General features: G+C 36.5%; 1 protein-coding gene and 1 pseudogene across 1 annotated transcript; one reads left to right on the top strand and one right to left on the bottom strand.

Moving 5' to 3' along the window:
* The first annotated feature begins 11,408 nt into the window (after positions 1-11,408).
* Positions 11,409-12,369, top strand: LOC134366234 (WD repeat domain phosphoinositide-interacting protein 3-like; annotated as a pseudogene).
* A 4-nt stretch (positions 12,370-12,373) lies between these two features.
* Positions 12,374-45,632, bottom strand: LOC134365570 (E3 ubiquitin-protein ligase Topors-like). The gene is made up of 3 exons (XM_063081675.1): positions 43,745-45,632; positions 42,466-42,588; positions 12,374-12,564 (listed from the first exon to the last, which is right to left on the bottom strand). Exons 1-3 carry the CDS (start codon positions 45,630-45,632, stop codon positions 12,374-12,376), a joined length of 2,202 nt encoding a protein of 733 aa, XP_062937745.1.
* Between the last annotated feature and the right edge of the window lie 26,457 nt (positions 45,633-72,089).

The following is a 72,089-nucleotide window of genomic DNA, read 5'->3' on the forward strand; positions in this document are numbered from 1 at the left end:
ATACAGAGATTTCCAATGTAATAATAAACTAAGGACCATAACTTCATGTTATTTTTTGGTAATTCAGAAACTCTGGACATATTTTAGTACGTAAATAAAAGTACTTTGCGTTGAGGCCTCACACCTGTAAATTGCAGACTCACCACAGAACAGCAGTCTCCTGATGCATGAATGACTTTATTGAACAACTTTTGTGCTTTGTCTCTGGTCTTCTTGGCCCACCTTTTAATTCAGCCAACGTTGTAGCAACAAGCTTCATACAAAGACATAATCTGAGAGCACCGCACCTCTGTCTGTCTGCATACATTGCATTTTGTGTTCCTGGTCTTCTCTGACATTGTGGAGTGGTATGTTTGTGGGAACCAGATGTCACTCGCACATGCACAAACTGGAGTGCCAGGGAGTAAATCAGCTGATGGGACAATCCTTGACTAAAGTCAGATGGGAGCTGATACACGGATGCCCTCTGCTTCTGTCCTCTGTGGACAATTTTGATGCATTTTCTACATTGCTCCTCAGAAAATCCCAGCAGAATTCAGCCATAGTGCCCACAGAAGTGGCCGACTCAAGAACACGCCTTGACTGGCTTTCCTTCTTTCCTTGTTTCACTCCCTGGTCCCTGACTCCTGTTCTCTGGGATTACTTTCCAAATTAAGTTACCTGCACTCAAACCCTTATCTCAGACTCTAAATTCTGGAGGGGACCCAGGCTACCAAAATTGTATTCTGGGTTATATGTTTTCCAGTTAGAATCTCATTGTGGTCCAAGGGACATACTTGTCACTGGTAACCCCCTAAATCTTTTCATGTGGAGGCCACTAATAAATGTTGCCAATGTTTGAGAAGCAGTGGAGCACAAATCAAAGTTTGGAACTGAGAGTATCAAACCTTGTGATCAGGGTCCATATTTAAAATGTTACCATTTGTTTTCTGTGTAGTATATATGCCCTGATCAGAAGCCACACAGTTCTGAACTGTTAGCATGGTTGTGATTGCTATGGATGTTAAAAGATTGTATCTCTAGATTGTCCTTAGGACCCTCTAGAGTGAATTTTGTATGTCCTTTGTGAGCTATGGGTTATGTTAGAACAACTGAAACTCTCCAAATTTGATACTTGGCTAAATTTTTATGTAGAATTGCTTCTTGGAGTTTATGGAAGAAGTGATAGTAGGAAACATTTAAGTATTTGAATATTTTACTTCCTAACTTAGTTGCACACGGAAATCACCTGGAGAAATTTTTTTTTTTTTTTTAAAAGAATACAGACTCCTGGGATCCACCGTCAAAATTTCTGGCTCTATGGATCTAGGCAGAGATCCTGAGAACTGTATTAAAAGTCCTCCCAAAGAATCTAATACACAGCCACATTAAGAAAACACTGATCTAATAATTCATGAAAGTGAATTTAAGAAAATGTATTTCATAAAGCTATAAAGTTTTCTACCATAGGGTTGGAAACTCAGGCATTATCTAAATCATATTTCCTTATCTTTGGGGGAGAAAAGTTCTCCTTATCTGCAAAGGAAAGTTTAGAATTTAATTGTCAAAATAGAAAGATCTAATTTCAAGTAGTTTGATCTGACTGAAAATTAACACTAGAGATCATTTTTTACATACTTGCATTTATAGGCATCTATAGGCAGACCTAGTTTAAAAGAAATTACCTCTACGTGTAATATAATAGAAAGTATACTCAACTAATTAGCATTATCTGTACAATCAAGACTTTGACAATGGTAATTACGTTGATTCTCCTTCTCAAATTTGTATGTTCTAAAGTATTCATCAACCACAAAATATTTCCTAACAGAATTGCGGAATAGATATGGTACTTGTTCTGCTCTTCGGAAACTACCTTAAGAAATGATTGCTCCTTTGCGTTGTGGTGTATTAGCAGCTGCTTGAGACTGCTAAAAATCTCAAATGAATTCAGGCTCTTCGTTAGCAGAAGGGCACAGGCTCTTTGCTTCAAAACTTAAAACCAGTTTTTATTTCTGTGTTTGGTTGGCTGTGCTTTTGTGAACAGAAAAAAAAAGTGGTAGAAATAAATAACAAATAAAAATTTTAGTAAGCAAGATTATGAATATATATTGGCCTCTCAGTATAATTTTATTTACATATGTTCTTTAGTTAAGGGATTTCCTGACATGATAAACTTAATTTAGATAAAAAGAAGTTTTTATGAAGAAGAGTTTTAATTTGCAGAATTTTAAGTCATGAATTGTGACTGTAGAGTTCTTTTGCTTCTTTGTGGCAGAAATGTACAGTTACCATGAAAAATAAAAAGGGAAAATGCAGTCACGGTTGGTTCAATAGAACTGCAATGAAACCTACAGAAAAACAGTAACAATTACTAATCTGAAATGTTTATTAATTTACTTAGTCATTCAGTCAACAAATATTTATTTAATACCTACTCACCAAAGCATTATACATATATTAGTAAATGAGATAGACCAAAATCCTTACCTGGGGTGTTACATTTTATGTTTTTTGACTCTGTTTTTTATTTTTAAGAAGTCTGTGATATTACCAAGGATATCTGAGAATTATTTATTGTTGCTTGTCTGAATATAATGTCAAAGCAGAAGCACTTGACACATGATGCAAACTGCAAATTGTAGTACTTGTGTTTCAGCTTTACCTTCTTTTTGTTATGATTCACGAGGATACCCCCAATACCCCACCAAAATATACACAGACTTACAGAAATTGTCCTATATCTTGAGACTGCAGAGTATGTGCTGCACCATTGATATAATTTATGAAACCATCTCATCTGAACTGCCTGAGAGAAATTTTGATATCTCATTTGGCTATGTTTCTGATATTCACAAAGTCTCAAAAGAGTGTATTTAAAGGGATATGAGTGTTTGACTAATACTAAACTGAGAAAAACTATATCTAAGGGTTTTAAATTACAGTCAAGTTAGTAGTCCATTAAGAAATCAAATGTTCTGAAGGGCAACTTCTTGATGAGTCTGATCTAAACACTTGGCTCTCTCCAAAAGCAATGATTTGAGTTCAGTCTCTTTTGCCTAATCTCGTTTTGTCTGGGGCTGGTTCTTTTGCAGCTGAGAATCACTTATTTGTGTCCCTTGAGTTATGGAAATAGAATGTTTTATTATGTCTCATTAATTGGGTCTAGGGCCTTCCCAGGAGTGGACAGTCTTGGATTTTGAGGTGCAGAAGCAAAGTGTGGTTTAAAATACTATTGCACTAATAATAAGGCATGTTGCAGGGTACTCTACTACTGGTATAAAAAAAGAAGAAAAAGGGAAATAAAATCCACAGTAAAAGTGCCTCTGAAACAAAGAATTAATAGTGACCGTACATTCTGGTGACTGTGGAAAGAGCAGGCGTTTTGATAAGGCCTTTTCCAGCATCCTTATTTTTAATTCCTTTTTCTTCTTTTCTCTTCCACCTACTCTTCTGCTTCCTCCTCCTCTTCATTCTTTTTTGTCTTCTTTCTCCTTTGAATTAAGAGAGGAGCAAGGTATTTTTTGAATCTCCTTAGGTGAGAAATTTGGCTTTCTTTTTCCTCTGTTGTCTAGACTTTAGATCTTACTGCCAGTGGGAGCCAATTGCAGACATCTATGTTAAGATCAAGGCCACCGAGTGCATGATTATTGGACCATGCCCAAGCTTTAGTCATGTACGGAGCTCTACAAATAGTGGTGGTCTTCTCAGCCAAGCCAACAGACAGCTTAGGGTGGTTCCAATTTGTAGTGTTTGTCAGTTTCCACGGTTTAAAGTGCTCTCACTTTAATTTTAATTACATTTAATTTTAAGATATCTACATTAAGATTATGTTTTTAAGACATCAACATTACATAACCAAACACATAGGAAGAGAGCCACTTTGCCCTCTGATGTAGTCAATCAGCTTTATCTTTATTAAAGCCCAAAATGAACTACTTGGGTGGCAAATGTAAAGACCATGTGTCACTACAGGAAAGACAAGAGAAATTCTAATATAAAAACTGTATGGGGAGTTGTTTTGCTAAGAGTTTAACTGAAATTGGAGGAGCTATAATAAGCTCCCATCTGGAAGATCAGGGAAACTGGACCCAAACTTCCTGGGTCTATTATTTCTGGTGCCCAGGATTGGGCACTATTAGAGCCTTCTGTCATCCAATGATTTCTTATATATTCCCAGTAGTTATCCACTGTATCATTTATCTCAGGACATTTTGCCTTCCTCTTTCTCCAAGTTTAGGATTTATCTAGCTTTTGGTTGCCATCTGATTTACTGAGGAAGGAAATAGGAAAGTCTTCAGGTGATATATCAGTGCCTAGATGTTAAGAGGTTCAGATCCATCTGGAAATATTTCAATGCTCAAGTCAATAAAAGTTTCCTAGGATTCTCCAAGCCGGATGGATGTCTATTTTCTCTACGTTACACATGACCTGAAGGGACTACACCTTCTAAGGCAGGACAGGAGAGTGAAAAGAGTACTCCAATTGGTACTTTCACAAAAATTGGATCAAACTCATCTGTAATTACAAGTTTTCTATTTAAAAAGTTGGTATTATTGGTTATCTAGTCATAAACTCTTTCAAATATATCACCCTTCTTGAGACGATGTCTTCAAGAGAACTGAAAGCAAGTTTTTTCACTTACATTTATGCTGTCCCTTATCATTCCCTAGATGTAACTAATTATATAATAGGACAATGATAGTAAGGGAGGGGAAAATTGAGGAAATACCAAGCAGAAACTATTGAAAATTTAAATGTATAATGAGATCAAAAGCATATTTTAGGTGATTTGAAGTAGAGTCATAATTTGAACAAACAGATCAAAGCTGTGACAATTTTAGTGTCAGAAATCTTCTGGTTCAAAAATGTTCCTAAAATCTATTTAGTAACATGAGAAATATGTATGCGATAATATTATAAAAGACTATAAGGATTCCAATTATATGTAATCTATGATCACAGTCCTATGGTCCTATGCATTAACTGTAAGAAAATATACCATAGTGTTTGTTTATATGTGTGTGTGTGTCTCTCTGTGTGTGTGTGTGTGTGTGTGTGTGTGTGTGTGTATGGTGGGACTATGGATGGTTAAAATTCCTGTTTTGTTTTCTAAATTGTGTATAATAGTAGTATGTTACATAAAATTAGAAAAATTAAATTAAAAAATAATCATTTTGTTTGCAATCTAAATAGTCAGCAAAAGAAAAACAAAATCTTTTAAAATCTTGGCTTTATCTCTATTTGGAACGAATATCTGAATTTTACTTTAATCCTCATCAACTTTTAAATCCTGGACCAAAAATTTAAAGACTGCCTTTAAAATTTCTCACAAAGAAGATTTACAGAGTTTTAGAAGTGAACATATATTCATTCATCCCCTAAATTGAAACCTTCCAAACCCCTTGCGGCCCTGAATCAGAGTTTCTGACGACTTAATTTTTCCTGGGAAGAGTAGGGCAAAGGTCGATGATCAAATGAGATCATAGATGGTTGAGCATATCCAGGCCATCTGGGAGGAGAGAGCCAACAAAGATTGTTAAATATGCTTGAAAAGACAATTTATCAGAGGCTTTGAAAGTTCTCTTCGGGTCACTTATAGCTTTAGGCATTTCTATTTTAATTTTGCCCCATGTTAAATGCAGTTATTTGTTATTTTTTATTATAAAATATGTGCTTAGAGGATGGAAACTGGGAAAAAGAGAAAGATGATTATAATCAGCAATAGTCTCACCCCATGAAGGCACAATTGACTAACATTTGATTGTATTTCCTCTTGGTATTTTTCCATGAATATTTTTGCTCACAAATAAGGTCAAAGTATTACAGTACACACAGCTAAAGCTCCTCCTTTGCTTTTTAGCAACATAAGAATTTCTCCACGTTATTTGTGGAAATGCTAAATAAGTTTAAATTTAAAGCTTATACACAAATAAGTTGGATCAGAGACAGGAGATTACAAAATAGAGTGGAAAATGACACAATTGGGAATTGAGAGACATGGGGTTCAGTCCCGACAGTGTTCTTGTCTGGAAGTGCAAGTGTGTGTATCAGTTTCTTTGGAGGGCAAGGAGGCAGGAGTGGTTTGATCACAATGACTTGGTGCAAAGGAGTCACCTAGAAAAGGTGTGAAAATACAGATCTCTGGACTCCAACCCCAGATATTCTGGTTAAGCAACCATGAGGTAAGACCCTGAGGTTCTGCATTTTTAATAAGAACCCTGTGTGGTTGTCTTACAGGAGATTTGGGACTATTTATTTAAAATCAATGGATTAGATCACCCTTTGCTTTCACAGATTGTTGGAGAGGTGTTGGAAAAGCCCACAGACAGTGGAGGACGTTCAGGAAGGATATGAAAGTTGCCAGTACTACCTCTCTTAAGTTGATAAAATCCTAGGCACAGCTGGTCAAAAGGCAACAACTGCGCTTCTCAGGACCCTCAGTCATTTTCACTTAGCTTGTGTCAAGCATTCTTCTCTCTCACAGTATCCACTCTTCCTACCTCTTCCCTTCATACACACTTTTTTTTAAATTGGTTGTGAATATTTATGAAATAGAAAGCTGATCGTCACCCCTCATGCCCAAGATGTGAAGGCCAGATCCATACTGGCAGCATGCCCATTACCACAAATTGCAATTGTACCCCATGTCCCCCACCCAATTACCTCCAACCTCCTTCCCCCTTTCCCCTTCCCCCACTCCATTGTGTGTTCCAGACTCCCTCTGCAAGTCTAACGCCCCACTGTGGTCTTTCTTTCCTTCCTTCTTTCTCTCTTAGCTCCCACTTATGAGTAAGTACATGAAGTATTTATCCCCTTGTGCTTTGCTTATTTCACTCAACATAAGTTTCTCCAAGCTCACCCATGTTGTTGCAAATGGGAGAATTTCATTCTTTTTTATGGCAGAGTAGTATTCCATGGTGTATGTATACCACAGTTTCCTTATCCAATCATCCATCGATGGACATTTAGGTTGGTCCATATCCTGGCTATTGTAAACAGAGCTGCAATGAACATGGGAGTGCAGGTATCCCTTTGACATGATGATTTCCATTCCTCTGGGTATATACCCAGAAGTGGGATTGCTGGATCACATGGAGGATCTGTCTGTAGTTGTTTGAGAAACCTCCATACTGTTTTCCATAGTGGCTGTACTAACTTACAGTCCCACCAACAGTGCAAGAGTGTTCCCTTCTCTTCACATCCTCATCAGCATTTGTTATTCTCGGTCTTTTTGATTATAGCCAGTCTAACTGGGGTGAAATAATATCTTGATGTGGTTTTAATTTGCATTTCCCTGATGACTAGTGATGTTGAGCATTTTTTCATGTGCATGTTGGCCATTTTGTATGTCTTCCTTTGAAAGATGTCTATTTAGCTCCTATGCCCATTTTTTACTTGGGTTGGTTGTTTTTTTACTGTGATAATAGTTTGAGTTCCATTGTCTTTCAAGTCATAAGTTTAGTTAATGGCAGAGTTAGTTAAGATTGGAAATTGGTCCCTTGACCTCTTTCCAAGGATCTTCCCACTGCACCATCCCTCAATCCTGATTTTCAGGGTATTTCAAGCAGCATCTCTTCCAAGAAGCCTTTTCCAGTTTTTCAGTCTATCCTGTATTCTTACAGTAACTCTCCCCACCCCGTGTGCTTACTTTCTTTCATCATGTTTATAATATATTTAGTTCACTTATTCTTCCCCACTAGAATGAGTAATCCTACTGCCTAGTACAGTCTGACATAGAATACATGCACAATAGTATTTTACAAATTAACAAATAATATACAATTCTTTTAAGGTATCTATAGTTTAGAGAACTTAGTACATCTGTATAGTATGGGATTTCCCCCCTTGATTACACTCTGTGATTTTCCAGATGACAATACTATTTTAAAGTTTCTTCTCTTGTTTAGGCATCTTGTTTAACTCATTTTTTCTGAAACAGCAGAAGTACATCACATACATTTTGAAGTAAGATTTATTTCAATTGGTTGGTGTGATTTCCATCAGGGACTTCATTTTAAGTTGTTATTTTATCCCCCGATCAGAATAACTACTCTGTAAAGGAAGGGAATGAAATGTTCAAAGATGATAGTCATGCGTATTGACAGTGTATTAAAATGCAAATGCGATGCAGACGGGAAGAAGTCAAGCTGCCAGATAATCTGGATCACTTCTGAATCCAGGACAAAATTTCAAATTATTCATTTTCTCTATAACAAACCATTGCAAGTCTCTATATGCATATTGTTTGAAAGGAAACTAACTGCAGAAATGAACCAGAAGATATTTATTCTTCATGCTTGTTTTTTATTTTTTAGAGTGTCCACATTCATTTTCATTTACTTATTTTTTTTATTGGTTATGAATATTCATGGGCTACAAAGCTGATTGTCACCACTCATGTCCAAGATGTAATGGCCACATCCATACAGGCAGCATGCCCATTATCACAAATTTTCATTGTACCCCGAGTCCCCCAGCAACATGGGCACCCACTGACATTTTATGACATATTTTTAAAAATAAATTTTCACTAAAAATATATTTATTACAAATTATTTCTGAGCCATTTTAGTTTTTCAGGAAGCCCTGCTTCACCGTCTTGCTCCTCCTCCACGATGCCTTTCATACTTGTCAATAGACCTTGGGTAGTCACTCTGCTTTGTTCACCTTTGACGGTCATTGCCGTTGGGGATTCCCTTCCCCTGAGATGAGCTGAAAAGTTGTACAGAGTCTGTCCAGCTTCTTGCTTTCTTGTAAAATTTGAAAACATGTGTTCATAATTTAAGAATTTCCTTGCTAACCCTCATCCATCTCACTATGTCATCTTGCCCCAATTACCTCTCTGCTTTTCTCTCTTACATTCTTTCTGTGCATTTCTCACTCCATTTTAGCTCCTTTGGTCTCCTTGCTGCTCTCTCTACACCACCAAGCATGCTCCTGATGCAGAGCCATTGCCCTTATGACCTCTCTGCTAGTAATGCTCCTCCTTTCTCCCTAAACTCAGCACAGTCTACTACCTCACTCCTTTCAGGTCTTTATTCTAATATCAGCAAATCAAGGAGGCTGTGTTCTCTATTTCTTCACTGTTTTATTTTTTCATAGCACTTATCCTCTGACACATTATATATATGTTTTATGTCTATCACTGTGTATCTGAATATGTGCTACATGAGAGTAATAACTTTTACTTCTACCCCAGCACCTAAATTAGTGCCTGGCACAATAGGTACTCAAAAATATTTGTTAAATGAATGATTGATTACTATAGAAAAAATAAAGTAATTTTTGAAAAGAGTAAGTGAAAAAAAATTGAGGTTTTTACATAGCATTTAAAATATAGTTTCTAACCTTTATTCCCTAACTTCTTTGTAGATAGCTATTAGAAGCAGTGATGTTTATAGACTTAGCTTTCATTTCTGGGAGGAATATGCCACTATTCTCTACTCTTTCTTATGCTTGGCTTTAAAACAGAACTGTGTTCTTAGTAGGAACTAAGAATAAAAAATGGCATTGTAAGTACAAGGGTACTTCAAAAAAATTCATGGAAAGATTTGTGTTATCTTTCAGTTCTTTTTGTCCACAAAGTCTTTGAAGTATCCTCATATATTCTGTTTTATAGCCTCATCTTAGATAAGTATCCCTCTCTGTCTAAGATCCTTCGTAGCATAGCTTTGAAGGATAAAATAATTTCCTTGATAAATCCGTAATAATTAGACATTTAAATTGTGCCCAGCATTTTGGGCTTCCAAACTTTACAGAGAAGTTCATTCACCTAAAGAAATCTTTAAATTCATCCATAGCTACTTCCATTGGATAACTTACCAGACATCAAATTGTCATCTCGAAAAGCATGGCTATCTTTAAAGCTTTTGAAGAACACTTCTAAATTCTCTTTCAGATAGACTATAGCAATTTCCCAGCAGAGCAAGTGTGACTCTAGTGTCTAGAAAAACATTGGTATTATTATTCCTTAAATTCTTGGTTTCTTGGGTTAAGTTGGTGAGACAAACAGAGTGAAAGACTCCGAGCCAAGCATTATCAAGCAAGGGAGTTTACTCCAGCAAACCTGGAGGGGAAACTGAAAGATCAGTGTTCTGCCCTTGTACAGACTAGCAGAGCCTTTATAGTGTTTGTCTGGGAGTGGTTTGGGCAACTATTCTGAGCACTCAGCATTCTGTAATGGCTTTGCAGTTTTATTGTTTTGCTTTGTACAAGATGTTTTTATTGGATGCACCAGCCTGGGAGAAAGGGAAGAGGTAGGGGACAAGGTGAGTTGTACCAGATGTCCTTATCGGAATGCACTAGGCTTTAGGGAAAGGGAGGGGGCAGGGGGACAGGGTGAGGGAGAAGCAGATGTTTTATGTTAAGCTGACTATGAGGCCTAATAGCCTGAAATTTTTTATGTGTTTCTTAACTATTTATATATCTTTTGTGATATATTCATTCTTCCTTCTTCATCTTTTTCTTATAGAATTTTAGGCAATTTTATGTAAATTTGACTGTTAAATCCTTGTTATATATGTGCAAAGATTTTCTCCATTTTTTTTTTACCACTTATATATCTTCTTTGTGATATACTCATTCCTCTAGTTTGTCATCTTTCTTTTCCTAGATTTCAGAAAATTTATATATATGTTATGACCTTTATGAAAATTATATTTCTCCCTGTCTTTTGTATTAAATTTTTTTTCTTGGTGTTCTTCAGTCAAATATATCCCTATCTTCATTGTTTCTAAAAGTAAGTAACATTTGCTTAGGAAGTTCTTTCCAAAACAATTTTTGTGGATGTTTAAAGAAATATTAAAATCTTTCAGCAATCTGGAAATTACTTTGGTGTGATGATTAGCTGATTGTTCTATTATTATCACTTATTAGTTATCTAATCTTTCTCTATAGATCTTGTGTCACCTTTATTATATCCTAATTATTTATAGACGCCTGGTCTATTTCTTGACTTTTTATTCCTCCCATTGTTCTCTGTCTTCCTACACTACTATCACGTCACATCAGTTACTTCTGCATTATATAAAGCATTTATTACCTTGTAGCATAAAGACAAAAAATAAGTCTTTTCAACATTTTCTTGACTGGACACAAACAATTGTTCTTTCAGGTGATCATTCTGACATAAAACAAAAAAAATCCCATTGGAATTGCCTTGCATCAAATCATTTTATTTTCAAAAGAATTTACATGTCTATAACATTTCATTTTCTAATATATAAGATACCTAAAATTAATAGTAATAAAACCATGTAGTCCCCGTCTGCTGGGTGCCAGGTGGATGAGATTGGTGCTCTGTGGGCTGCCTGGCTATCAAGCGCTTCTGGCCCAGAGCCACCGTCGGTGGCCAACCTCTTGGTCCCCCTGAGCTGCAGAGGGGGCGCTGTGGACCCACCTCTACTGTGCCCTGAACTGCTTACTGGATGCTATACCCTGGTTTCGACGCAGACAGCGGGTGCTTTGCACATAAAATGGAAACTGGATTCAGAGTCTCCACATTGACCAATTAAAAGAAAATGAGAACGAGAATTTATAGGAGTAGTTGGCCACTTTGAAATGTTATTTCTCTAACTATTTAGCTTTAGTCGATGGTGGGGAAAAGCTGACATCCCTCCCACTAAAGTGATAATCTGGGATGACTGGAGAAAGAAGACTTACTGAAATAGAAGTTTCTACAGAAGTTAAAGTGGTCAAATAGTGATGAGATGGAACTGTGGTCGTTTTGGACAACATAATTAAGGTGTTTGCATGCACACACAGTCCCCATCAGTTTGTGCTTGAAACTGCTTAACTGTAAAGGCCTTTGCATGCTGTGTCTCCGTAAATAATAATTCTCTTCTGGCCTCCCTGGGCACACACTAGTCACGTGAAACTTGTGGACCTGGCCAGCACTAAGAAGCTGTCTGTAGATACTCCTGTGCAGGAGGGCATCCTGAACTGCATGGCTCTCAACCTGGAGGGAGCAAGAATCATAATCGGGTCATAAAAGGGGATTCTTATAAAAATATTTACTACTTCATCAGGGCATTTAATCCAGGAACTACGAAGAGGTTCTCAAGAAGCACATATTTATTGCATTAACCTTGATCCCTCATCTGTGGGACCATGGCACAGTGCACATTCTTACTACTGAAGATCCAAAAAGGAATAAATATCCTAGTTTGGTGTCAGCCAGTTCCCTTCCAAAATACTTCAGCTGCAAATGGAATTTTTCCAAATACCACGTTCGCTCAGGCTCTCCATGTGTGTGTGATTTTAGAACAGAGCCAAATGCTGTCACTTCAGTTTGTGCAGATGGCAGCTATTACAAATTCTGATTCAGCAAGGAGAGTGCATCGGGATGTCAGTGTGCAGTTTCTAGAAATGACCAGCGACAAGCTGTGACAGTTTACAAGGGTGTGCAATCAACACCCATGGCTGACTTCCCCTTTAAGTACTGAATATGCCCCTCAGACTCCTCTAGTGCTGGAATGTGGATTTTGTGGGTAACAGGTTTAAGGGATTGTCCCGGGTGACCCTTGGTTTTGAAGTCATATGTGGTGAACTTTAGCGTTAGTGGTTCTGCTGCATCTTTTATACCTAAAAATTTGAGGACTTCATAGGAACTAAAGGACTAGACCGAGGTAAAGGCTGAGTAAAATAAAAGTTGTTTTTGACAACAGAGTCTGTCGTTTTTGTGGCGTCTACAGTGGAGAAATGTGTAAACGTAAGTTCTTACAGCATAACAAGATTTAAATAGAATAATACCAGCAGCTTGCCTTAGAAAAGGAACTAGCGAGGAATTCCTTATCCAGTCTGAACATAAAGAACAAAGGCACAAGAATGATGGAAAATACCATGTGGACATTTCACCTTGTGTAAATTCAGCATCACACTCTTTTCCATGCCTGTAACATTGCCTGGTTATATGTGCACATGTGCTGCCGTGTCCCTGTTGCTGTGGCAGAGCTGTTAGAATTGATGCAAACACTGGATCCACCCAGTGAGCAGAGGCCTTTGTGGGGTCACTCATGGGAGCAGCCAGTGTTCACAGGGGCCGTGACTGGGTTTCCTGAATGAGGAGATGAGGGGAGTCTGCTTTAATTCTGGGCTAAAACTAAATTTCTCACTTATGTGTAGGGAAAAAAGAAATTCATAGACTTTAAAAATTAGTCATAGAAGAAAACATTATTTAGTTTACAGTATATGAAGGAAACATACAAAGTCTTTTTCAACAAAGTAGTACCCAAGAGAGTGTTGCCTGGTGATTCCTGCCAGTGTTGAGCAGAAAGCCTTAGTCTGTCATTTCCATTTACCTCTCTCATCATCTTTTCCTCTCTCTACCATTTATAATAGCTACACCCTCACACTTTGGAAATGATAGGCACAAACTGTTTTTTAACATTTGGTAGCTGCCATAGTTTATGGGCTCTATATTGTTAAGTACTATTTGAGGTATGTATTTAATTTTCTTAAGTTGCCTTTAACGAGACTTAATTTTGTGTTTTTGATTTCAGGTCAGAAACATTTAAAATTTGCATAGCAGCAAGTTCTTAATTTGGCCAGTTCCTTTAGTGTCATCTAATAAACTAACTTTGTATGTAGATTTTGCTGTAAGTTTTGCACGTTACTTTTCTGTGTATTTAATCATGATTAATTTTGCACTTTTATTTGTAATGTTTCTTTTAGATAAAAGTGACCAATTTCGTTGTTGGAAAAAAAATACAGCTAGGACCATTATCAAAGTGTGTCAAAACTTTATCCAAGAGATAGTCGAACATATATTCCAAGATGAGAAAACTCCATAATGTGAAGATGATGCTGTTATTTGTTGTTTTGGTAAATTAATTTACAAGTATATTGCAATAAATACTTCTCAGGGACTTTACTGATTTTTTGAAATGGTATTTTAGGTTGTAAGAGAAAATTTAAGGAAACTGTTAAATAAAAAAATAAAGGTGTATATAAACTATTACAGCAGCTATTTAAAGTATTAGTCAAAAATTGTTAGGTTAATCAATGGAACTTAAGAACGTAAGCCTGGAAAGGCATATTTTAAGTGTGGGGGTAGGGAGTGAACTGAGAACATTCTGCTCCCCAAATGAACATACTCCCATAATAATTTTTCAGAGAGAGGCATAATTTAGGATTATGCATAACTAGGATTAGGCATAATTTATTTTCAAGTTAATGTAGGATGTCTTGTGATGCAAAGCAAAACTCTTTCAGCACAATTAAGATAAGGTACCAGTTGACAAAAAACAGAGTACAAAATATGTTAATAAGAGGAATATGAATGTCAAAATAAAAAGAAAAGGTACTCAGAATGAAAGTTATCTTTGCGGTGGCAAAAATTCTGTGATTTTTTTATTTTTCCGTACTCTACGGGAAAACTGGCTTCTGTAAGGAGTAGAAGAATCCCACCACCTTACTATATCTTTACCACCACTACTCCTCTCCTTTTAACTTTAGGAAAATTTCCAAAAATTCAGGAAAGACCTTAAATGTAGCTATAAGTACAGTCAATGAAGCTTGTTGGAAAAGATGTTTAAATATTTTGAAAAAAAAGGCAATTATACAATAGACCAAAATGAATTACAGATATAGATATGATTTAAATACAACAAAAACCACAAATCAAAACAAAACAAAAAGTAAAACATAAAACAATTATATCAGAAACATTAGTGATTATTTCATTTACTTAAGATTGGAGATATATAGACATAGATATAATTCGTGCAAGGAATCTCAAAAAAAATGAGGCATATATTATAAAGGAAATATTAATTTTACTGCATTGCAGTATAAAATATACTTTTATGTCAAAAGAGATAATTAAATAAGGCAAATAGAAAATACAGGAAAAATATTGCAAATTAATGTGACAAAGAGACTGAAACATAGAAATAATATAATAATCATGTGCTTGCGGACCTTGATATTAATCTAGGTGTCCTTAATGGGCTCCCACTGGCAACATGATCTAAAGTCTAGACCAAACAGCCTAATCAGCATGAAAAGAAAAAAGAAAGCCCAAACTTGCCACTGTAGAAGCATTCCTGAGCACCCAAAAGTATCCATAATATAAAGTAAACTCACTTCCTCCCTTAATTTAAAAGAGGAAGAAGACAAAAATTCCAATAGAAAACTGGTAAAAGGACGTGGAGAAACAATTCACAGATTGTAATTCTCCAATAAGTATTATAAAAACATACCACTTCACATTTAATAAGGACAAGGAATTATTAATTATGTACCATATTTTGCCTATCAAACTATGCACTCCTAGTAAAACTACAAATTAGCAAAAGCTGCCACCAAAACAATTTGGCAATCAGTGGCAAAAGCTGTAAACATGTAACTTACACTTTGACCTAACAATTCCAATTCTAGGATTCTGCCCTTGGGAAATCGCAAGAGATGTAGAGATGTGAAGAATGATTTATGTACAATAATGAACATTGCAGAGTTCTTTTAATATGGAAAATTGGAAGCAACCTTAATGCTAAATTGTAAGTTAATAGTTACATAATTTATGAACTAGCTTTATGTTGTAATATTATATAGCCATTAAAATATTGTTTTCAGAGTACATTGAATATTATAAAACAATGCTTATGGCATAATTTAAATGAATAGAAATAACTGAAAAATATATAATATTATATGTGTGTGTGAATGGAAAGGAGTGTGTGAAATATTTATGATGGGGCCGAGCCTGTGGCGCACTCTGTAGAGTGCTGCGCTGGGAGCGCGGCGACGCTCCCGCAGCGGGTTCGGATCCTATATAGGAATGACCAGTGCACTCACTGGCTGAGTGCCGGTCACGAAAAAACGAAAAAAAAAAAAAAAAAAAGAAATATTTATGATGATTATTTCTAGATCTGGTCTTTATGAATGATTAATTTTTATTTTCTTTTTTATACTTTCATTGTCAATGTTTTGCTATGTGCATGTGATCCACTTATAACAAAAAAGAACTAAATTTTATTTTAATACCTAATAACTTCAGGGAAAAAAGTCTATGCAACACTATTAATACATTTTATTTCCAAAATATATTGCATTTTGACAAAGTTTTTGTTTTATTTTAATTCCAGATTTGTGCTTTAAATTTACCTTTGTGAATTAAAATCCTTAGTTTTAAGAAGTGACATGTTAGCACTTGTTATTCTCCTGGGACATTTCACCAGACCAACCCTCAGCTCAAGCTGGTAGAGATTGATGGGCACATACGTTGACTAATGCACACTGATTTTTCACAGGAGCAGAAACATTTGTAGAGATGGATAGAGCAATTCTTGTTAGACAGTTTACACTTTGCCTTTCGAGACATTCACACTAAAAACAAAACAAAACAGTTTTCTTAGTTTGATCTTTTCATTTGTTTTGGGCTAGAAGGTATGCATGACCTGTAAATTTGCATGTCTTTAAAATAGTGCTTCTGGATGAAGTAAACATACAGAAAATATAAATAAACAAAAAATCCCTGGATAACTAAAAAATTCCTTGATTATATGCAGAATCCTAAGGAGAACATTTAATTATATTATACTTTGCATTTTGCATTTTAGATATTAAGATAATATTTGTGTTATCACTGTGGTTTTAAATTTCATCTTAACTTCCTCATTATGTCCAGGAGGCTTTGCAATAATAGTCTTGCCCTTTTTCGTTCACAGTAGTGCCACAGAGGTTTTCTAAGCCACCTATCTGGTGATGAGTCTCTTTTTCTCAGAAATCTTCAGTCTCTTCTTGTCTTCAGGATAGCCGAGAGGACCTTAGCATTGCTTTGTAGGATTTACGGACCACTTCCCCCGCCCAGGCTTCTGCCTTTTCTCTCACTGCACCTCTAACTGCTGCTCAAGCTCTGTTCTGGCTACCAAAGTTTTCCAAACAAGCTGGGCTCTTTTCGGTCTCTATGACTTTGTTGGCTGTTTGTTTTTCATCAAATGCCTGTCCCAGCTTCTCTGCCTGGCAAGAAAGGCTTCATCATGTAAGATTCATCACAGATGTAATAGTCTCGGTGAGACCTTGCCTACCTGCCCCAGGATGAGTTAGTCCTTCTTTCCTGTTCACTCCATTAGCACCCTCAAGTCAGCTTCCATTACACCATTCATTGTGCTGTCATGTAAGTATGTTACTGTTCATTTATGGCTGTGCCCTCTACTAGACTGTGAGTCTGTGAGGATGGGGGCTGTAGTGGAACCCAACCTTGGGTTGGGTGGTTTGCCAAGGTGACAATGGATACCTCTTTTAGTTCTAAGCATGTGGGATTTCCTTGTCTAACTCGCCATTCTCCCCGGGGAAAGAGGAGGATGAGGTTAGGGTGGGGGTCTAGGAAGAGGATGAAGTCTCTGATAGCAGTCTATCTTTTCCAACTTTAATCAGCAGCTTTAATACATATGTTCCTCTCTCCTCACTGTTTTCTGAGACCTCAGGGCTCTGCTAAATAAAAAGCAGATCTCTTAACTATAATACATTTGAGGAAACTACTGGGGTAATAATAATTAATGTTATTCAGCATTTGAAATGTGCCAGGCATTCTTCTGAGTGCTTTACATACATGAATGCATTTAATCTTCACAATAACCCCATGAGATAGGTATCACTACTATTTCTATGATATAGATAAGAAAAATGCAGACCTAGTTCATAAAACTTGCTTAAATATATATTATGAAAAAGTGACAGACTTGGAATTCAAACCCAGAAAATATGATCCACATCCTTACAGCTTTCTGCCACCCTTTGGAAGAAGGCAATTTCCAGAGAAAAGGCTCAGCTTTGAGCCTTCAGTGCTAACACCACTGTCAGCCTGGGTTAATGCTTTGGTCCTGAAGGGGTGATCTGGGTGGCACATCACCACATCTCCTCAACCTACTACTACCTTTTATAGCCTATAACTGTCCACAGTAGCTGATTTCTGGGTTTTATTTCTCTCTGTGTCATAAAAGCTTCTATAGGCCTGATCTTTGCTTACCCCAAGGGTGTGCTTTAAATATCACTTTGTCTGCAAAACCTTTCCTGTGTCTTGCCTCTCTCCACTTTTCTCTTATACAGAATTACTATTTCTTCTCGGTTCCCATGTTACTTTGTTCAAACCTCTTTTAGTACTTATTCTCATTGTACAATGATTGACATTGACATGTCTGTCTTACCATGTTAACCAGAGTTAACTAGACTGTTAGCTCCTTAAGGGGAGGTACCTGATTTGTTTCTATTTGCAACCATCTCAGTTTCTGGAAGACAGTAGATGCTTATAATTTTTTAATGAATGAATTCATAAATGTAGCTTAAAGCAGCCTCTCTCTGCCTCTTCATCAATTGGTAGAGCAGATGGAATAGCCAACTGTATGAACAAAAGCCATCAAGCATGTCCAACAAAAGTGACTGAGTGTGTATCAGGAGGCAGAAAGTAAACACTATCTCAAGGGTCACAGCTGTTTCCCTCTGCCTTTCAGGCATGAAATGCCATGATTTAGTTTCTGCTCTTGCCAAGGATGAAGAAATAAAGTCATAAACAAAAAGTGAAGGAGTGAAGAATTACTCAGCTCGGATGGACAAGTCAATCTGCTTGCCCACCTGTGGCCAAGCAAGCGTGATCAAAGAATGATATACTTTTCCCTTCTATTCACACCTCACAGTCTTTACTCCTTAATAAAAATGAAGGGATCTTCAATGGGAAATGTGGTTCCACACCTGATATCACTGACAAAGTCAGTTTTATAAACAGATAATATTGGGTGTCCCCAACATGATAGGGATTATATCAAAATCTGCCCCCATTATACCCCTTCTCTCTCCAGGCTGCAAAATTTCAGGAGGGCTCCTGTATAATATCTATTTCATGGGGCATTGGGGGAATTTAACAATTAGGAATTAATGAATGTAGAAACTCCTAGGACAGTGCACATAACACACCTGATAAATGTTTTTGTTTCCTTTATTTTCTTTTAACAGTTTAACTTCAATCACAAGTTATTTATTCATATAGAAGGTTTGGTGGAACAAGGTCAATATGGCAGTTAATATGTATTTTATTTTGGAAATTTTACATTTGTTAAAGTAGCATATGTACACAGTAAAATTTCAAACAGTGTGAAGCAATATTAAATTAAAAAAATTTTTTGTCCCCCTCTTTCCAAACCCTCTGTTTCCACAATTATTCTAAATAATATGCTAAAATCTGCTTTACACAATTTATTAATTTTAGATAGTAACTATAAACTTTGCCTGTGAAAGATGAGAAATCTAATTGATTTATAATACTCCTTCCTACTTTTATTATTTATATTATTACTTAAATCTTCTATTGGTTTCATTTATAACTAAGTGATATATGTATTTGTATTTGTTTCATAATGTAGGTTATACCTTGATATAAACCATTTCAATAATGAAATTGTAATTTTGCAGAGCCTAATACCCAGTGGTTTGATGATAAACTGACTGAATGGTATAGGAGGGGGAAGAATGATTTGTAGCATTTACCTATTTCTGTGTCTGATATCAAGCTATCTTCTACTATTATAATCATCTTCAATGATTTTTCTATTGTTTGACTTTTTAAAAAGTCAATAAGCTGAATTTAAACAATTATGATTGTGCAAATGTTATTCAATATAGAACTAAATACTGAGATTCCCAAGGAGAAAAAAATGTAATCCTGATGGGAAATAAAGTAATAAAATAAACTATAATTTTCAAGTTCCAATTGCACTTTAGAAATAATTAAATCTATCAATCTAAAGGAGAACATGCCTCTTTCATAATTCAAAAGCGAAACTATAAGGTGGCAGTAACAACTGTTAACAGAAAGTAAGCACTAACTTTTGCTAGTTTTGATCACAGAAGCATGCGGTTTTGCAAAACACTTGGTGCAGACATCCTTCAGCCTTAGCATTATTAAGGGTTAGTATCGAAAGAGAACAGAGACAGAATATTGTCTCCTAGCCATATTATACTGACATCACAAAATACCACAAATATGGACCTAGACTCTAAGCAAGAGTTTGAGTGCTGTGAAACAAAGACAAGACAGGTTTGTGGTTTTGTATAAACATGCAACATCAAGACTTCCTGCATGAGAAGTTACTGGCAACTGCAGACCTGTTGCTTGTCCAAGTTTATACAAATGCTCAGATGCACAATTGCCTATCTTTTTTGATTCATTTTTATTCTTGGTCTTAATGATTTGTTGGAATAATAGGAGCATCTTTGATGGTGAAAATGTTTATTTCTTCACTGGTCATTTTTATCTGTCTGTCTATCTATCTATCTATCTATCTATTCAATGATAGTTATTAGCCACCTGTGGCTATCGAGCACTTGACATGTCGCTAGTACAACTAGAAAAGGAATTTTAACTTCATGTAATTCTAACTCCATTTAAATTAAACGGTCACACATGGTTAGTGACTACATACTGGCAGTGTAGTTCTTGAAGAAGCCACAGACTAAGGAAAGACAGATTCCTCCACTGGAGACTTTATAGTTTGGCCTGGGAATGAATCAATGCTCAGTTGCTGCTTAAAAGGTCTTCCTTGACCTGGTGGGCTGGGTTACCCAGCCAGGAGGAAATAAGTCAATAATTATGTGACACTAAACCTGTGCTACTGGAGGCTGAATATTCTAAGCATAGAAGTCAAACAGAGTCTCTTTTATTTCACTTTCTTTATTGCTCAAAATCACGATACATTTTAGTTTGGTTTGTATTTGGATGATGATATCATTGCATATATCTCTTTGTTATTTCTGAAGATTCTAAATGCTTTTGCTTTCCCTCGTGGGCATAAGAACTATATGCCTTCAAAATATTAAGAGTTTACAGCTGATTTTTTAATACATTATGTTTAATGGAATCTACTTTTCATGAAGACTTTACTCTCAGGCTCCTGCGAATTCCTACACTAATTTAGGCCTCTTGCTTTCTTTACCTGCTAAACAGCTGGTGTCTTGAGTTTTCTTGCCATATTTTTGAGTTAATTCATTTATAGACTCAATAAATATTTGTTGAACACCTACTAAATACCAGATACTGTCATAAACACTGGGAAATCAGCAGTGAACCTGTAGAGTGTACTAACATTAATAAAACAAATGTATTTCACAGGGCCTAGCTTCCAAAGCCCTGTAGTTTCAGGTATAGCCTAACTTTTTAAAATTACATATAGAAATGTTAAGCTTGCAAAAGACAGGAAACTTTCCCCAGGCTAAAGTCTCTGTTGTAGATAAAGAATTGTAACAGCAAAATTGCCAGCTCAAGGACAGATGTCCTTGGTTAACCTACTGATTGATATGTTAAGAAAGTTGCTTGATGTTGTATAAAAATACTAAGGAAATTGCTGTAAGAAAAGACAGTGTTTGCTAAGAACAAGCTTTTGTTGGTGGATCAACTCAACCTTTTACAAATTGCATTATGGAATGTCACTTTGTTATTTCACTAATGTTACTAGTTTCCATTTGTTAAAACTATACTTAGCCATAATTCTGCCCATATCCTTGTGTTCTTTGCAATGATTAAATCAAGTGAATTTTCTTATGAAACTTCCTTGTCTTTACAACAAGAGAGAGAGGCTAACTTTGAATTGCTGCTGTCTCATTCAGCTTTCTCCTCCTAATGGGGAAATTACTGAAGGGCAGTCCTTCCAGGCCTCTCAATGCATACGTAGTGTTTTGAGTAATCACGTAATTCTTTTTGTCATCTCTGTTACACAGAGGGAAGTGTAACATGAACAGACCAAGTCCCTATACTCGTGAAGTTTATATTTCAATAGAAGGATACACTAAGTAAACAAATAAATAAAAATAATATATCAGGTAGTGAAAATAAAGCAGAGTAAAGGGGATAGAGAATGCTGTGAGTGGAGAAGGATTTCTGGCTATTTTATACAGGTTGGTCATGGAAGGTTTTACTTGCAAGATGGCAGTTTGAGCAGAGGCTTAAAGGTGGAAAGTGAAAAGAAAATTGGGTGAAGAACATACCAAGCAGAGGGTACAGCAAATGTAAATGTTACCAGTTGAGATTGCTTGGGGTGATGAGTTGAGCTCTTTGGCCATGGACAGGGTTTGTCAACTTTTCCTAATTTGTATGAATGGGAGAAAAGATGGCTTTAACTCTGAGGCAGGGACACCATTATTAGAGGTTCTAGCTTTGCCTTGGCAGGATGCCTTTGTTTGTTTGAGAAGGAAGTCTCTGACTGCAGCCTGACGCACAGTGTGTGTATTTGGGGGTGGGGGGGTGGGTAGTACACCTGACCTGGCTGTTCTGACCACAGTTCTGTAGTTACTTGGTCTCCTGCATCATGACCAAGGTGGGTTCTGTGCCCACAGCTTCCTCTTCAACTACAGGTTTTCATGTGTTCAAGACTATTTGCTTCCTTTGTTCTTGTTTATCAAACAAAATAATCTCCACTGCTTTCCATATTAAAAAATTCTTCAGTATCTCTGATCACCGATAGCTGCATTCTCAGACTGGAGCTATATAGAGATTATTCTCTAACATTTTAATAGGATTTTGGTGTGAAAGTAAATCCATGCTCCACCTTGAACTTGAAGTCTGTAGATGTGGCTGGAGGATGAGGCAGAGCAGACTGTACAGGACAGTCCTGACTGAGCCATCACAGTGAGGAAGTGTTAGCCCTTTACTACTATGCTCTGAGATCCCTACTGTATGAACATTACTCTAATGGATTATTACAGTTTTGTTATATATGTTGTGCTAAGGATTGGTGTTGTAAGACTACAGAGCAAGGGCCTCACAGAATGGCTGACTTATGATGAGTAAATAGGAAAGTAAGACAATCGCCAAGATTTGGGGTGTAGACATGAGTAATTGTGATTCAATGATATAAATATCAGCATGAGTTGGATATTTCCTTCAAAATATAGACATCTCAAGTGAAAGAACATGTCTTAAGGGGTCTCGGCTGTGTAGTTTAAAAAGATTACGTTTTAAAGCCTTTACTCATTTTAGATAAGCAGGGAAATCTTGAAAAGGGCTAACCTAATGGTTAAAAGTGAAGAAAGACTCTAGAACCAGACCTCTGGGGTTTGAAATCCATCTGTTACATACAAGCTAGTTCAATTAGCTGTAGCCTGCAGGCCTGGAATACTGGGAACCAGAAGTGGTCCTCAGGAATTTAGGCTCAGTTAAATGAACACATACTGATCATCGTTAGGTTGCAGTCCCAGAGCTGGTCCCTGAGGCCAAGGAAACAGGAAATGTGTTTCTGAGTGTAGGGAGCTTACAGCTGGATAGGGAGGTGGTCACATAAAGAAATGATTACGCTATACATAAAACCAGTGATAGAAATGTAGATTAGGCCCAGAAGAACAGAGGGAGAGTAAAGGACTGCAGAGTCATTGCAAAGAGGATCAGCATCCCTGGTAATGGTACTAGAGAATGAATAGGATCCATCGGGTGGGGCCTGGCAAGTGACTAATCCAGGCCACTGTGCCTATGTCCTGATGTTTTTGGTATGGTTATTTTAGCATGAAGAGATTTAAGGGTCAGACTGTCAAATCCTGGACTACATTTGTTGTTCTAGTCCTGAGACACTTGCTTTCGACTTCTGTACCTGAAACACTTCCTTCGCTGTGTCTTCTGCTTTTTACTGAAGCAGAATCCTCTTACCCATAGCACGACCTGTGGCCGGGGGTGGGGGGGGGGGTGTTACTTATCTTCATTATTGCTACTTTTATTTATTTACATTTTTGTTGTTGTTATTTACCAAGAACAAAATAAAAATAAAAGTCCTGCTAAGAATGTGCTGTGGAGAAGTGTCCATATTATTTTGTTATTAAAAAAGGGAGGGCTACCACAGGGTGCCTAGCCGTTAGGAATAGCTTACAAATACATCTTCCATCTCAGACGTCATCCGCACATTCTTTGTTCAGAAGAGAAATTGAAATGGAAGGCATGATCTCAGTTACTAGCTGGCTTGAAACTGTAAAATTTTCTAGTTCTACTCCAAACTAGAAAGTGATTATTTCTGAAGACAGGGAGAGAAGGGAACATTTCATTTTCAAATGAGTATTGATTTTTTTCTTACTAGATTATGTGCATTGTGGACAATACAGAAAATGATAAAAAAGGAAAGGAAAATATACAGTGATCCCATATCCCTGGGTTAGTTACAGAGATAACATTGTAGAATTTTTTTTAAAGTCTTTTTTCTATCTATATGACATTATATTTGGAAGATAAAATAATTTCAACCACTTGTCATATTGCAGTATTTTAAAAGCATTCAGTTCTACTACTCAAAAGCTGTCTTACACTTTCTTTTTCACATGCCCAAATTATCTACCCTTTTTTGGATTTGCTAAGCTACTTTCTATTTCCAATGCACGTTTGTCTCTATTTTCCAAGCTCCTTCCTTCCTTCTCTCCCTCCTGAGTCTGTGATCATCACAATACTCTATATCTGTCAAATTTCTGTTTTTGGAGCTGTTGTCTCAGTTGAGTTGAAACTCACTACTAGTAGAAGATCTCTTCATAAAACAATGTTAGGAATAAGATAAATAATTGATATTTGAACTTGGCCCAATTGGTCTCTTAGAATGTTAGAACAATTAATGAGAACAGGGACAAAAAGTCTTCTATATCTCTATATTTCACACATGTACATAATACCAATTTAAATCTGGGATAATCTTACACTTTTAGTTCAAAGGACAGGTGAACATTCAGCTCTACCCCAGGGGAGTATCACCTTATCAAAACATTGAAGTAGAAAAAGAAAAATGGCAAGGACTTGGAAATGCAGTTATACACAAAATAGGAGAATTGTAGAAAAGCTGCAAATGTTTCAAATGTAAAGTCTTAATTAAACTACTGAGTAAAACATTATTCACACTATTGTGATTAGGGTAACCCTAAATGCAGCACTCTTCAGTGAACTTCTCTTTTAAAAAATCATAATGGCAGGGTTGTTGTAACTGGAAATTGTCATATTCTTTATTTCTGAGTTTGGCAAATCAGAGTCTGAGTCATGCTTCTAGATGGCGCTTAACAAATAATGTGTGTTCAACAGATATTTGATGAATATTTGTGTGTTCAAATAACGAATGAATAAGTGAATTAATTAATTAATTACCATTGAATTGGTATCGGAAGTGTTTGACCAATCATAGGATTTAGTCTGTAGGGGACAATTATATTGGGCAGTGAAGTTTGTTACAGGGTCAGCAGTCAGATGACCCTGTGTGTCAAGGACCACATCAAGTGGTCACATTGTTGTAGTTGTAGCCTAGCAGAGTGCCAGGCACAGAGTAGCTACTCCATAAGTAAGATTGGTTAAGTGGATGAATAATGAACTCTAACACAGAAGTGTGGGCAAGTACACACATAAGAGCATAACAGTGTGTGGATGTTTGCTCAGAAATATCAGAAACAAGGCAGCAAGGAACAATTTTATATATCTGATGAGTAAGTGTTGTCCCACCCCTTTTCATAGGTTTAGTCACACATACAACACACTTCACCCTGGGTGTCCACATATCTCACAGAAGCTGATAGATTCAGATCACTTGGGGAATATTGATTTCAGCAAAAAGCAGAAATAGTTCATGGTCTATTTCTTAAAACAGTTTCACCTTGTAAAAGTTCTAGATTGGAGAAAGAAAAGGCATAAGAACTATATGATTTTCCTTTTTATATTCTCTTAATTCCACAGCACTGAGTAATAGGCTTAAGGGATAATGCACATTGGTATGACTTTCACTCTAAAAATTGTTCTTTAAAAAAAAAACCTATGCAGTCAGTACATTTCATTTTTATAGTTGGGAAAAATGGAATTTATTTGAGTTAAATCAGTGCTTCTCAAACTTTAACATACATAAGAATTAGAGAAATCTTGATAATATACAAATTTTCATTCACCAGGCCCTCAGTGGAGCCTGGGAGAGTACATTGCTAATAAGCTCCCAGCTGATGCTTTGCAGTTGGTCCACCTACCTCCCTTTATGTAACAAATAATTACGAGACACACTCAAGGTCACAAAGGTAAAAATTGTGGGATCAAGATTTGAACTCAGCTCTTAATGTAAATCTGAGACTAGGAAACATGGAGTTAATGCCCTATTTTTCTCAAAAATAAGAGAGCAAAGATTAATGAGAATCTATTACCTTGTTGATAATGTCTCACATGTTTTGGGTAGGACAGATCATGCTAATTACTTCTGATGAATCAGGAGACTAATAAGAAACCTATTCTCTCCTTGTGATGGTTTCCAATAGAACTCCTTTCTATTTCACTTTCTGTGTCAATAAACTTGCTCTTGTCAAAGTTGTCAGTGATCTCCATGATGTTATAAACACTGGACTTTTTTGAAAACTGGCGATCTCCGGAGTATTTTACATTGAGCATTACTCTTTTCTCTCCTCCCTTGATTTCAGTCGTAGGGATCTCCTGCGGCTGCTTCGGTTTCCTGTGTTTTCCCATTCTCTTCTTCCTCACACACATGTTTCTTGAAAACTGGTTCTTGGATCCAGCCCTATTTCACTTTGACTTCTTTTCCTATGGGAAGTGTAGATCTTTGCTTTTCTGCATAGGTCTCTCTTCTACTCAGGAAATGGACACGGAGCTGACAATACAGTAAATGAGGTTTGTACAAACCCTCAGTTAATGCAAAGAATCAGATTGTCAGGTCAGACTCACACAAATCAGAGATTTCACAGAGTATCAAACATTACTAATAATTTCAAAAATAGGGGCATTCAAGAGGCTCAGACAAAGCTGGGAGAGGTCTGGGGCTGTGAGGGCCATGCCCCAGGTCTTCCTTCCTGCATTGGACACATGGTCTCTGGCCCAAAGGAGACAAGGTCTGTAAGTAAGATACATGGGTTATTAAATCATTCAGGGGAAGCATTTAGTTTAAAAACATTCTATTTTACATACTCCAGCTTACATACCATTTTCCAGGGGATCAAACTCATAAATTCATAGATTCTGGGTTTAATTTCCAGAGGCAGTACATAACCAAAGACATCCTGTTAAGAATGCTCAGTAAAGACCCTCCTCTTAGCAAATATCATTAGATTATTTGCCAATAGGTCCAATTATCCCGTTAACGAGGTTAGACAGCTTCACCTGCCTTGTTTGCTTTTTCTTAGTAGCGTGTTCTTGGTAAAAGGAATGAATGAATCTCAGACCAGCTGCTTTAACTTATTTCTCACTAACTTTATATAAAGGTAGGGTAGTATTTTATGATAGAAAGACAAAATTAAATGCCTTAAATGGAAACATAAATAGAGGATGTGTTTCTGTGAATCTGGATTTATTCTAGCTCCAGAATGTTTTTAGTTAGTGCTTTTTTATTTTTGAAACAAAAATAAAATAGTTCAAATTGTAAAGTTAACATCTGTTCATTGAAAAGATTCAGGCAATGCAAAATATTGGAGAGGAGATAAATATCATATATAATCCTGCATTCCTGTGATAAAGTGTTACAATTTTGATGTGTTTCTTTCCAGAATAAATGGTATCACATTATATATGTTGTTATGTAATTTTTCTTCTAAAATTAATTATATTACTAATCTATTTTATAACAAGTATGCAAACATGTCAAAATCAAAATTATTCTCTTGATTTTTTAAAAGTTTCTAGCCAAGAGATTTCAAAATACAGGGTGGTAAATAGAATATTAAATACTAATTTTTTGTAGGAAGTTATCAAGATTGGAAACCACCAACCTTATGTTTTTTATATTTTTAAAAGAAAACATTTTAATTATGTGAAGAATTTGTAGAAAATAAAGCTGTGTTGTCTAATATGCTAGCTATTTGCCACATGTGGCTACTTAAATTTAATTAAAATGAAATAAAATTAGTAATTCAGTTTCGTAGTTGCCGTAGCCACATTTCAAGTGCTCAATAGCCACATGTCAGTAGTGATTACAATATTAGCACAGATATAAAATATTTCCATCATCACAAAAAGTTCTTTTGGCAAGTGTAGGTGTAGAGTTTTAAATATGTCACTATTTAAGTTTACTCAAACAATTTGTTGAGCTCCATGTATGTGTCACACGTTATTTTAGGCACTTTTTATTTTTCCCATACGTTATTTTATGTAATAGAAAAAGGCTATGACACAGATATTTTTATACTTACATTGCAAGTTTAAAAAAAATGGAGACTTATGGAAGTGAAATGATTTGATTGAAGGGTTGGAAATTAGCTGTAGCCTGTCCAAGCTTCTAATATCAGTAGCTTTACATCTGGACAGTTGAAGCACCTGTTCTCATGGTACATAGGCTGATGATTTCTTCTCTTGGAGCAGCAAGGAAACCTGACTGCATTTCACACTGGGAATCGGGACTTGGAGAGAAGCAGCTCTGTGCATTCAGTTCTTTATAGCCATTTCTCCTTAACTGACTTGGACTCTTGGAATGTGGCCCTTAGCTGCCCCCCTGAAGCCTTAATATAAAGTCCCAGCTCATCAACATTCTCACAAAGCTCATCACAATCTTGGGTGAACCTACCTCTCCCGCATCATCTTCTCCCATTCTCTACTTCCCAGCGTGCATTCCAGTTTCATCAAACTGTAATTCCCAAAAGAGACATTATGCTGTCCCCTGCCCTCACGTAGGTTGTTCACTTGGCCTGAAAGCCTCTTTTGCTCTTTTCAATCTATTAAACTCTTGATGGTTTTTCATAATTCAGCTCAACTCCTGCCTCCTCCCAGATGCTTTATCTTAACCACAGAATATAATTGAGAAGTCCCACCACATTTTTCTCATAGGGCTGTGTTCTTCTCTCTCCCATAAAGCATGCTTGTCAGTGGGCAATCATTGATTACCTTGTGTTCATTCATTGACTAGAGTCTCCTTGAGAGAAGGACCCATGTGCTTAATCTATCACAATATCACACACAGATATAAATATTCAACTCCAATCAATGGGACAACTTTATTTTTCAGATATGAGGTGTCATATTATTTGAAAGTAGGGAACTAGAAAGAGAGAATCTTCTCTCAGGCAAAATAGGCCTTACAAGATCAGAGAGTATCTTTTTCCACATTACATTTGCTCCTCTTCCCCCAAAACAGGTGAGGACAGGCACCTATCTTTGATGGTCCCAATGGTAAAATGATCACTAGGAATATTTTGGCTGTTTGCATCAGCATATGGGAAGAAAGAAAAAAAGCCCCTTTCAAAAGTGTCTGTAGCAACCCAAGAAGGTGGGGACAGCAGGCTTTTCTGAAAATTTGGTCCCCCACCGAGGCTGCAAGTGGACCCTGTTTCATTGGGAAGGAGGCCTCTGCTTTCCTCCCATCCCAGCTCCCAGCCACGCTGCCTGAATCTTTCAAGATGTCCCCCTTTCCTTCATTAACTCTCCTCTGTGCCAAAGAGAGCTTCTTGCTGTGATGCCTGCCACAATGTGTCACAAGCTGACAAGCAATCACTTCGTGGAGGATACTGCTCAGCCACAGGACACACATCAGACTGACAGCTGACTCTCCTTGATAGGGAAGAGCAATTCTTCCACATCCTTAGGTAGAAAAAACTGGTATAAAATGCCAGGCTCCTACAGCAGTACGATGTGAATAGGGACATTATAAATACAGGAGTTTTTATAACTGTCATTCACCCTCCTAGCCTTGGGATGTGAGACACGTGGTTATGATAATCACTTGCCCTCAACTCAAGCATATGGATTCATTTAGTCATGCACTTATTCATTCACGTATTCAACAAATTTGAGGGGTACTTTTTAAAATCCAGGAACTTGTAGGAAGTGCCAGCGCAATCCAGGGGTAAACAAAATGTGGTGCCTGCCATTAAGAACATCTCATTCAACAGGAGACACAGGCACATAAACATGATTATAATGCAGTGAGACAAGGGCTTGTAAGAGTCAGACATAATGCACTGTCAGGTGAACACAATGGAAGGAGCCATTCATGATGCCTAACGGATTCAACGAAGGTTTCGTGGGGGAAACAAAATAAGAGCTGAGTTTTGAAGGACAATGGCATTCAATTTTTCTGGGTAGGGAGGAAGTCAGTCTGGCAGAGCAATAAGCTGGTGCCCAGAAGGAAAGTATAAAGGAGTGTGGGCCACAGTGGCCCATGGCTGTAGCATAAGATGAACAAGTGAGAGTCACAGGAGTTGACATAAGACAGACCAGTGCGAAACACATTGTACAAGGCCTTAAAAATCTGAGTAAGGAATTAGGACTTTCCCATGTTGACAATGGGAAGTCATCAGCTATTTAGGCAGGGTTGAGCAAAATCAAGAATTTTAAGGTGAATGCTCCCAACTTTATGGAGTCAGGAGCAATAATAGGTGTTTAAAACTTCGGTCTCTTCCCCTTGTTTATTTTTATCTTTCCCTGTCTATGGTTAAAAATTCTAAAACACACATATAAAAGGCCTGATAGTTTATGCTGTGGGTTACATGAAAAGAGGAGCACTTGGAAAACTAATCTTACTAGCTATTATCTTACATAGTTTGTCTATTTTGTATGCAGCACAGTGCTGGGCACTCGAGAAATAGACACATTTGTTGGTGTGACTTCTCTTGGCTGACAAGTGCATTGGAATTGAAATTTATGTCTTGCCAGTGTAAGACACATTAAGAGTTATCACTGGTTGATATTGAAGGAGACAGTCATCTGTCATTAATTTTGACCCAAGGAAAACCAGTCAGGTGTAAAAGGCATCATTTTGAAATGATGTGACAAACAAATGAAGCTCCATTGTTTGAATGAGGAGCTAGAAGTAGGGTCACCAAATCTTGTGGGCTTACTCTGGCATCAAGTTAAATAGTTAGTGCAATTCCAATGAGCAGTATTCTTTGGTCATTTGTAGGAACTGGAGGTTAGAGGCCAGTTCATGATAAGTAAGAGTGGAAATGAAATTTGTGTACCTTAAGCATCAAAACCTGAGAAGAATGGTTTGGGAAATAAACATAAGAAATTGAAAATGCAATAAATAGGTATCAATGTTCCAACAAAAATATTAGTACATTTAAAAATATTTCTTTCAATATGTATATCACTCATTTGTTAGAATTATTCAGTGATCAGCCTTAAGTGTCCATTTCTGAAGGCCAGCAAATTTCATTTAAATTTAACCAAAGGCAGGGGAAATTTTGATATGCTGCTATTATTCCTTCGGCATTAAAGCTTATGTTTAATTCAGTGTTTCATAATTTGTTATGAAATAAACTTCCTCATGCTTATGAAAAATGCACAAATTCTGAAGCAAAGGGAGTATATGTCAGGTACACAATGGTATTATTCTCTGCTTGAAGAATTCTTTATGTGCCATGAACTTATATTTATGTAATGAAAAGACAGAACTTAACATTAGATGCTAAAGAAACAGAAAAGTCTGTTTACTTTCCAGATCACCATATACAAATTGGAGGTTCATCACTGCCCAGCATTGTTCTAGAAACTGTGGGAACAGCACAACCTTCAAAGGAAGGAAAACCTTGGTTTCCCTGGATCCAGCCTCTCTGATTCCTCTACGTTAACATCAGAACTACCTTTATGAGATGAATACATATTCTAACTTTAGTTTCTGAATTTCTCTCCCCCCCCCACCCCTCCCCTGCCTCCCCATCTTGCAGCACTGGGAGGCTGTGAATTCCAGTGGCCTTTGTAGTTTCTAGCAGGAGTAGCAGTGGGTCATGGACAATTCCCACCAGGATTTACAGGCAATGGTTTGGGTGAGGTAGTTCTAACAGTGCAGTCATCTCCTTCACCACCATCAGTAGTGAGTACTCTCCTGGGTGTGCTAATATCATCTCCTCTTTTGGGTTCCTGTAGTCCTAGGAATTTCCTGTAGTTTCTAACATCTGTATTACCTCACCTTCTCTTTTTCTTCCTCAACTCTTCAAACACTTTTGAAACAAATTTCCTCTATTAAAGAACCTCTGTTTGAAATGCATAGCATGATTTCTGTTTTCCTGATTGGCCCCCGATTGACTTTAAGGTCCTATCAGCCTGTGAGTATGGGCAGTGTCAGAGTATCAATAATATCCCAAAATTTGTTTGAGCCATCATCTACTCACACTGATCTTCGCCACCTGCAACATTCCCCTCCCTAAAGTGTAATAGAGAGTCCATAGGACGATCTCCTATGTGCCAATTCAGCAGGGCAGAAGTGCTGCATTGCCCAGTTTCTCGAGCATCTGCCATCTCCTGCCATGCATTACGGTCTCTATCACTGCTCTGCTGTAGCTTTCCTGGGCACCACTACTGGTGCCAAAACATTACATGTGCTCCTCTCTATAGTTCATCATATCTTTTTACCTAGGACCCAAAGCAGCATTCCTTGTGTCACCAGAAATCAGAGTCTCTCAAAAATGCTCTTTCAACTCTGGTCTAAAAGCCCCATATTAGTTAGAATACAAGCTAGACCTATATAATGAAAAAATTCCAACACATGGTGACTTCGTCAGGATGTAAGTTTATTTCTGTTGATGTATTTTCCAGTAGTGAGCAACCTGGGGCTGAAGGTGGTGGTTCTGTTACACTCAGGTTGATGGACTAGCTCTGCCATCCTCAAAATGTGGCTTCTGTCTCTGTATCCAAGATGGCTAGCCCATTGTTACCATTTCCCAGACAGAGGAAAAGGGTATAAAATATCTAGGACAAGGGCGCTTTGCTTAAAAAGATGACTGAAAATTTTTATAGCCATAACTTCTGCACATATCCTATCAGCTGTAACTAATTCACACGACCTCACCTATTTCAACAAAAGCTGGGAAATTTGCCACTAGCTGGAAAACTAAATGCCTAATTAAAATTCTGTGGTCCAGGGCACCACGTGCAGATATGTGGTATGTTTAAACAAGAGCACCCCACTTAGAGCCTATGGGAGCTGATACCCGACCCAAGTTCTGCTTTCTAGGCTGTGAGTCCTAATCCATCTTCTTCTCTACACAAAACCTCCTCTGTACATCAAACTATGCGCCCATGGGGTTATCTCTACCCCAACGGGCACCTTTTTCTAATTTGTACAAGGTGACTATTTAGGCTAGTGGCAGTACTGAATACTCAATGAAAGATATTAGCAGTCTGTGCTACAGATTTTTTTGTTTTTAGGATTCTTATCTAGACCATGGGGTAGAGGAATGTGGGAAGAAGTTAGGAACAGACACCATTCTATGGCTTCCAGTTTTCTCTCTCTCATATAGGAGTGTGATACGAAAATCTCTATTTCAACCAGAAGTCAGTTCTTGGATAAAAATTATCTCTTGCAAATTAACTACTTCTCGTATCTTCCCTACTAATTCATTCACCTCCTTTATCATCAACCATCTGAGTAGAGCTGTTATAGTTCACAAGTTACATATAGGGAAACTGAGGCTCAGAAATATTGTATAACTTTCCCAAGGTCATTCATAAGCAATTAGATACAAATTTGAATCCAGGTCTGTCTGACTCTAAAGCCATTGCTCTTTTTATTATATCACAGTGCCTATTAAGTTACAAGCACTGGTACCTTGTGATAAAAAATGAACTACTTGTAATATGAACCTTTTTAATAGAGAAGTTCCAAGAAACAGGACATCACCAGGGCCACACTGTCATTGTGGTTTACACTTCCCATGAACTCTTTCCAATAAACATTTCATTTAAATTTAATAAAGCAGTTAATAAAGCCATAAAGGTTAATTACTAGTTAAGGGGAAAATATGACTTCACTTTGGTGAACATGTGAAAAATGAATCAAGTTCGTTTTCAGTTAACCCAGGATTACATAGGCAATAAAGCATGATTATGGACTTAACATGTTAATTCCCAGTGGATTTAACAGCAGTGCTATGAAATACATGACCAATCGCTAACCATCTGACAAGCCTTCAGATAGCACTAATCAAGATTAAATCACCTGGCCCACATGTGGATGCAATATATCTTTCAAGATGAAATGACCATAATTTTTCACCATGGAGGTAGTAGAAACACCGGTGATAGGATGAGAAGTAGAGAAGAAAACAGTGGAGGACACAATCTGTGATCTCAATCTGACACCTCATTTTGGAAGCTATTTTTGAAGAAGATAACCTTTAACTTGTTTTCATAATGTTACGATCATTTCCAGGGTATTGTTGCTGGCTGTAATGATTCATGATTTACCTGCAACTTGTGGCGTATAGCAAAGCATTCACATCCCTTAAAATATTTTGTTTTTCCAAAAATATATCTTTGGCAGAGTCAGCTCTTTGTAGCGCTACTCTTCTATAGTTCAGCAGCTCTGTAGTTTTCATATCAGTGTAACTTTAATTCTTAAGAAACAGAATCCCAAATAACACTGTATTTATTTTTTCATGTATTATAGCACGTGGTAACCACAAAAGGAAAGTGGTATGGAATAAGAACTAGGGTCTGAAAACTATGGGCTGTGGGCCAAATCTGGCCCACTATGTGTTTTTGTAAATAAAGCTGTATTAGTAAACAGCTAGACCCTTCCATCTATGTATCATCTTTTGCTCCTGCTACAACAGCAGAGGGGGCTACTTGTGACAGAGACTGTATTCCCACAAAATATTTATTATCTGGCCCTTTGCAAAAAGGTTTGCTGACTCTTGATGGAGCCCTTCATTTTTTCTGAATTCTGATTAAACTGAAACATAGTTATTTTCAGGGCCTTCTACGAGGGTACTTCAGAAAGTTTGTGGAAAGATTCACACTACCCTTTAACTCTATTTTCCACCACCTTTTAAAAGTACCCTTGTATTTCTCCCATTTATATAATTCACTTCATTTCCTAATTATCTAAAGTATCACATCAAAACTTCCTTCCTCACATCATGGTGGTGTGGATTAAATACGGGAGCATATGCTCTAATACTCAGTGAGCATGAATTTGTTTCCTTTCCACCAACATTGTGTTGTTATTTTACAAGGAGACAGTACAGTGTAATGGTGAGGATCATAGGCACTGTCTCTGTGCTGCTTGGGGTCAGAGCCCAGCTCTGCCGTAATTACCTGTGTGACCATGGGAAAATTCCTTAAGTCCTCTGTGCCTCAGTTTCTCCATCTGTAAAAAAGAGATCATGATAATAATAATGTATCCATCCACCTCATAGGCTTGATTGGTAAGATTAAAAGAGGTCACATAGCAATATGTTTAGAATAGTGCTTGGCAAATAGTAAGCACTACACCAGTGTTACCCACCATTGCCTTTGTCATTGTCACCATCCTTGTCATAATCCTCATCATCATTAAAAGAGCTTAGGTCATATTGTAAAGAATTAGCCCATTTCCCACTGGCTAGTTAAAAATATGGATTTACTTAAGGTAAGCATGAGATGTAGGACTGTAAAATCTAATTATTCCTATGTTCAAGTCAAGCTCTGTTACCTTCTACCAATCTCGAATAATTTATTTAGCTTTTCGGCATCTCAGTTTTCACATTTAAAATATGTAATACAAACCTCTTCAGTGAGTTGAGAATGAAACCAGCTAATACATTTGAAGGCTGCTGTCACTGTTCCTAGAGCAGTGTATATGCTCAACAATTGATGGTTCTCTCCTCTTCTCTGCCAGTCTGTTCCCTTCAAGGTAGCCTGACCCCCCTGAATGTCTCCTATTTCCTGAGGGTTCACACTCTCTGCCTCAGTCATGCTTATCACATTTGACTTTCTCTATTCTCCATCTGTTTGAGTTGGTAAAGTTTATGTATCAACTTGAGTGGACTAAGGTATGTCCAGGTAGCTGGTAAAATATTATTGCTGGGTATGTCTGTGAGGGTACTTCTGGAAGAGATTAGCATTGGAATCAGCAGGTTGAATAAAGAAGATTCAATTCACCCTCACCAATATGGGCAGGCTTCATCCAATCGGTTGAGGGCCAGAACATAACAAAGAAACAGAGGACGGACAAATTCCCTTATTTCCTTGAGCTGGAACGTCCATCTTCTCTTGCCTTTGGACATGGAATTTCCTGGTTTGGGGGCCTTTGGACTCCAGGATTTACACCAGCACAAGGTCCCCCGCTCCATTCTCAGGTCTTTGGCCTTGGAATGAAAGTTATACTGTCATCTTCCCTGGTTCTAAGACTTTTAGACTCAAACCGAATTATACCACTGGCTTTCCTGGGTCTCTAGCTGGCAGTAGACATAATGTGGGACTTAGCCACTACAATCCCATGAGCCAATTTCCGTAATAATTCTCCTCTTATATATATTTATCTATATTCTATTGGTTCTGTTTCTCTGGAGACTCCCGACTAATACATTCTTCAATTTTTTTTGGGGGGGGGCTAATTCTTGTGTCCAGACCAACCTGTGTTTTCCCATAGGCCAAGCTTTTAATGATAATGAAAATGGTAATAAATAATAGAGAGTTCTCTCTCTTCCTCTGTGTGTGTGTGTGCACCTGCCACTGTCTCTCTCTATATATACACATATATACACACATATACAAGGGGTCTTCAGAGAGTTCATGGAAAATGTGTATTACAAAAATAATGCATGAATTTCAAAATTTTTCTGCACCAAAATAAACTCATAATATCTTGTTATAACATGTCTGAAAACAATCTAGTTTGAGGCACTAAGAATGTTTGGTTTGAAAGGGGCCCCTACCAGATCCACATGAATTTTGCTAAAATTGAAGCAAGAACAGACATCAAATTTATGATGAAGCTTGAGTGGAAATATAGTGAAATCATTCATGCTTTATAAAAAGTTTATGGGGACAATTCCAGAAAGAAATCAGCAGCTCACAAATGGATAACTTGTTTTAAGAAGGAATGAGATGGTGTTGAAGATGAAGCCCACTGCGGTAGACCATTTGTGCGGTAGACCATTTGTTCCTTCCCTAATTAAAGAGGACCAATGGCTAATGGCAGAAACCATGACCAACACCATAGACATCTCAATTGGTTCAGCTTACACAATTCTGACTGAAAAATTAAAGTTGAGCAAACTTTCTGCTCTATGGGTACCAAAACTGTTGTGCCCAAATCAAGAGCAGAGTTTTCAATGGAAATTTTAAACAAGTGGGATCAAGATCCTGAAGCACTTCTTTGAAGACCTGTAACAGGAGATTAAACATGGCTTTACCAGTACATTCCTGAAGACAAAACACAACCAAATCTATGGCTACCAAGGGGTAGAAGTGGTTTGGTCAAAGCATAAGTAGACTGGTGAAGAGCAAAGGTTATGGTAACTGTTTTATGGGATGCTCAAGGCATTTTGCTTGTTGACTTTCTGGAAGGCCAAAGAACAAAAACATCTGCTCATTATGAGAGTGTTTTGATAAAGTTAAGTGAAGCTTTAACATAAAAATGCTAGGAAATCTTCACCAGAGAGTCCTTCTCCACCACGACAATGTTCCTGCTCATTCTTCTCATCAAAAAAGAGCAATTTTGCAAGAGTTTTAATGAGAAATCATTAGGCATTCACCTTACAGTGCTGATTTGGCTCCTTTTGACTTTTTCTGTTCCTTAATCTTAAAAAATATTTAAAGGGCACCAACTTTTTTTTAGTTAATAATGTAAAAAAGACCTCATTGACTTAGTTAAATTCCTAGGACCCTTAGTTCCTTACAGATGTACTAAATGGCTAGTATCATCACTTACAGAAGCGTCTTGAATTCAATGGAGCTTATGTGGAGAAATAACGTTTACATTTTTTATTTTTATCTTTTAATTTTATTTTTCCATGAATTTTTAAAGTCCCATCATATTACTCTAAATATCTTGATCTCTGTCCATCTGTCTATCTACCTATCCATCACTATGTGGCATTTTACACATATTGACCCCTCATAACCACCCTTTGGGTTAAATACTTTTATTATTTCCATTTATAGATGAGGAAATTGAGGAATGGAAGTCTTAAATAACTTGCTCAAGATCACATAGTTAATAAGCACAGAGTAAAAGTTTAAATCCAGGTAGCATGGCCCTGGGGTCTATGCTTTTAGCCACTATTCTATACTGTTTTCCTAAATGCTTTTTAAAATCCTGATAGATTTAATAAACATACTCTATTAATGCATTTGTTCCTTGGTGTATGCATGCATGTATGTTCTGTGTATGGAATGGTCCATTAGTTATTAGACATGTAATATAAAAGTTATATAGTGTATGTGTAAATATATTTTTTTCTAGAGAGAAATTCACTGAAATAGTTATAAATAAGGAACAGCTACTTAAATTCATTCATTAGATTCTGTTTACATTACCACTCTCAACCTCAATTTTTGGTTTGACCTGAAATCTTGTTTATTATAGTCACCACTGCTGGCTATTACCTGATAGTAAACTTATATTTTAAAATTTTGAGTAAAGTCATTATTTCTAGCTGTAGTTCAGACCTACAACTTTATTTTTTATAAGTGCTTTTCAAAATAATATGCACATAAATCTCTAGGGGATATTTAAATTCTGATTGGGGTTGGGGCCTACAAATCTAAATTTCTGTCAAGTAGCAAGTGTTTTTTGATATAGTACTTAGAGTTTTCATCTTAACATGTAAGTGATTATCTAAGGGCATCTTTTAGAATCTCCTTGGGCTTTACTATGCCTGGGCACAGCTGACTTTTGGGTTTTAATACAGAAGAGTGACTGAAATGGATCACACTGGATTTCATGGCAGAAGCTCTACTTAATTATTTCCTCATTATGGCTCTTACAACCACTGATCATACTCAATTCATGTATAAAACTTTGTTTTGTATCCTTCATCATTCATTTATCCATTCAGCATTCTCTAAGCACTTATTATGTGCCAGAGTGGTCCTTACCTTAAAGAATCTCTCATTTTGGGGGAAGGGGAAAAGAAAAACTGGAGTCAGACATGTAAGATAAAAATGGCAAAATAAGTATTTTTGGTGTTACAATAGAAGTTTGGGGGCACAAAGAAAGTGATTGTTCACTTCCAACAGCTTGACAGTTGGGAAAATACCAGGTAAGCCTTCAAAGAGGAGGCATCCCTTGAGTGGATTCTGGAAAGTAATTCATCTCTAAACAACAGTGGAGCAAAGAACTTTCCAAGCTAAGAGGTCAGCATGAGGCTAGACAATGGCCTGGCCTGACTGAAGAACTGACATTCCACTGGTGTTGTTGAGTTGGGGGGGGGGGGGTTGAGGGAGGAGGCAAAGAACCTGCTGTAGTAGAGACTGGGAAAGCACTGAAGGGTGAAGTGGGGGAGCTGTTGATCACTGCCTTGCGTCAGCAATTAGGCTGTTGCATCCATTCCTTGCTTATTCTAACACACAGACTCTTTCTTCATGCACCTTATTCTTCTGCATTCCTAATAAATATTTGGTATATAAAAATAATACTTATATTTATGTTATGAAGCCTAACATAAAAAATATACTTGTCAACCCTCTAAGCAGCTTTACAATTACAAATCTACCTGTGTTCAGATACTTTATAATTCCCATTAACAACCTGTATGTCAATGAGACGAAACTGTGCATGATAGAATTTTCAAACAGTGTCCTAAAATTTTACTTTGGATCACTTGATAATGTGACAAAATTTATTATCAGTACTTAGCTGTACAATACTTTCAGTAGCTCAGTAGTACTTTGATGTGACTAACATAATTAAAGGATTTATAGAATATCAGAAGTGGAATTAAATCTAGAGATCCTCTAGCAAAGTGTTGCCAAGTCCAAATTATATTAGAGGCCAGTCAACAATTTAAAATCTACCATAGATCCCAATAATGTGATAAAGAAGACTAGGTGAGTGAAAAAGATGAGTCCGGATGAAACCACTGGCACAGAGCAGGGTGAGGAAGGCTCAGACACAAAGCAGTGACATTGTCTTACAGAACATCAGCGGCTCCAAAGGGACTGAATCCATTTCATATAACTGAGGTAAAAACTCAGTTAAATGAAATTAAGAAAAGTTAAATGAATTGCAGAAAAGTTAACTTATCCAAGATCATACGGTTCAATAATACTAAACCAATTAGAGGAAATATGTTTATTGAACAACTACCATATGGAAGATGCTGTAATAACTGTCGTGAAGAGAATGTATTTGTCTAAGATTGGGAAGTTACAATCTATTCTATCAGTAAGAGATGATACACGCAGACATAATGGTGTGTGTGTGTATGTTCTTGTGCACGTAATATATGTATCTGTGTCTGTGTTTGTGTGTTTTGTCTTTCAGGACAAAAGAACAGAGGAATGGATTGAGGCTAGAGCGTTCTTATATGCAAAACTAAATAATTTGGATTTTGTCCTCTATGCAATAGGGAACCAATGGAGAATTTCAGGCAGTGAAATTTCATGAGTAAATTTGCATATTATAATGACAGTAGCAGTGTGGATGATAATCTGGAGAGAGAGAGAGCCCAGAAGCAGGGAAATCATTTAGGAGGATACTTTAATGGTTCCAGTGAGCACAGAGGGAAGGCCTAGCAGTAGCTGTGGGGATTGACAAACTCACATTAGCTAAAAGATGAACAGTGGAAAAATATAAGTATTAATAACCCATTTTGTTTGTATTCACACCTGACAATGACTCAAGTATCTGCAGATACCTCATTTCTCCTTATCTGCTTTTCATCAGCTAGATGAATTGTACCTCAAGGAGCATCATCCCAAAGAGCACTTAGAGAGTCAAGGTCAGAGATGAAAACTGCCTCTGAGCTTCTAAAGTTTCAGCTGACCCACATGCCAAAGAAGAGATTGTGTGAACTGAAGCATATGTATTGGAAATCAGTCACCTGCCTCCTTCTAGCTGGCTGAGATGAACCCCATTAGCATCAAAAGGACAATTCAGGTTGAGCTTGAGAGTGAGGAATTGATTTTGATCCTTACGAATAAATAGAAGTGACCCCTTAGCATCTTACCCTGCATGGTTTTGTTAGTATTCTGGATTTTGAATTTTAAAATGCTCTCACTGGCAGAGAAGACTAGGTGATTAAGGGTCATAAGTTGTTTCTGAGTTACATCTGAAAAGCTTGGTCAACTATAATAAGCTATAAAAATGAAAGCATGGGCAGTTAGACCTACAGATTGGCTCTCAGCTCTGTTGCTTGTTAGGATATAACCTCTTTGAAACTCGTTTTCCTCACTGAAAATACAGGCATAGTTGAACCAACCTTATTCACTTATGGTAAAGGTAAAATGGCATAGTATTTGTGAATGTGCTCAATGCAGGGTATGAAAGACAGATAAATGAAGAACACAACACCAAAAAGGTAGGTAGTGACAAGTTGCTGTTTAAGATCATTGACTCTGGACTTGGGGCTATCTGGGTTTGAATCCAGACTGCAATACTTACTAGCTTTCCTCATCCATGAAATTTGTATTAAAGTAATACTTCATAGAATTTGTGTATGTATGTATCACAAATAAAAACTTTCAATAGTAGTTGTTACTGTGTTATCATTAAGCGCTTTTGTTGTTGTTGTTTTTGTCGGTTTTTTCCCATCCAAGGAGGTGGGCCGGCTGGCTAGCACAGTTGCTTAGTGTGGTGCTGATTATCCATCCAAGGAAAGTTGTTGCACTGTTTAAGGGCATGATATTTTTGGTTCATTAGCAAATTTCTATAACTTTTTAATGAATCTTGGAATCTTTGAGTTATATGGGAATTTAGAAAATATTAAATTTCTTGCATTATTGGGATCTAGCCAAGCATGAACATTTTCATGGATGAGAGCGCCTTCCCTCCTCTGGCCTCTTGCCCTACCATATGTCCACTCATAAAGGAACAATATGACCTCTCTGATAGCACAGGCTTTTTTTTATTAAGCAGAAATCACCTCCCTGGAACTTTCCCCTTAAATGAAGTCATATTTGCTCTCCAAATCATTTAGAGAAATATACTTTCCTGGAGAACTTTTACTAGTGTATTTGAAGACATTTAGATGTCTACTTTGATTTTTCCTACCCAGAAAAATTATCTAGATCGAATGAAGCCTAACATTGTTGGCTCATAAGTATACTTTGGATCACAATAACATTTTTACTTTCTTTTTTTATGAATTGCTACTAAACTGTGGTGTTCTGAACGACTATAATTGATTTCCTGTTCCTAATTTCAAGATGTTATATATATTGCTATGAATCTCTACCATGAAAGCTTTAGCTCATGGTTGATAGTAGACTGCTCACCTAACTTGATGAAAGGGTGCATTAAAAAAAAAAAAAAGAAATAACACAATGTTTACAACTGAATGCACTGAAACACATTTATATCTGTGAAATGGGTTTTCTAAGAGATTTGCAGAAACATGTCTTGATTATTTTTAAAAAGTTACTAAAAAATAAAATATTGTTTAAAAAATAGCAAATTTGAATTTTGAGTCCTGTGCTACCTTTAGGTGCTTTGTGACTGCTGTGGAGTCAGAACAGCCTGGGTTTCATTCATGTTTACAATTTGGCATCAGTCTCCCTTTTCAGTGTCTCTCTCAGGACTTGCCAGCTGCACTAGAAGGGGAGTTCTGGAAATTTTTTCTTCCTTTTCTTCAAGTCACTCCTTTTTCTTGGTATCCCTTGCCAACAAGTTCACCTGGTAAACTCCTACTCACCCTTTGAGACCATACCCGCATATGACTTCTCTTGAGAAGCTTTCAGAAACCTCCTCATGAGAGTTGTTGCTCTGTGTCTTTCTTGCAGACTTCCATTGTGCCACTTCCTAATTGCTTGATTACAAGTGACTTCAGATCCTGATTTAATAAGGAGGCATAGAGGAAATGTATTGACTCACAAATCTTAGAAGAGTTAAAATAATAAAACCAAATGAAGGGCAGGATGACAGCTCAAGTTCTGGAAGATCAACGTCCTGCTTCCAAGATTCTCTCCTCAGGACTTATCCCGATTTTTTTTTTTTTTTTTTTGTCTGCTAGCTTTCTCCTCTCTTACTTCAAACTGGTTTTCTTTAGAAATTGAAAAATATACTTCTTGATAGTGTTCAATCTTTAAATCTTTCACCATCTGCCACCAGAGAGAGAGAATGACTCTTTCTCTCAGAACCAATTTGAAAAATCCCAGGAAGGTATTCTATATTGGCCACCACTAGAGTCATCAATTGTGTGGCCAGAGGGGCAAAATACTTATGATCTGCTTGACTCAGGTGTAGCCACTGTCACCGGACCAGGCTACTGTGGGTAGGGAATCAGAGTTATCTAAAAACATGGCACCTTCTAATGAAGATATCTAGATGTCGGGTCATGTGGAGGTGCAGTTTACAAGAGACAGGATAGGAAAGGTTGTGCCAAAAATACCATAGATGTTCATTCTTCACAGTTAAATATAAAAACTAAAAAATAAGGCAAATATTTTAAGAATTAAGAGGAAAAAAGCAGGCAGAAATAATATTTACACATGTGACCAATTTAATAATATGCAATTATCTCCAAAAGGCATTTGGATTTAATCATTAGGCTTTTAGTTCCAGTTGCAAAGTGATGTAATACATTTTTTCCGTAAAGTTTTTAGATTACATTCACACTTTCAAAGATCCTTGGTGGCTAGTTAAGTAGACTGATTTGCCTTTCAACACAATTTGCACCTGTGTGTTTCTGACACTACATCTACTTTGTGTTCATTCTTGGCCTGGTGATATTTCCAAAGGCTTGCATTTCTGTTTGTTTTTTGGTTTTTGTTTGTTTGTTTGTTTTGTTTTTTTAATCTGCCTGCTGCAGGAAGATGCACATTCAGAAAGACTACTCATTTGTCTTGTATCATCCAGATACCCCAATCCATCACTGACTTCCTCTGTGATTTGTATATGTGGACACTGCAACTTGTTTTTTCTGTGTCTAACTGCTCTGGTTCGTCTAACTCTAGGAAATGCATTGTTTTGCTTCACCTCCTGTTTACTTGGGGATCTGTGTTTCTCAGTCTGTAAGCATGTGGAACTGTTACAGGTGCTTCCAGCTTGGGAAACACCTTCACTTTTAGAAGGACACTTCAAAGTAGCTGAAGAAAGCTTTGTTTTGTGGACTGTGGTTGAAGAAGCCCTCAAGTAGTCTGACTGATTGCCATGCACAATGTTTTCTCTTGAGGGCTCACAGAATATATTATGGGCGAAGTGTTCATTTCTGTGACTTCCTCTCAGAGAGAGATTACTTGATTCTCTGCTTACAGATCTCTTTCTATGCCCAACACACCAGGATTTGGATCTGTGAGTAATGGACCTTGATCGTCTTTGGATCCTTCTACTGGTGTGTGAACCAACTTCTACAAATTGGGAGGACTGTTTGCACTTCATCCTCTTTTTTCTGAAAGAATACAACTTCCTGCCATCTCTCTTAGGAGAAAGAGTGTATTCTGAAATGCATCTCCTAGAAGGTTCTGTCTTTCTGGATTTCCAAATTATCAAGGAACTTTCTCTGGGCAATCTTTGAAAGATCTTTGATGAAGAATCTGAGTATTTGTTTTTTTCTACTTTTTTCTGGAAATTTGTCTGCTGGCCAAGGCTCAAGACCCTTCTTTCTCTTAGACTGTAGTTCCATGGTTGGACCAAATTCGAAATTGCTGGGGTACTGAAGGTACGTGCCATTGTTCCACTCTTTCTCAGATCCTGGACATGATCAGGAAGCAACTTTATCCCTTCTGTCTCTTTCTCTTGAACTTTTTTTTTGCTATTTAGTAAACCTGATCCCCTTCCCCTTGGAGTGGCCCAATTCTGGAGCATATTATTAGTAGAAATTGTGCCTTTATGATCACCTGATTCTGGTCTGTCTTTGATCCCAACATGGATTTTGGTTGCTGTTTTAGGATGGGCTGGTGGGATTTTGGATTTCTTTGAGGAAGAGTTACTTTCTGGAAACTGTTTCAAGCCTGACAGAGGCATCTCCTCATTATCCCATTGATCCTGGGTGTTTTCAGACTGCTTAGTATCGTGTTGAGATCTCAGTAGAGCACGATCCTTAGGCAAAGATGAAACAGGAGCTGATACGATGGACTTCTTCTTTCCCCATGATGAAGCGGTCGGACACTGGTAGATGGCTCTCTGGTCATAGGTCTCCATGTTGTAAGGTGAATGGACAAAACTGATAAATTCATGCAGGAAATGGTGGGTGTGTTGTAGGAGATAAGGTTCCAGGAGGTGAATGAAGGACTCACTGTCCAAATCATATTCTGTCATGTGTTGAAGGATGGTGGCTAGGATATTCTTCACTGTGTAGCCATAATCTCCATAAACAACTGTCAGTTCCCGTTTCAGCCAGGGAACCAGCCGGTGAAGGCAATCGGGATTTCTTTTGAAATAATTAGCTGAAAAGTGCTTTTTAAGTCTGTAGCCTTGGACATGTGTCACCCAGATTCCAGAATAATACAGAGCTCTTCTGAACTTCATAACCACCTGATCTCTGAAGTGGCCCACGGACATGGAGCTTGGTTGAAACTTTCCACTATCTCCAAACTCCCTCAGTAACTCTTCGATAGTCAGCTCCCGCAATGGTCTGATTTTCCTTCTGATATCCTCAGGGCTCAGACTGAGATGATTGTTCTGAGAAGACCCTACACAGCTTTCCTCCTCTGAGGAAAGAAACATGACGTCTTCTTTATTATCAGTCTCTGACCTGGTGGAACAACCCTGAGAAGTAAAGCACTGTTCGCTGAAAGAAGGCACAGATTTCTTTCTTGATCTTGAATATAAAGAGCCATTGCCACTCTTCTTGGAAGACGGATCCCAATCGGACTCATACTGAGCACCCTCTAAACAGTTGGGACATTCGCAGTCAGATGACAGATCTAATGGCATTGCCTGAACAGATTATAATTCACAGTCAAATGTGAGAAAAATTGGTTCAAATCAATTCCTCATCTGGCATGAAAAATATCTATTAAAGGCACTCTATTCATGTTTCTGTAATATGTCTTATTGCCATGGAATAAATGCTAGAATAAAGTTAAGAAGCAAACTATTCCTCAAATTGATAATAATGTGCTCATAAAACCCAATGTAGATAAGGCAATGGCTATACAGGCACACTGATTTTTCTCTCTCTCTCTCTAATGAGTTGTTGCAAACTCTGAAAAACAAATTAAAAATAAACATTAAAAATTAAGTATCGTATGATTTGACCTATCGATTCTAACTCTAGATTTAATCTAGATATACAAATATGCCAGCAAATATATGTTGATTTTTTTTTTTTTGGAATAGCAAAAAATGGAAAGCAACCTAAAGTAGGGATTGTTCAACAAATGATAATTTATACATAGTATTTAATTTTATGCACCTGTTGAAAAAAAGTGAAGCAAATCTATAATACTAATATAAGAAGATGGCTGGATATATTGTTAAATGAAGAATTAAGTTTATATATAAGTATGAAAGACTATTATAAACTGTTAGAAGTAAGCATTAGTTTCTGGCAGAATTGTGAACTAAAAGCATCCTTAAAAATTCTCCCACTAGGAATAAAAGAATAATGATACCTATAACAGTTTTATATATTGTAGATACATATATTATATAATTACATATTATATCATACATATGATAAATACATATTAATATATTAATATAATAAATAATATATAGTCATATAATAATAATAATATATAATATGCTATGTTTATATTATACATATAATAAACACATGTTTATAATATAATATAATAAATATAATATAATAAACATATAATAAACACCAGATGTGTGTAACTAATCATATGTTTATTATATGTACAATGCATTGCCATTAGTTGCACCTATTTGGTGTACTGGAGTTTCAATTCTGATAGCCAGAACTGATAGTTGCAGATGATAGGAGACAAAGAATGAACTTTGTCCAAGGTTAAATATCTAATAAGAAACCACTTCCTAAAAGAATTAGAAAAAAAAAAACCGCCTCAAAGAAGAGTCAGCAAGAAATCTCAGCAGAGATTTTGTAGCTAGAAACAAGTATGCCTGCAGAATAAATTTGGTTTTCCTGAAAATTTCAAGAGGATCATTTATTTTGGGTTTGACAGTGACCCAAGGCAAATGGCAAAGGCAAACCCAAATTCTCTCTGACGGAACACAACTCAAACCAGATCTCATGACAAATTTCCCATAAATGAGTTCAAAATAAAAAAAAAAATCACTAACACAAAAAGTAAGCCATCATAAGAATGAATCCACAGAAATAATAGAAAGCAAAATGGGCTCCTAAAAAATCAGAAAATGAGTATACTGGATGTGTTCAAAAAAATAAGTGTTTGAAAATATTGCAAAAAAAGAGAGAGTCTATCAAATATGACCAGAAGGATTTAAAACATAACCAAACAGGATTTCAAGAAATAAAAAGTATACACATTAACATTTTAAAATGAATGTATAAAATAAACAGAATAAACACAGCTAAAGACACTTATTAGTGCATTATAATAGAGATCTGGAAAAATTACATGTATCACAGAAACAGATGGAAATTTGGAAGATAAAGATAAAAAGAATAAAGTGCGAAGGTTTAACTTTCTTAGGAAATGATGGAGAGAATTAAGGAAAGACAATATTTAAAGAGATATTTCTAACAACTTTCCAGAATATATAAAATATGTAAATCATCAGTTTCAGAATTAAAATGAATTCCAAATATAATAAATAAAAAAAAAATCCACACCAAAATACATCAAAATGAAACTTCAGTACACTAAAGATAAAGTGATTTTCCAATTCTAATGATGTAAACCAGAAAAAAGATAAATATATCTTCACATTACTGACTAAAGCAAACTTGTCATTTTGGAATTATACATCCAGTAAAAGTATCTTTCAAGAATTAGATCAAAATTTAATGAGATTTGAGACAAACATATGAGAGAAACTAAAATCTGAAAAAGGTAAACACCAATGAACCCTCTCTAATGGAATGCGTGGACGTGTAGTTCAGGAGGAAAATGACTTGAAAATGACTCCAGAAGAAATCATAAGGTGGCAGACAAAACGGTAGCCAACAATGGTAAACATAAGGATCAATCTAAGCAAACAGTATTTAAAACAATATTACAAATGTTTATATTGTGATTAAGATAAAAATAAAGTTCTAACACTAAAAAATAATAGCATAAATGTTGGAAGGGGAGTAATTGAACTCAAAACAGCTGAAAGTTTTTGTTTTCTTATGAAGAGAAGTAAAGATATTTATTAAATTTAGATAGTTAAGTATGCATGTTAAAATGTCCATAGTGACCACTAAAATAATAGAAATCGGTTGCATACAAACTTATAAAAAGGAGAAACAATGGATTAAAGAGGAAAACATCAATAAAATCTTATATAAAAATAAATAAAAAATAAGAAAGTAAAATTGTGAATGTGGTAAGACTTCATCATATAAATTTAAAAAATAAATATTATAAAATTTAGACATACATTCTTATGGGACAAAACTATTTGTAAAGAAAGCAATAGAAATGACAAATCCAGAATTGAAGGCAGTGTTTACCAGTAGGTGTTGGAGAGCGAGAGAAACGCCATCCAAAAGAGGCATTCAGAGATCTTCAAAGGTATTGGACATGTTATATTCCTTAGTCTAAGTGGTGGGTACTAGGAATTCATTTTATTATTATTATTTAAACTTTATAAATGTTGTATATCTTTTGTATTAATTAACATTTAATTAAAATTTAATCTAAAAAAGAAATTATGAATTAGAAAAATTATGTACAGATATAGAATAAATATCAATACAGATCTGCATAGTAGAATCTGGTGTGAGGGCAGTAAAAAAAAATTACTAGTAATTTCCAACTTATATTCACAGTGTTTAAATTTTTAAACCATGAGCATTTTTTCTTTAATTTAAAAAACTAGCTAAAAAATCGTATATCTTAAAATGAACTAAGTTGTGCCAAATTTGCAAAATTTTAAAAAAGATATGTATCTCGAAATCTTAGTCTACACATTTTGAACATTGTGGAATGGAACATTTGATGAAAAATTGTTCAAATTTTTAGTGATGAATATTTTTCATTTATTCTGACTTCCCATTATCTTTGATATTTTTTCAATGATGGAATCAACATGTAGCTTCTTAAACTCATAGAATTCTAGAGTTGGAAAGAGTTTCAGAGATCATATCGTCTGTGGTTTTCAAGACTTTTAAAGGCAAAGAATTCTAAAAAAAGGATACAGAGAAGCGTGACATGTGAAACATTACTCAGCCCTGCCTCCCACCCGCCTCAGCACTGCCTACCCCATCCCATCCATGAATCCCAAGGGTAGCTCCACGGAGTTATTGGGGTTGCCTTGGAGTCATGTCTCTTGTCTACTTCATGTCTAACTAGGACAGAAATCCCTTATGGAACCCCATGACTGATTGTCACCTGGTTTCTGCTCCAACACTTCCCCACAGATCTATGTATTTATTCTAAGACATGGCTCATTCCATTTCATTGCTCACTCTGGTTTGGTCTAAGGGTAAAGAAAGTTTTTCTTACCTATAGCTAAAATCTTTCATTAGGTGACTTTGAAATACATTAGCCCTAACTGTGTCCTGGGTCTAATTTCCCATTCCTCTCCATAGCCACCCTAATCCCTTCCACCCAACTATGGGAGCCTCCCATATGTGAGGGCAGTTCTCTTATGTTCCCACACAACACATCCCTCTGACCCTAGCAACTGGGTTGTCTAGAATTTCCTCAAGACCTCTTCCATCTGTGTCCCTTCATATAGGGGAAGGAGTCTATGGAACCAAGGTTTCATGACATCTGTAATCCCTCTCCCCCATAGGACAATACCCATTTTCCAAGACTCCTGAATTTCCTGCCCAAACATTCCCTCTAGGGCCTGCACCAGCCTCCTTCCAGATTCTTCCTCAAGGGTACAACACATGGACAGAGTACACAAACCTAGACTCAAGGGGTAGTCATGAGGTGAGTGGATGAAATTTGTACATGGAGACTAGAATACAAGAGGCTACATATGGTACCATATAGAAGAGAAAAGGGGTAGCTTGCAGGTGAGAGATAGTTGATTTGTACCCCTCCCCATCTTCCACAAATATTAAGGGCAAGTCAATACCCCAAACTTTTATTTTTCTAATCCTTTCATTTCTACTTTCTTCAAGCTCATTTTTATGATATTTTATCCAGTTCCTGCTAATACCAGGTCACCAGATTTTAAAAAGCCTGTGTCTAGATCATTCCAAGTCATACAGTTTCAGCTAATTATTACTTGTCAAACAAATATAGCAAAGCTGGTTGCTTAACTTTCATCCCTTCTGTTGAAGTTTCAAGCCATCCTTTCCAAAAGTCATGCTTTCACCAAGGCTTCATTCATCTTGAAAAACAAAAATGGCAGAAATTACATTATTTAGCAAATTTACCTCCCAGAGGATTTGGAGGTGTTCACATTCGAGCATTAGCTGCTGGATTAATTTGGCTGTAGAGGATCATTTCTGTTTTGTTTGCCTTAGAGACAGAATTTAGAACACAGGGCAAGTTCTTCTGTGGACTGGGGAAAGAGAGACAGCTCCAAGTTTTCCATGAAGTTTGTCATCTTATGTTTCCCAGCAATGTCCCAAGTGATTTTAAGATGCAATCTGTGAATAAGACAGGATTCATTCAGATCCATGACGTAGAGGTTACCAGAGTTCTTTAATTTTCTAATAGACCGATCACAGTCCCAACTCAGAAGAGAGCAGGAGCGCCAGGTGGAATATAGACTTTCCTGCTGAATGAATTCCCGAAAGTAACACTTGCTGGTCTAATATTAATGTTTGGATTTAAATTATTTAATTAAAAATGGATCACTTTCTCTTTAAATAAGAGATCTAAATAAACTAACACATATGCAAGGTGGATTACTCAACACCTTGGCTGGTTGATGTATCAATTTTTTGGACCCCAAATGATAAAAATCTGTGATTTTTTTTGGGGGGGGGCATGCTCCACTCATCAATGGCTAAATACCAGTTAATATAGACAACACAACTGGCAGGTCACTCAAAATAAAATGTTTTGTTTTCTACTGCTTTTCTGACTGTTATGCTCCTTTTAATTTTTCTCATGCTTACCCAGGTTATCCAACCTCTCTCAGATCCAGGATGAAATGGATTTAAGCTCACAACATATTTTGGGGGATTAGATGAGCTACTTTGTGTTAGAATTTAGCACCTAATAGTAGTCCAATAGAACAGGCATTAGAGTGGGTTTCATTAAGAATGCCCAATACAGTACATCACTGCTTTTAAAAGTGTGTGTTTTGTGTGATTTTATAACCCAAAATAGATACCAATTCTGATACTCCTGTAATTGTAGGGAAATAAAGAGCCACATATTTCCATAACCTTCATATCTATGTCAGCATTATTTAGACAAAAGAAGAGTACAGAAATGAGATTTTGTTCTGCTATTGCCCCAGGCTAGTTCACATATGCTCCCTGAGCCTCTGTTTACTCATCTGTGAAATGAAGCTTATAGAAAGGTTGAAACAAGGATGGTAAAAAATATTTTGTAAAACACAATGCTTTTTAGTAATAAAATTGCTGTCAGGAAATACTCACCTACACACTGTGCCTAGCACAGTAAAAATACTCAGTAAATATCTGTTGAAAGAAAGGAAGGAAGAGGTTAGGGGGAGAGAGTTGCAGGAAGGATGGGAGGGGGAAAGAAGGAAAACGTAAGGGAGAGCCATTCAAGTTTCTCTTTGCGCTGTTTATATTTCAGTCCATCTCTCCATTTTTTCTTTCATCATTTTCTTCCTTTCCTTTTCTTCCTATTTTCACTTCCACAATTCCTAAATTCTCAAAATTCTGAAGCAGCTTAGAAGGGAAGAAGTTGTCGGAAGAGTTTGCATTGGCTTCCAAAGTGAGAGTACTTTAGGCTTAGGAATATCTTAAAATGATAACGGCAGGATGATGCTGAACAATTAATCTGAGTATTGGTAACTAAGAGTTCAGATTCTTTACTTTCCCACCTGAGTCCTGAGCTAGCAACATAGAGGTCTGGCTCTTCTAGCTTTTTCTAAGTCTCATGGCTTTACAGCAGTTTCTCCACCGAAGCACCATTAAGGCAGATAATTCTTTATGTTATGCATTGTAGAATGTTAAGTATCACCCCGACCCTCCATCCACTAGACACCATTAGCATCACCCCACCCCAGTATGACAACCAAAACTGTCTCCAGTTATTGTCAATATCCCCTGAGTGGGGGGCAAAGTTGAGAACCACTGCTGTACAGCATAAAATTATTATGTTTTGAGATAGTTTTCCCCAGTGAAGCTAGAGCAGTTTTACCAAGAAGCTGTGTAGTATGTGCTTTTCATAAGCAATTTAGTTAACCTCTCTGTGTTTAATTTACTTAATCCATATACTAAAACATAAAAGTTTTCTTCCTAGCACTTCTCAACACCAACAGATTATACATTTATGTGTTTATTTCTTCTCTGCCCTTACTAGGATGTAAGTTCCATGGGGAAAGAAGGGTATGGTCTTTGGTTTATACACCCCTGTGTAGAAACACCCCGTTTCTACACCCCGTTTCTACACCCCGTTGCTTAGAAAAGTCAGGCACATAGGAAGGCCTCATATGTATTTGTTCAATAAATTTTCTATAAATAGCACAAAATCCAGTGTCTAGTGTATAGTAGGCATCAACAACTGTATTACAGTTGATTATCATTATTTGAGGTAGTTATGTTCTATAAAGTCACCACAAATACTGAATTAGCAAATACTAAATCATTGCTCCTGGAAGAAACGCTGGGTTAGGCTCCTTCAAAGCCTTTGATAATATTTTCATCAGTGGGACAATACATAATCTTGTTTTATCTGTGTTTGTTTAAAGACGTTTGATATATATTGTTGATTCATAGACATTGAACTCACAGCCAGTAGCACTGTAGCTGATGCCCACACTGATTTCATCTAATACATATGTTTTCTTCGTAAGGCACATCGTGGTTTTCTTGCACTTAGGAAAACTAGACATCATTTCAGCACTATGTTTGAAGATCTTTTAAACAGCAAAATCACCAACGAGAAGCATAAAATGCAAAAAATATGGCACCAAATACATGATGAAAAGGACACTTGTTTACAGTATAAGAGCTGAAACAAGGAGACAGAGTGTCATCTTGTTCTACTTCAGCTGCAAAGCATAAGTTGGGTGACTCGAATTTTTCACCAATCTGTGCATGATCACAAACGACCACGAAAATGCCATAAGCATTGATATGGGGGCTACAAATAAATTTTAGAGAATGGGACAAATTGTAAATGCAGAATCCACAAATAATGAGGATTGACTGTATTTGTGGGGAAAGTTAGCGTCTGCAAAGGGATACAAAAGAATTCTTACTGACTTAATTCTCAGGAGAGTAATGAAACCTCATCCCAACCATGATATTTACCTCTTTATATCTAACAGCAGAACATGGCTTCTCTCCTCAAGGTATCCCCTTCACCAACACACAAAAGGAAACAGTTACTATAACTTCCGAGTGCATGCTTTGTTCTAGTTCTGTATTTCTTGAGGTCCTTCATTCCCCACATATTTCAGGATTTTCCAGTTATCTTTCTGTTATTTATTCCTAGTTTAATCACCTTGTAATCTGAGAGCACACTTTCCTTGATTTCTGTTCTTTTAAATTTGTTAATGTGTGTTTTATGGATGAGGATATGGTCTATCTTGGTGAGTGTTCTGGTGAGCTTGAGAAGAATGCAAACTGCTGTTGTTGGATGGAGTATTCTATAAATGCCAATTAGATCAATTTGATTGATAGTGTGGCTCAGGTCAACCATATCCCTACTAATTTTTGGCCTACCTGATCTATCATTTACTGAAAGAGCAGTGGTATTGAAGTCTCCAACTACAATAGTGCATTTGTCTTTTTCTCCGTGCATTTCTATAGTTTTTGCTCTTTGTGTTTTGATGCTCTGTTGTTAGGTACATGCCTTCTTGGAGAATTGATCCTTTTATAATTATATAATGTTCCTTTTGTCTCTGATAATCTTCCTTGATCTGAAGTCTGCTTTGTCTGAAGTTAATATAGCAACTTCACCTTTCTTTTAATTAGCATTAGCATGGTATATCATTCTCCATCCCTTTACTTCTAATCAAAGTTTTTCTATTTAAAATGGGTTTCTTGTAGACAGCACCTGGTTGGGTCTTTTTATTTTTTAAATCCAGTCTCTATCTTCATTGGTGTATTAAGATCCTTCATAATTAAAATGATTATTGATACAGTTGGCTTAATGCCTGCCATGTTTTTAACTATTTTGTAGTTGTTGCATTTTTTTTCTTTCTGGTACTTCATTTGACTCTCACAAACACCCCATGAGGAAAATATCCTGTATTAATCCCTATTTAGAGATGAGGAAACCAAGGCTACTAAAATTAAATGACTTAACCAAAGATACACAGGACAGAAATGATGGAGCTCAGAATCTGAAACTCGTTAATGTGCATTACGTGATTAAGCATTATCTCCTCTATAGCCAGCAATTTCAGTAATATAACTGAAAAAGCCTCCAAACTAAGTAAAACTATTTCCTCAAGATCTCTAAAATCCATATGCCTCCCCAAGGTTTTCTTCTCTTGGACATCAACCTGGTGAGGTGTTAAGAACCCAGAATCTTTGCTCTAGCTAAACTAAAACACCATGGATTAAATAACAGCCAGTTACTAACAAATTCTAACAAGGTTAGTGTAAGAAAAAGTGTAAAAAGGAAAAAAAACCAGTTTTTGCTTCATTCCTGGAGAGACTACAATTATCCACAGAAACCAAGCTTATAATTTCAGGACACAAGGCTTCTTAAAGCAAGAAAAAAATTTAGCCTATTCTCAGCCAGGCTGTTTAGTTTTATTTTCTCATTGACTGAGGTCATTTAAAATGAATTGTTACAGCCTGGCTCCTGAATCACCATCTATTTTCCTATAAAAGCGCCTTTCCCTGCTTCTGTAGGGAAGAGAGGAAAGGCAGAACTGGCCTTGGGCCCAAACCATAATTTTAGTAATTACTAAACCGGTGACTACAGCCATAATTGAGTCATTCAGAGCCAAATGGTAACAGTAATTATTTTGTCAAATTTGAATAAAAGAGGTTTTTTGGAGGGAAAAAGTGGAGTCGAGTTAAGGAGGCCTGAACTGTCAGGAGCTAAGGAGACCTAAAGTCTCAGGCTTGAAGTGGGAGGCCTTTTCCAAGCAGAGACGGTCTTCCTGACATTGAGGCTCTCTCATGTGACAATGATAGATGTTCCTCGTTACAGATTATGGCCTTGTCACACTTAAACTAATCTCTCTTGGTGTTTTCAGGCCCAGCTCATTCCCCTGGGCAGCAGTCATCAATTTACATGAAGAGGCACCTAGAGAAACACAAAACCTATCTATCACACTTGCCCAGAGTGTGCTAACAGCAACTTCAAACCAAGCATGGATCCACATTTCCATTGGGCTACACCTCTGCAGCATCATACGTAGTGCAAAGAGATGGACTGTTAAGAAAATGGATGGAAGGGGAGTGTGAGACTGATGTGGAATATGGGGGTCAGTGAACACCACCCTCACATGACCACCTTGGTGTGTATAGGAATTCAGCATGGCTTAGATATTATCTGAGCCTCCTAGAGTCACCTGCTTACCTGTAAATGGCCACCTCAGCATGCCATCTGATGAACAAACAGAAGCCCCATTAGGTCAGGACTATAGAAGCAAAAAAGGCAGCGTTCATATCCCCAAATCCTCCTTCCTCCAACTATACTCTGGGCACTCAATTATTTGTTTCATTACAGACATATTCCCCACTCTCCCTCTTAGGTCCTATGTTCCATTCAGATCGGTCAGTGCTCTCTCTGGTCAAAGCTGAATTTGCCTCACTTTTCTAAGGAATGTACTTCCTTCCCAAAGTCATAAATTTCTCAGGCTTTGCTAAAGATGCAAATTACACTGCTTGTATTCTTTCATAGAGAGTCAGATGGGAATCAAATGTCAGTGGATCCAAGGTCCCAGAGTCCCATTGATTCAAAAGGCTGGAATTCTTCCCTTTCTGAAACCAATTTGAACATAATCAGCACCTATTTATTTTGGCTGTTGGCATGTTGCCCCCCTGCCAAAATTTGTTTTTCTTTGGTGAAAATTCATGTCACTTGCAACAATAATCTAGAATAAGACTGGTAAATTATGCCCTCGGGTCAAATCAGGTCTCCTGCCTATTTTGGTAAATATGAGGGCACTTCAGAAAGTTCATGGATCAATAGAATTGAAAGATAATACAAATCTTTCCATGAACTTTTTGAAGCACCCTCATATAGTTTTATTGCAACACAGCCACATCCATTTGTTTGCTTTTTGTTTATGGCTGCTTTCCTGCTACAAGAGCAGAGTAGTTGCTACGGATACTGTATGGCTCTCAAAGTTAAACATATTTACTATCTGGCCCTTTGCAGAAAATGTTTGCAGAACCCTGATCTAGAATGTGATCAGCATCTATGTATTTTGAATAATTTTCATGTTTTTCCCTCAAAAATATTCTTCTCTTTCCTGGGTACCCCTATCAATTTCACACAGTAAGCTAGAACATACTATGCACTATTTATTTTGAATACTTTTGCATGTTTTTTTCTGTAAAAGATTTTTCTCCTTATGTTGATGTCCCCTGTCACTTTCATTCAATGGTTACTTGAGTTTATGTATTTTATTCATCTTACCACCAAATTTCCACTACAGTTGCCTAATAAATATATAGTTGAACTGAATTTTAATAATTAAAAATGATATGAAATCTGCCCAAGATGCCAGTAAAGGATGGGAAAGGGAGAGTCATGACTAAAATCAAGAATTAAAGAAAAACATATTTCATGTGTATTTCTCACTGAGTTTATACTGCTCATCAGACTAATCACAACTAACTACGTATTAAAACTTAAAATTGTGGCTAAAACTACACTTAAAGACAAGTTGATTATCTTACAAGCATTAATCGCCAAATCAGAAAAAAAGAAGTAAATTAATAAACTACGATTTTTAATTTAAGAATTTAACAAAAAAGAGCAACCAAAACTATAGAAACAAAGGTGAAATAAGGAGAAAAGCAAATAATTCTGAAATAGGAACAGGAACCTGAGATGATATGAAAAATAATTAATAAATGAGGAAAGGATATTAGCAAACACAGAAAAGAGATTTAAATCATTTAGAGAAAATCTTAACTACAGCACTTTGCTGATATAATTCATTATCTTGGTAAAGTTTTCTGTAGAGACATATTCCTGCAAATGAGGCCACTCTGATAAAGCAATCCCCGCTGAATTCAGCGTGGACCTGCCTCACCCACTGGCTGTCTTTGTGTCTTCGTTCTCCTACTGCCTCTCTGGCTGAGACTGAAACGAAGACAATGATTTTACACTGGCCTGAGGAGTCACAGGTGGCTCCTGTGACTGTGCCAGGGGATTTCTCCTAGCACGTAGATAGCAATTGTCATGTTTCCTGTCTTCTCTACACTAGGTAACTGATAAAGAAAAAATTGTACGCTAGAAAACATCAATAGTGGGTCATGTAATATAATAAATAAATTTTCTCCTTTTGTGCTGCATCTGCAACAAGTTACGCTATGAAAAAATAAATGTTTTTTATAAATTAATAAAAATGTTTATACTTTTCACTACTATTTCCATTGGATTTGTAAAATTCTCTCCTAGATTGATTCTACTTGTACTTGTATCACTTCAATCTATTTCCAGAATGTTAGGCTCTTAGAGATGGAAGGGAGCTCAGAGTCATGATTTGTTGCCTTTGTGCTTTTAGATTAGAATGTTGTTACCTCCGTTTCTTTGTTTCTTAAACTTTTACTCATCTCTCCAGCATATATTTTGTAGCTCCTTTAAAAGTTATTTCCTGCCCATTGGAAGTTGTTGCCTACCCTTCCTCTGTAACTCCCATCACGCCTTTGTTCTTACACACATACTGCTGAGAAGCCTCTCCAAGGTGCTCCTTAAGAGGATACACACTCTGGAGCCAAAAAGGCCTGGGTTTGAACCTCAGCTTCACCACTTAATGGATGTGTGATCTCTAGTGATCTGCACATCAGACTCTTCATCTATGAAAGAAGGATGATAATAGTGAGGAGGATTAAAAGGGTTAATGTGTGTAAAGTGCTTAGAATAGTGCCTGGCACTCAGTAAATGGTATAATGTGCTGATTATATTGGGGTGAAAGGTAGAATGATTATGAATTTATTTGTTTATCTCCTGCTTTAGGTAGTGAGCTCTTTGAAAACAGGATATGTCATTCATTTGTTGAAAGAATGAATGAACACTTTCAAATTTATTGAGATATAATTTATATGACATAAAATTTATCCATTTTAAGTGTATAACTCAGTAAATTTTTAGGAAATGTACCAAGTTGCATTAACATGACCACAACTGATTTTTAGAGCATTTCTTTCACCTCAGTAAGCTTCCTTATGCCATTTACAGTTAATCCCCATTCTCATCCCTGTTTTATGATTAAGGAAACTGACACCCAGATAAATTATTTGACTTTCTTAAGGCATAGAAAAGCAGTTCTAGAACTCAGGACTCCTGATATCCTCTATGTTAAAACCCATTTCACTATGCAATGTTCTCTGCCATGATAATCTAGCAATAACTGAATCTGAGAATCAGGCATTTCACTATCTTTTTTTGTCAACAACAACCATATTATCGTTGTTTTCAACATTTTTATCATTATCATTGATGAGAATTATAGTACATAGCAACTCATTGTCTACCAATTGTAGGCAATATACTCCATAGATTATCTCTTTTGAAACAGAGGCAATCACATCATGTGGCAGCTCTAGCTGTTCCTGAGTTTCAAATGTGCTCAAAGACTTTGCCGCCTTAGCTATGCCATTTTCAATTTTAACGATTATTTGCATAGCTGCCAACTCATCAAACTCAATAGGGAATCTTAAAATCTATCAGTAAAATGAATAATGAAAGCAGGAACATGTATTAAAATCCTAATCTCATGTGAGGCAGTGTCATTGTGGTCAAACTTTTGCTTAACAATATTAACATTTTAGAACAGACAAATGGAAACAAAAGAAAAATCAATAAGTCTGCAGAGACATCATAAGCATCTTAGTTTCCTTTTCTCTATTAAACTTGATTTTTGATATGTGTAGCTTTTCTCTGCTAATCAAGAAACCATTAGATATCAAAGGTCTATGAACAGTGAAATTGCTTTAGTCCCAGAACACCACCTTGATTTGTTGTGCTGTTGTCAGAGTGTGGCAAAAGTGGATTTCCCGTACATTCTCTGTGCACCAATGATGTTTTGGTTCATGCTTTGAGTAATGGACTAAATCAGCTCTTAAAACAGACAGATGTTCATAACTCACTAATCTAGGATGATTATTTTATGAAAACAAGCACTTCTCAAAACACTTTAGCAGAGATCTGCTTAAAAAGAAGATAATGCTGGCCGATCAAAATGAAAATAAAAAGTGGATATGTAGTCCTTACATCAAACTAATTAACAGCTTGGCGGTTCTAACATTGAAAACACTGATTATCACAGGCCAAAATACTGGCCATCAACATTTTTGTAATGTAGCTGGCACTGAAAGCATCATATAAATAACTTCCAGCAAAGGCTAATGGAGACAGACACTGATGTCCCAGACCAGCTTGAAAATGGAAACTGGAACCCAAAGTAATTAGACCTTTCATTATGGAAAAAGTAACTGTGGCCATTCAAGAGTGACACTATTAAGATATCAAATTGCTTCTCAAAAATAAACTGCTACCATCTTTTTTTCTGCTTTGTGTGAGACTGCACCTTCATCCTGTCAAAAATGTCTAAAGAAATGTGCAATGTTCCTGCCAGCAGCGGAGCAAAAGATGATCAGAATGCTCTATTCATGTGGAATTGCCAAAAAGGAAGTTTTTCCTTTTTATGTAACCTAACATTTTGTGCATACATTCAGGGATCTTGCAGGCTCTCTGAACTCCATCCATGGGGGTTCCTAATGTAATGCCTTTTAGTGGGTATAAAATATGTAACATGCAAAATAAAAAGGTTATTTTCCAGGGAGATTCTTTTGATGGGAACATTACCAAACTAAACAAACACAAGCTAATTCAGTGAATATGTATTGAGTGCCTAACTGGGGCCTAATACTGTTCTAAGCACTGGGACATACAGGCAAAGAAATCTTAGTCTTTGCCCATAATGATCTCCTATTTTAGTGGGGAAGACACATTTGCAAAGAGATAGATTCACTATAAAATGTTAAATGTTCTGATAGCAAAATGGTCAGGTTATAAAAGAGGACCAAATTAGAGCACTGAAAGCAAAGCTGGAGGAAGGCGTGGAGGGGAAGTTGAATGAAGGCCTCATGGAGATCACTCAGGTTTTAATTTACTATAGCACATATACATGCATTTCTGGAGTTTATGATATTTCAGTTTCCCCACAGTGTGAACTGTATCAACTACCAGACTGTGTCACTGAGAAGTGGCCACTTATTTGCTTTTATGTGCTGTATAGGTGGGAGGGGTTATATGAACCATCTTCTTTGGGATATAAAGAGAAAAACTTGAGGGTTAAGTAGTCTCTGGAAACATCTTTCTATGAAGAGGAGTTCCTGAAGAACCACTGCGGTAGTCAGAATAATACCACCTCAAAGATGTCCACTTCCTAATCTCTGGAGCCCATGAATGTTATTTTACATGGCAAAAAGGTCTTTGCAGCTATTATTAAACTAGGAAGTTTAAAAATGGGAAGATTATTCTTGGTTACCTGGGTGGGCTGGATATAATCACAAAGCTTCTTGCAAGTGAAAAAGGAAGGGGAGGAGGGTCAGAATCAGAGAGAGATTTGACGGTGCTGTGCTGCTGACTCTGAAGATGGAGAAGGTGCCACAACCCAGGGAATCCAGGAAGCCTCTAGAAGCCAGATAAGGTAAGGAAACAGACTCTCCCCTACAGCCTCCAGAAAGAATCCAGCCTTGCTGACACCTTAATTTTAGCCCAGTGAGACCTATTTTGGGCTTTTGAACTACAGAACTGTAGGATAATAAATTTGTGTTGTTCTGAGACACTAAGATTGTACACTTTGTTAAAGGAGCAGTAGAAAATGAATACAGCTACAATCAGTTGATCCCATTAGACTCAGTAACCTGGAGGAACCACTCTGTAAGCTCATAGCTAATCTTATTCTAACATGGAGTAAGTTAAGGATGCATACTGTTTACATTTTAGGCAAATGGCAGCGTAAGAATATAGGGAAAAATAAACTAAGTTTCTTCTTGCTATACTCTCACAACACAGTCAACACAGAATGCTTCTGTGACCAAATATGCTGGTTTTCTTTCCCCCATACACCAAGCAATCAATCAGTTCTTCAGTAGACACTAGTTGGGTGTCCTCTAATTCAATTCAATTCTGACACTATCTACCTGGAGGTAGCCTCAGATCTCACAGGTTCAGAGCTCAGTCCCACTAGACTGCCCCCAACTTCAGATGCCAGTTGCAAGTAGTAGGTTGTCACCTACACTTCTGACCAGCTGGCAATAAATGGGGGGTTCTCAACACCCCCTCCTTGGATTCAATTAATTTGCCAGAGTGGCTCACAGAACTCAGGGAAACATTTATTTACATTTACTGGTTTATTATAAAGGATGTTACATATGAAGAGATGCATAGGGCAAGGCATATGGGAAGGGGCACGGAGTTCCCATGCCCTCTCTGGCGCTCCACCCTTCAGGAACCTCCATGTGTTCAGCTATCCGGAAACTCTCAAAACCCTATCCTTTTGGGTTTTAATAGAGACTTTGTTATGTAGGCTTGATTGATTAATCACTGGCCATTGATGATTGACTCAACCTTCAGCCCATCTTCTCTCCCCAGATGTTGGGGGTGAGGCTGAAAGTTCCAACCCTCTAATTCTGCTTTGGTCTTTCTGGTGACCAACCTCCATCCTGAAACTAACTAGAGGTGGCCAGTCATCAGTCAACTCATTAGTATACAAAAAAGACTTTTATTACCTTGTTGATTCTGAGGATTTTAGGGGTTGTATGCCGGGAAACAGGAACTAAGACCAAATGTATATTTCACAATATCACAGGCAGATACAAATAAGATTACTCTCTATCCCCATGGTAAACTGTGATTATTTTTCCTGGTCTACTTAACCTCCATTCTTACATTTAAAGATCCTTCAAGGATCTTTACTGGCCAGGAGTATCACAGTCTTCTTGCAAAAGATAACTACTAACTACCTAGCAATCAGCTGTTCCACCTTAGAATGTTTCCCTTGAATTCTATTCCTGAGACATATTTCCTTACCCAGCTGGATTAGATTAGCATGACCAGAGAACTTCTGAGTCTTACCTTCTCATAGAGGCTGTCCTTCCTTCCATTTCTTTCCTCTAGGGGCTCATTCATTTGTAGGAATTTGTATACATAAAATGGTGTATAAAATTAAGTATGCATAATCTTATTGTAATGCACTTAAAAACATGATCCTGAAAAGGACTTCATGATCTTCACCGGACTGTACGAAAAGGGTCCATGGCACAAAATAGTTAAAAATCAGTGCTTGAGCCCAAGTTCTCTTAATGATCCTGATTCATTCACAGTCCATGAAGGTATTAAAAGAGACCTGACTTCACATGCTGGCTTAGTGCTTCCCACATGACAACTGGCAAACTGATGAATCTTGAAGAACTTTATTTTTTTCTCATTTGTGAAATGAGGGTGACAATAAGACATGGAGGGAGTTAAGGTAAATGAATGAAGTAACAGGAAGAGCCATACATTCACACATAGTAGGTACAGTAGTACCTCTGTATCCGCGGGTTCACTTTCTGTAGTTTCAGTTACCTGCAGTCAATTATAGTCTGAAAATATTAAATAGAAAATTCCAGAAATAAACAGTCTGTAAGTTTTAAATTGTGCACCATTCTGAGTTAATGTGATGAAATCTTGCATTGTTCTGATCCACCCTGCCTGGGACATGAATCATCTCTTTGTCCAGTATCTCCACGCTGTACATAATACTCCGTGCTTATTAGTCACTTTGTATCCGTCTAGGTTATCAGACGGACTGTTGTGTTACTGCAGTGCTCGTTTTCAAGTAACCCTGATTTTACTTTAATAACGTCCCCAAAGTGTAATAGTAGGGATGCTGGCATATTGTTATAATGCTTCTGTTTTATTATTTATTATTGCTAATCTCTTACTGTGCCTAATTTATAAATTAAACTTTTTCATAGATATGTATGTATAGAAAAAAATTAGTACGTACTTGTATAGGGTTTGGTACTATCCAAGGTTTCAGGAATCCACTGGGGGTCTTGGAATGTATTCCCCGCAGATAAGGCAAGACTACTACACTCAGTAAATGTTAGCTCCCGTTCAATTTTGCTTCCTCTAGAACTATCTTAATAGCCTTTTCCAATTGATAGAGAAGCCACATCAATTTGTTTCTTTTGAGGAATACCGCATTTCAGTAAGTCAATTACTTGAAATTCATATCAGCCTGAGAAATTCGTGTCTCGTTTTCTTTTTCAACAAAGAAGACAATAATATATTACCATGTAATGTGTCCTGAACTGGGAGGCCAGGGACTGCATCCTCGTCTTCAGCTATGTGACCTGACAATTAAACATGTTATACTCTAAGTTTCTAAAAAGTGGCTAAACTAAATTTATATTTTTCATCCTTTTTATTAGCAAGAGCCCTTTCTATTACTTTTTCATATAATTCAATATTTTAAAGAGTTCTATTGCCCCAAACACTGTATTTATTATAGAATTATTCATTTTCTTGAAGTACTAATCAAATATAAATCTGACAATCAGATCTTCTAATCAGCATGGATTAATCAGTGTTACCACACAGAATTACTATGATTTCAGGCAAAATCAAAGAAAAGTAGAAATTCATTTTCACAGGTAAATGGAAAATTCCATTCGGCTTTTTGTAATGTTATAAATAGCTAATGAACTGCTTCACTCCTCTCCCACCTTGATCCTGATTATTACCTTTCAAAACCCAAAGTACCAGGATACACCACAGGACTAGATCATTTCTAAATTTCTTTCATCGCTAAATTCTATTAAAATTCCCAAACAACTAACTCCAGGTGCATTTTATCTAATCCACCTCTGCAATGATTTTAAATTGCCCTCGATTTTCAATCATATTAGAGATGAGTGTTTTGTGTTTTTCAAGGTCGTTGAGAAAAATTAAGAACATTTTGCTTCTCATGTGTTGCGTTTCAGTTGTAATTATGTTTGCTTTGCCTTTAGACCTTTAAGCTGGTGTGCCACACAGCCAATGACCCTTATTACTGTACTTTGCACGACTGGGACTGGTTAGAGACCTACATCACCAGTAACATTACAACGCATTGAGGAAATGTTCTGCTTTAAACCTGTGATTTTAAAAGACTACTATTTTTTTCAGGTCTTTTTAAAATGGATGGAATAACTACAGATACGTTTGCTGTTGCTTTCCTGCCATCTAGTTTTGTACTTGTGCTCAGAGAAAGTCACTCTCTTGAAATGCTGAAATGAGTTTTTTCTAGGCCACGATTTTATAAAATATAAATAATATATATTATTGTTTAGAAGAGCCCATAAACAATATGCAGTATTTTGTGTTTTTAAAGTTTAAACAAATAGCATCAAACTTCTGCTTTGTCCTTTGGCAACTTGATTTTTTATGCTTAATGTTGTATTGTTTGAGATTTATCCATGTTGATACATGTTTATTTTAACTGAATTTATATTCCATTGCATGAATATATTCCAGTTTTTCATTTTTCTAACTGATGGCAGAACCCTAGTGCCCTCTAGCCCCCATGCAAATAAACTCCTGGTTATATAATGATAGGGCTGATCCTATCATTCTACCAAACAAGGCTGACATGATTGGATTCCAGTGTGGACTGAAATAAAGCTCAAGCCAAGAACTTAACTGTCCCAAATATAAATGGTCTTATTATTTTCAGTTCTGTCTCAGCTCACAGAGGGAAGAAAGTGAAATGTTTCATGTGCATAAAACATCCAGAATGTTACCAATATATTGAGTATATTCTGTTCTTTGTAAAGAGTAGGTCAGCGCAGTCTTCATCAGCTGCCTGTAAAAGAAATGGGAATGCAAAAGAATGAAAGAGTGGTCAGATATTTTCTGAAGTAGAGGCTTTTGTCCTGCAAGTTTTCATAACTTGAATCAGCTATAGCATTGATTATGTAATTAAAGAATCAAATTTGCATTACTTACATTACTTTGCAGCTACTGGCAATTGTGACCCTGAAACCCTCTAGTCCTAACCTTTTCTTTCACTAAAACCATTGCTTTTTTCATGTGATTTTTAATCATGAGAGATCTTTTAAGAATGCCATTATTGGATTATTGCATAGAGAGAGAATTTGGACTTCTGTTGGGAAATAAATAATATGAATCTTGTTTGAAAAGATTTATTAATGATTTTGGCCATTAAGAAAAAGACTTTCATATTTATCATCATCAGTTATTTTATTTTTCAAAAAGGTAGCTACTGATAGGCTCTAATTCTGGGAAAATCTGAATTTAGAATTAACTAAAAAGTTGATAGCAATTAGCCAAGCAGAGGGAACTTCTGAACTAGTTTTGGAGTTACAGGGGTTGGCGAGCACCTTGCACTCTCTATTGCAAATAACCAAAACCAGAAAGCCAGACAAAGCAATAATTTAAAAGTCCTCATTTTTACATATTTTATTTGTATGATGAATGGTACAAATATTATAAGAGGATATGAATCCAAATTCGAAAATAAAAGGAAAACATAAACTGGGATCTAAGATAACAATTACCAATCCAGTTGATATGAATGTAAAATAAAAGAGTTGCCTTCATCTATTATTTGTTTTGCATTTAATACATTATGTGAGGAACCAGAATAACTTCTTTTGTCCAATATCATCTGCATTATTTCTAAGCCCATAAAAATGAGTTCTTAGTCATTTTCTTGTGTACTTACTTAGATTACCGTTTTCTTGTTTTTTTGTCTTGTTCTATGTTGTTGTGTTCTGAGCATTTATTAATTGATTTTGAAAGATATTTTCTTTCCTTCAATATGCTTTGCAGAAGACATTAGTCTTGTCCTAACCACTGATCTTCTGTAGCATAGCAGCCCTGTTTCTTGTATACTTGCTTTGAAAAGATGGCTTTCATACTTTTGGGCAGGAAGAGTCACTTCCAGCTTGTCGCCAAAGGTGAAATGAGATCTCTCATCATAAATGATGCCCAGGCTTTGCCATGTAGCACCATTAAGTCACCTCCACAGCAATCCCAGAAGTAAGTCGGCAAACTCACTATTACGCTCAGTCAAATTTGAACCATGCAGAACAGGTTCCAAGACTTTCTACGACCTCTGATGGCTTACTCAGACAAAGTCTCCAACTGGATATCATTTTAGAGGACTGGGAGGCTTGAAAGAGTGTTACTCATCCTTCTATCCTAGGGCTCTACCTCCCAAGTTCACCAAGTCTTGGCAACATGGCTCCAGCTTTTTCCCCAACACCACCATTAGATATACAAAATAATGATGACAAGCACGTGGGGAAGGGCTTCTTTCATTTTAATAATAGATGGCAGTCTAACTGTAATTATTTAGAAATTTGATGTCCAATTTTCAATCCAATGAATTATTGATATTTAACAAATAATACTTATTATTTACTAATATTTTTAAAAATACATTTTCTAATGTCTTAATCCAATACCTACAGTTTCTCAATACTTAAATAGAAAAATATTACTTAAAAGAAATTGTACACCTTGAATTTATGCCTTAAGGGCTCTCTTTATCATTAAGGGCTAGTGTTGACAACAGAATTATTGTAAATTTCTGCTTAATTCAAAATTCAAAATTGTAAAAGGTTCTGGGCAGATATTCATCCATTTGTGTAACAGTTCAATCAATCATTGAAAAAACTTGCCAGATTGCAAACATAGGGCAAAAGGCAGAAAATGATGATTTTCACTTCCTCATAGCAAGAAGACAATGGATATTGGAGAAAAAAATAGGAGTAAAAGGTAGAGAAGAGAGAAAAGGGGGGAGAAGGGAAGAAGGAGTCAAACCTATAAAAAGAAAGTTCTATGTGTATGATAACATAAGGAAGTTTATCAATTTGATGTGAACTTAGAAGACAGGATATCAACGAGAAAAGGGTATGTTGCTTTGAAGAAGACAGTGACAAAATATACGTACATGTTACTACTGAAGTTAAATATATCCTGTGACACAGAAATTGTACAACTGAGTAAATATTCAACACAGGAAGACATGTACAAAAATAATGGTTTTGTTCATAATAGCCAAAAACTGGAAACAACCCAAACATCCATCAACAATAGAATAGATAAATTGATTAAAGTATATCCAGACAATGGAATACTATACAGCAAGTAAGAAAAAAATGAGCTACTTGTACATGAAATCACATGAATTAATCTCACAGACATAATGTTAAGTGAAAGAAGTCAGACACAAAAGGTTTTGTGGTACATAGTTGAATTTATACAAAGTTCAAAAACCAGAAAACTAATCTATGATGATAACAGAATAGTGGTTACCTTTGAGTGGTACTAACTGGAATGGGTATGAGGATACTTCTGAGATACTGAAAATATTCAAAACCTTGATTTGGATGGTGGCTATGTGGTTGTGTGTGTGTGTATGTGTATAAATATCTAAAAATTCATGTTGCTGTACACTAAAGATTTGTGTACTTTATGTAAGTTATATATTAATAAATAATTAAAAATATGACTCTGCTACTTATAAGCTAGATAGTGCCAAACACAGCAGAATGGAATTCAAAATATTTAATGACCGCTATAGCATGAACCTTGACCCATTAGAAGAAAGGCCCAGCCTAACACAACACATGCTGAGACTTGAATAACTGCTATCCAGAACAGACAGAAATTCTGTCCAGAAGAGACAGTAATTCTAGCTTTGGAACTGTCCTGTACAAGGTTATTTAGTTCATGCCTCAACCAGTAATTGCCCCAGAACTCTATACTTATTTATCCTGGCTGGCATTTTCTCTAAAATTTGAAATGTCTGGCCTATTGTTCAATTCCAAACTCTTCCATTCCCTGGCACCATTGTTTCTTCATTCTTCCCTTTCACAAACACAAACTTTCTCAATATTCTCTAAAACAACAGAACCATTTAGTGTTGAAGATTCTTTCTACTTAAACCTCACCTTATCTGTCACATTAAGTTAAATTGAACCCTTTAATTTTTTGCTTTAAGAAATAACTTCATTTAATTTCCTACTCCATCATTTACAGGTTTACCTGTCTAAGCATGTGTCCTCATCTTTACTCTTTTTCTTTTCAATTTTTTAATTTTATCAAATTCAAATATAATGTTGATGACAAATTTAATAGAAGATATCCTTATATAAAGTCTCTTGTTACCTCCTTTCCTACCCTCTGTTTCACTACCTTGGATGCAAACTCTACTTTTTAGTTCTCCTGGTGCTGTAGTAAATATGCTTATACTCCATTTTTTTATTTATCAGCTTTTGATAATACACACTTCTGTTCAATTTTATGGTTGTGAAACACCTTCAGATACCCTTGCTACATCTGGTGAATTTCTAAGTGTAGGAATACTACCTCCCCGAGATGAAAACAAGATATCCCAACATCTTTTGCAGGCAGGAGACATGCTCGGGGACAAATATGTATCTTCATTTCACCCAGTCAGACTCAGCAGTATGAAAGTTTGATTTGGAAGTAAGTGATTTGAGGAAATGGGCTTCAATAAGTTTTTCTTCTGAGTGGGCTGGGTGGCAGCAGGATCGGGTGGCAATCTCTGAGGGCATCAGTGACACTGGCTTTCTTGAGCATTCAGGGGGGCAGCCATGGTGACAGAAATTTCCTCATTAGAGCAGTTTTGTGGTCTTGGATATTGTTCCTGGAAGCTTAATCCCAAATCTGGTTATTTTACTATCCCCCAAATTATGTGAGTTTCCCACTAGTCTTTTAATGAACTTCTTTTCTGCCAGTCAGCTAGAGTCAGTTTTTGTTCCTACTAGTATAAATAATTTGACTGCCTCTTCAATATGAATGATGAAGTTTTAGGTTAATTACCCTATATCCAGCCTCCTTCTCTCTGTTAGATATGCATATTGTTATTTTAATTATTTTATTGATGATATGTGTAATTGTTTCCTTCAATTTTCACCCGTGTCCCTCTATTTCTTACTTTCTGATTGGAAGATATTAATACCCCTGTCCTTTCTTCCACTTTCAGCTATTTGCTTCTCAACTCACATCAGCTTCACTTTTCCTTTGATATTGGCAGTTAATACTCACATTCTGTTCTGCAACTTGATCCTAAACTTCAATGCTTGGTCAATAGATGTATTCTAAAATTTAGAAGCCATTTCCAGAGTTATTTTTAAATTTTGTGAATATGTCAGGCCATGGAATATGTCAGCATTACTTTCCTTCTCTTTGAAACTACTATTACAACCTGTGTACTACATAAAAGAGACTGTTACTAACATCAGGCCAAATGGATTATTATTTCTTACACCCTAATAATTGCTAAAATCATATTGCATTACAATTTGCTTAATATTGGAATGTTGGCTTTTTAATTTGTATATTATTTGACTTTATATCATCCTCAATTACTTTCAATTTTTAGTTACACTTTCTATTACGTCAGGCTCTGGTGGGTCTGTTTCGTTTTGTTTTGTTTTTCTTTGTCACAGAGCCATCCATCCTCCTACCACAACCTGGGTTGTTTGTCTTCTAGGTCCACTAAAAGCTGCAAATATGGGACTTTTTTCTTTGTTCTCCTAAAATGAATTTACTCTTTCCTGGAGTACTTCATCTTCCAATGCACTGATTTACTCCCTTATTTTGCTGGAATATACCATCAAACAACTTTCTGCAAAACACTAGTGGGAGATGAAATTGGCAATTCCCTGCATACCTGAAAATATCCTCGTGAATGCAGACTTTTTAGGCATCACCACATCATTCTCTACTAGGCATACAATTTTGTTGATGCCAGACTGAAGCCACTGTTTCTCATCCTTCTATAAGTAACTCATCATTTTTCTCTTGATGCTTTTAAGGTCATCTCTTTATCTTTGATATTCTAAAGTTTTAAAAAGTCAAGGCTGAGGGTAGATCATTATTCATCTATTTTACTGAATACTTGATGGGCATTTTCAGTCTCAAGACTCATTTCTTGTAGTTCTGGGAAATTTTCTTCCATTATTTCTTTGTTAATTTCCTCATCTCAATTTTCCTTACTCTTTCCTTGCAGGAGTCCTATTAGTAGGATATTGGATCTCTACATCTCTTACCATTTTCTTAAATTATTTTTGTTTTCTGAATTTCCTTCAGGGCCTTTGCTTGTTTGTTCTTTCTTTTTTATACTGCTGTCTCTTATATATGATAATATTGGTGATTCTTGAGTGTCTACTTCTACTTAAACAGAAGGATAGGATAGCTGGTATCTAATAGCTGGAGCACAGTCAACAAAAGCGAGTTATATATTCTGCATAATTTCATTGAACAGAGTTTAAAGCAGTCAAAACTAATCTCTAGTGTTAGAAGTTAACACTAGAGACTGGAAGAGTTATGATAGGAACTCCTAAGACACTTCTTTTTCTTGATCTAGGTGCTGGTTATAGGCGTGCACTCTCTTTGTAAAAGTTTATCAGTTATTTTATGATTTAATAAATTGGTTATTTATTAAATTTTCTGCATATATTTTTACTTAAATAGGAAGATTTTTGGGAAAAAAAATCGGTAAGAAACATTTGTTAGCAAGACCCAGGAAGTAATAAAAATATTAAGAGAAGGCTAAACAATTAGGGTGTACATTCCAAGATGTTCCTGATTTGGACATTTAATTTTTCCCCCACTAAATCCCAAGGGGCTATCAAAGCCCTCCTACTGTCGCTGGTGAAGGAAGTCATAAGCACTCGAGATATTTTGTACAGAAATCTGTAGAAGGAAATCACAAGCACCCATTAACACTGGAGCAAATGCATTAGAAACAAAGGAAAACTAAAAAGAAAGCCAGAAAGCAGAAAGTCAAGAAGATAAAAATGCAAATATCACTTTCTAGGGGAGTCTTATTGAGCTCTCTTTTCTGATTTGGAAGCTCTTCTTTCGGTTCTCATTAGATACTTGCATATCGGTATCATAAAAATTTTAGCCTCTATGACAATTATCCATTAATGTGTCTTCTGTCCTCTAGAGTAGCACTGTCCAAGAGAAATATAACACAAGCCACATATGAACATTTACATTTTCTAGGAGCCATGTCAAAAGAAGTAAAAAGAAACAAATAAATTTAATTTTCATAACAAAATGTAATAATTCTAATAAATCTTATTTAATCCAATATGTTCAAAATATTATCTAATATGTAATGAACAATAAAATATTGGGATATTTTACATTCTTTTTTTTTTAACTAAGTTTATGAAATCCAGTGTGTATGTTACACTTAAAATACATCTCAGTTTCGATTGCTCAACAGCCACATGTGGCTACTGGCTATGGTAATTGTCAGAGTAGCTCTAGAACGAAGCACAATGTGGGCAATGACTATTTCTTCTCTTTACATCTTTAGTAACTAACAGAGCAACACCATGCAGTAGGTGCTGAATAAATATTTCTTTCCATTATATCTCTAGATGTATAAAAACTGACATAATGCTTATAAAGCTTTCTCAATCTTAATTATTTACTCCATTTGGAGACTCATGATGAGCTGGGTCCTGTGCTAAATGCTGTTGATTAGCATAGGGTATAAACTGGAAAATGAATCATGAAGTGATCTTAAGCTGGCCAATTATAGCTAAAGTTTTATAAATATTCTAGAGAAGAAAGAATTAAAGTTAATGCTGGAAATGCCTCTGATTACATTTTTTTTATCATGTTCAATACTAATCATGTTATGATTTTATATTAATTCTAACAAAATGGTTAAAAGCATAAACCTTGGTACCAGACATACTTGGGTTTGAATTCACCTCCACTGATTTTTAATGGAAATTAAATTTGTTCATTTCTAAAACAGGGATAAAATTTTTCTTCTATCCCAGAGCTCTTGAAAGGGTTGAAAGCCAAAGCACATATCGGGCTTCACATAATGACCGGAACATAAAAAGCACTTAATGAAAGTTGACTCTTGTTGTCATGTCATAGGGTAGGTCAACATTCTAATAACTATTATATTTTCTATCATCATAAA

The sequence above is a fragment of the Cynocephalus volans genome, chromosome 17 (genome assembly GCF_027409185.1).
Source record: "Cynocephalus volans isolate mCynVol1 chromosome 17, mCynVol1.pri, whole genome shotgun sequence".
Lineage (NCBI taxonomy): Eukaryota > Metazoa > Chordata > Mammalia > Dermoptera > Cynocephalidae > Cynocephalus > Cynocephalus volans.

Excerpts from the sequence above, each read along its gene's own strand:
- LOC134365570 (XM_063081675.1), bottom strand. The coding sequence starts at position 45,632 with ATGCCATTAGATCTGTCATCTGACTGCGAATGTCCCAACTGTTTAGAG. Across the intron at positions 42,589-43,744 it reads TGAGAAACACAGATCCCCAA|GATCTGAAGTCACTTGTAAT; the intron begins GTAAACAGGAGG and ends TTATTAAATCAG. Across the intron at positions 12,565-42,465 it reads TCAAGAGAAGTCATATGCGG|GTATAAAAGATGCAGCAGAA; the intron begins GTATGGTCTCAA and ends TCAAATTTTTAG.